We start from the raw sequence: 72,089 nt of genomic DNA, 5'->3' as shown, positions 1-72,089 counted from the left end.
TGTTACTTTAAACTTTGCCTGACATATCCCGCAAATTCCTCCGTAATCTATGAAATCTTTTGATCTCTATATATAGATATCCTATGTAAATAGAATACCACCCGATAGCCAAAAAATCATTTTATATCGAAAAATCCTTTATCCAATCATACGAAATGGAATTTGTCATCAGTTCAAGTCACTCGGATTCCGAAATGGAATCTCACTCAAGCTCCGAAAGCAGTGTGACCGGAATGGATCAACCAATCAGTCATCACCTATTCTGGATGAATTAGGGATGGGTTCGTAGCCTCCTCAATCATTGGAAACAAGAGGAAGGCGATCCTTTCCATCCACCACATTGCCCTCTTGGCGAAGAACCTGAAGCACTTACCGGCGAACCTGTTCGAGACACCATTTTCTCTCTCATTTCTAGGGTATCTCATCACGATTATATACTACATCAAATTCTAGATTTTATTTATCCACTCGTTCCGACCGACAATCATCCTGGAATAATAGAAGAAGTCAACGAACTTCGCCCTCGGGTAGTGGCTTTGGAGAATATGGTGCTGAGATTACAAACACCAGCAGCAGCACCAGCAGCATAACCAGTACCACCATCATCAACGCCAACAGTACCATTACCACCTCCAACCACAACCGCGTTGTAAACCTCAACTTCACAATCTGTCCCACGAGCATCAACGTCATACGCACCATAGATACCAAGGAGTACCAACAACAATAACTGACGAAGTATTAATTCATAACTTCATTGGAGAACCATTCCGCGGCGATTATATAATCTCTAAAGTCTTAGAGATTATCTAATCTAGCCCTAACCATAAATCAGTTAAACGAACCAAAATGATAGAAGGAAGAGTAGAAACCCTGACAAAAATGGTGTGTGATTAACAAGTTAAACTTGTTTTACCAACAGCATCAACAGTACCGTCAACGTCACCAGCATCGTCAGTACAGTCAACATCAGAATCAACAACACTTATAACATCACAAACTCCGTCAGTTCAAGAATCACTGTGGACATCATTACGAATCAATAACGTGTATATTGTATCAACAAGTTATGAAGAATTAACTCATTCCCTCTCAAGAGATTATATATATATATATATATATATATATATATATATATATATATATATATATATATATATATATATATATATATATATTTTGAAATAAAAAATAAATCTTTCCGTGCTAAGCTATTATGTGTGAATCTTAACTACTCGGTTAATTCATATTACAAATATGCAATAATGTACGTCCCTCGCCCGCGACTTAACCATCGTTAACTACAATCTCTGTCTCAATTCAACAAATTCCAATTCCTAATAAATCAAGTATATATTTGATTTTACACTTCATCATTGATGTAACCGAAACTTTTCAGATAACATCATTCGTACTTTGCGAAGTTCACAAGAATTTAACGAAAACCAACATCACATCTCAACAAATAATGAAGTATTGATTCATAATTTCAATATTATTGAAGAAATACTTATGTAACCTCTAAAGCCTTCAAGGAATTATTCAATTCTAGTTCCAACCGTAAATCGAATGAGTTTAATTTAGTATTAACTCATTAAAATCTATGTTACACCTGAGGAGAATATATACATATATATTTTCATAAAGACTGTAATAAAATTCTTATGTACAAAATATTAATTGTGAAAATTTTTTAACGGGTAGGTAATACCCGAGAGATATATAAAAATTCACAATTAATATGTTACATTTTTCGAATCAGATTAAGCAAATTATCAATTATACTTCCTACTTTCACAATAATATACATTCTTTCATAGAAATCAAAACAACCATACTCATTCAAACCCAATTACATATTCTGATTTTAAAATCTCAGAATTCAATTTGAGATATAACCGGTACCATCACTTTTAGATTCCTATATCTTTCAAAGCTATACTTTGACTTCAAAAGTCTGTTAGAACATCAAATGTATACAAACGATTACAATCTGTGTTCAAACCCTTCGAAAATCTTGGGCATTCCGAATAATCATTATATTTATCGAAACCTCATCATTTACTCATCTGCCTCTTGTAACGAGAATTGCCATACGAATAATTGGGAATTAGCAATCAGTATTTTGAAATCTCACAGCATGTTGACGCCAACAGTTATACATAACGTCTATTTCCAAGGCTTACATACTTCGAATGTGAAGTTTCTGAAAAACACTCTGAATTGCGAACTAGTTCTCGAAATGCTGATGAAGCAACAAAAACTGTAAACGACCTTAGCAGTAAAAAGTTTGATGATAAAGATTAGTGTATTAGCAAAGCTCAGAAATAGAGAAGTTTTGGAACTAGAAAACGGATTGAGCAAAGTATGAAGGAGGCTGTGGACAAATCACAAAGACTGAACCTGCCTTCAAAGAATCCAAATGATTCAGTGTCTGCTGAAGTCATTAACGAATACCTTGCTCCTGACACTAAACCCTTACAGACAATATACTTCTTCATCCTCTGATATTAGAAATTCTAAGATATCATCGTATCTTTCATTATAAATATCCTCCATATTTCTGAAGATATTTTCATAACTATTCTTATATGGAATCATTTATCTCTTTGCGCTATCTGTATTACATCAAAAAGGAAACTGTTTAGTTCCTATACTCTGTAAACCTTTGAGTTTAAAATATGAATGTTTTTGAAGTAGTGTTGAAAACTGAAGCATGAGTTAGTATAATATAATGACACTTGATCAACGTGATTATATTACAGTAATTCATGCTGAGTTTCTAAATGGAACGTGATGATTCACAGATCATAACATCATCATGTGCCATGTTATATGACTCTTGTATTCTATTTAACCTCTAAAATATCAAGAAAATATTTCTTGATGATTCGGCTTTTTCTGAGGTATTCTGATAATTTGACAAGTCAAGATCGTGCCATTACAATTTTCCTCCTAGAACATTAACAATGTTCATTCCAAAATTCATATCTGCAAATTCTGGACCATTACAAGCGGAGCTTAATCGCAAGAAGAAGAAACGAAAGGACAGAACTCCGAAATAGAAATTGGGGTATAAATTGCAGCAAATAAAAGAGAGCATTAACTGTGGATGACAATGATTATAGAAGATAGAAACAGAGACTTTGAAATATAAGGGAAGATATAAAGCCCAACGACAAACCAAAAGTTATAAACCATATATATCGATGTATATAGCAATATAAAGACACGGGATAACTAGAAACACTATAAACCCAAGAGTATAGTAGAAGTAAATAGATTCTTCCGGCGGTAGATGAAAAAGAAGAATGACCGATATGAAAGTTAGAAGTATATCGAGAATCAGAACTGGATGGAGCATATTGATGAATACTTTAAAATATGAGTTGAGGGGGAAAGAATAGAAGGTGATGAAACATGACTAGGAACTTAGAAATCAACAGATTTAACTCACACAATGACGGAATAAGTGAATCAAAACCTCTAGTGAATAGGTTAAGCTTTTTGGGATTAATTTAGTCATACCACAACTAAATCAAGTGTGATTAGATCAGCACCTAGAGCTATTATTCACCACCTGGGTGATTTGGGTTGAGAGAGAATCAGAGGAGCTCACCAGATCTGAGTGTGTGTAACAAATGAGAGGCTTAACCTAAAATGAAGAACATAAGACTTTATATACCCCTACTGTTGACTCACCCGTACGATTCATCCATCACACATACGAGTTGGCTTCATCAGCCGTACGGGTGATCACTCACTCATGTCTTCTCATTTAGGTTGTAATTGTGATTTAGCTCAGCATCAACCGTGCGTATGAGCCTGTCAGCCGTACGAGTGAGGCTTCACTCGGACATCTGACTTAGTTTAACATAGTCAAACATTTAAATCTCGTTCCTGCAGTTCCTGTAACCACATACAAACACGGATAGGATAATAACGAATGATCATGGTGGCCTGTAAACTGTTGTACCTGCAATGGACGTGGGTAGATGTCTAGGGACTTGCATAAAATGCATCAACAGAAGGTGTGAGTTGTAAGAAAACGAAGGAGGTGAATTTATAAGAAAATCTCTGACAGAACAATTAAAATGGACGATCGCATTTAAAGCGGATCCTAATTCCCTTTGTTACCGGAGAATCAAATCTTATTACAAAGATTTTCTTCAAATCCCTTGAAATCTGGAAATCAACCATATCTACGTCAAATGATAAGATGAATCTACACTTACTCATTTCACTCTTCTATGTTAGCTTCATTCGTACTCTTCATATAAATGGATTGGTTATCCAAATTATTCGCTGATGATAAAACTCTAATTTTCAGCCTGTATGCATCATGAAAACATACTTATTATCATTCACGACCTTTCCACTCAAATTTCGGGACGAAATTTCTTTAACGGGTAGGTACTGTGACAACCCGGAAATTTCCAACCAAATTTAAACTTTATCTTTATATTATTCTGACACGATAAGCAAAGTTTGTTAAGTTAAATCTCAAGAATTTTAAATTGTGTTCATACATTCATTATAACCTCGACCAAATTCCGACGATTCACGAACCGTTATATATAAATAAATATGTATATATATATATATTATAACTTGAGAATATTAATAAAGTATTAAACGTATAATACTTTACATGAACGTATTTGTTTCAATATGTTTATCGATAGAATTAGAAGATAATATCAAATGATTGATTTATCAGATACATTGTGATATGATTACGGGTCTATGTTATGAGGTCCACTGTGATTTAAGAAATCTATTCTTTTTGACAACATTCGAAAAATGGTAAAGTGATTTATAAGTAAGAACGTGAAGTGTAACTAACTTAGATGTTGGATATCGACAAGTTAAGTAACTCGACATTTTTCATTAAGATGATTTCATACGTTTATTTAACCTTTGAACTTTATCCCATGCTTCACCAACAGACTGTAATTTAAAAACTTGAAACCTATTATGAATATATATGATTCTACTTTTCTAAAACATTTTATGATATAACGATTTCCATTATTTTAACCTTTAAACAAAATGATTCTTAAAAATATATTTGGTTTTGGAAAACAAAATTATTATATTTATTTGATTTAGTTTCAAACGTACAAAAACATTTTCAGTTTAAAAAGAACTTTATTATTAAAACGTATATAACTTTTATAAATATCTAGAACCACTTTTGACAACTCATTACTTAACCAGTATGATAAAGATAAAGATATTTATATTTTATTTTATTTTATTAAATATATATAATGATTTAAATTACTATTATATATATTTATACGCGTATTATACGTACATAGTTTTATACTTTTACTATACTTAAACTTTACCTTTACTTTATTTTTACTTTAACTTTAATAATTCACTTTAATAATTCATACTTTAATAATTCACTTTAATAATTCATACTTTAATAATTCACTTTAATAATTCATACTTTAATAATTCACTTTAATAATTCATACTTTAATAATTCACTTTAATAATTCAAAAATCTATTATAAATAGAATTCAATAGGTTTCATTATTTCATAGAAACTTGAAAATATTTTTCTCTAAACTCTCTCAATCGATTTACATATATATATATTTACTCCGTATTATTTCAAGATATTATTAGTATACATAAAATATTACGTCGGAGTGCTGTCCGAGTGATTTCGAAATTGTTTTTCGAGTGGGATTGGATTAAGGAAATTATGGGTTATAGCTATGGAGGTGATTGGGTATGGTTCATGGGTATGCTCGTGAGGTCAATATAGTGTTTATCATCTCCGTTGCGTCTACGTACCTTTCCTGCAATATTGAATCTCAATATTGATACGTGAGTACTCATAATTTAACTTTTACATACTAATAGTGTATCCCTGACTAGTGCTCGAGTATATAGGATTATGCATGTTTGTACTTTTGATATTGCCTTTAGTTAGGTTATGTTGAATCCTGAATTAGTTATATATGCGACTGAGATAAGGTATAAGATATGCATGTCGTTGGAAAGCTAGCAAAAAATTAAGAACTTTTCATTTAGATATCGAATGATTTCGATGAACGTATTTGAAGTTATAGTCCATCGAATGTTTGTATTATTATTAAAAATGATTATTATTATCGTCGTTATTATCGTCGTTCTAGTTTTATCTTATTATTATTATTATTATTATTATTATTATTATTATTATTATTATTATTATTATTATTATTATTATTATTATTATCTTTATCAATAAAAGGATTTATCATTAAAAATTGTTATTTTTATTATTATTACTATCGTTATTGTCATTAAAGTTATAATTAGTATTATTATTATTATTATTATTATTATTATCTAATTATTATTATTATCTAATTATTATTATTATTATTATTATTATTATTATTATTATTATCATTATTATTATTATCATTATTAATATATATATCATTATTTAAAAATGGTTATTGTTATTATTATTATTTTATTATCATTATCGTTAATAATGTCATAGTAATTATCATTATTAGTATTATTGTAATTAAAACTAATATTAGTAACACCTAATTATTTTGATTACTATTATTATCATTATTATGAACACGATATAAAAGACGATTAAAAGCTATTAAACGAAACGATTAGGAAATAATGAGTAAGAGTATCATGATAAAATTAAAATATTATAAGATATTGATTTAGATAAAATTATCGTTCTTATTATTTTTATCATTACTATTATTATTAAAAGTATCGTTAGTATCAAAACTATCATTTTAACAAAAATTATCATTTTAACAAAAATTATCATTTTAATAGAAATGTCATTGTTACTATAAAATATCATTTTTATTATCATTTTAAATAGAATTATTATTTTAAAGATAATATTAAAAATTATCATAAATATTAAAGTTATCATAATTAGAATTATCGTTTTATCATAATATCATCTTAGTAATTATAAATATTAATATTTTTATAATAATAATTATTATTACAAAATAATACAACTTTTACATACTAACATTATAGATATTATTTTATCAAATAAATATGTAATACAAACATATTTTACTACGTGTAATAAATTACTTTAATAATACCTATCATATTATCTTTATGATATTAAATGAACCCTATAAATTTTATTACTTAATATATATAAAATTATATTTTATTATATAAATTTTAATATAAAATTTTATTTATTAATAAATGAATTATATTATTTACTCTAATAAATCTTTTAAAAATATTTAAAAATATAAAACGACGATATTTAAAATATATTATAATCATGTATAAATTTTGGAAATCATTTTGAGTCAAACTGACTTTTGTTGACTTTTGCATATTAGTCTCGAGCATTAGGATTGTGGTACACTATGACCTGACCTAATTGTTAGACAAATATTGACCAACATATAATTATATATAATTAATTTAGGTTCGTGAATCCGAAGTCAACCTTGCACTAGTTCAATGACGTTATATGTATTTTCACTACGAAATACAGTATGGTGAGTTTCATTTGCCTTTTTACCCTTTATATTTTTGGGCTGAGAATACATGCGCAATATTTATAAATGTTTTACAAAATAGACACAAGTACGTGAAACTACATTCTATGGTTGAATTTTCAAAATCGAATATGCCCCTTTTTATTAAGTCTGGTAATCTAAGAATTAGGGAACAGACACCCTAATTGACGCGAATCCTAAAGATAGATCTATTGGGCCCAACAAGCCCCATCCAAAGTATCGGATGCTTTAGTACTTCGAAATTTATATCATGTCCGAAGGAGGATCCTGGAATGATGGGGATATTCTTATATGCATATTGTGAATGTCGGTTACCAAGTGTTCAATCCATATGAATGTTTTTTGTCTCTATGCATGGGACGTATATTTATGAGAACTGGAAATGAAATTCTTGTGATCTATTAAAATGATGAAAATGAATGATTATGATAAACTAATGAACTCACCAACCTTTTGGTTGACACTTTAAAGCATGTTTATTCTCAGGTATTAAAGAAATCTTCCGTTGTGTATTTACTCATTTTAAAGATATTAATTGGAGTCTTTCATGGCATATTTCGAAGAACGTTGCATTCAAGTCATTGAGTTCATTAAAGATTATTATTATTAAGTCAAGTTATAGTTGGATAGTGGATATTATGAAATGATATGCATGCCTGTCAATTTTCGATGTAAAGAAAGTTTGTCTTTTAAAAACAAATGCAATGTTTGTAAAATGTATCATATAGAGGTCAAATACCTTGCGATGTAATCAACTATTGTGAATCGTTTATAATGTATATGAACGGGTCCTTTCATTCTCAGTCCCAAAAATATATATTGCAAAAGCATTTAATAAAAAGGGATCAAATGAACTCACAATACTGTATTTCGTAGCAATTATGTAAATGACGGCATTGAACAAATGCAGGGTTGACCTCGGATTCACGAACCTCAAAAGCTCTTCTAAAAAGAAAATGCCCCGAACCGAGCTCGAACCCGCGACCTCCCGTATAAACACAAACAACCAAACCACTCGACCATTTTTGTTTTTCTCAAATATAATGGATTTCGATTATATAAAACCCGTATTAAACTATCTCCATTTTCTTCTTCAATCCAATTCAAATGACCAGAGATCAATCCAGCTAATAACTAATTTATTAGGATTTAGAATGTATACAGAAATGATTATTTATCGATCAAATTAATTTACAATAGAAATTAAAAACAAAATAAGTTGAAACGGACGGTTTTGAAGAACACGTGTAACTCTAAATCAAATTCAAAATTGTAGAGTGTTTTAGACCACGATCATAACATGAAAAAGATTCTAAATGGTTATTAGAAACTATTTGGATCATCAATTAAACTTAAAACATTGAAACAAACTCGAATTTAATGATGAACAAATACTTTAACTTTTTGACATTGAACTTTGACTCGAAAATTATAACTCGATACTAGAAATTGGAAATTGAAACTTTCCAGATAGTTTGAATGAAAGATCTCTAACACTTCTGCATTATTACATTTGAAATTGATTTCGAAATCGAGTTTTTGTAAGAATGAACCAAGAACAGAGCTTATCGACTTTATTTATGGATTTCTCTGATTAATTTAATTTAAACAAGAATTGTTAATGATATTTGTAATTTATAAATGATAATGTGAGTCGTATGATATCAATTAACAACTGGATTGGATTTATATATAGCCAAATTGAATTCGACAGCAAGAATAAATCGTACATGAAAAAAATAAAAAAAATAAAGGACGATATCGATTGCTAACAGATTTCGATTCTTTCATGTAATTCAACACTGATTGGTACGAATTAGAGACAGAAAACAAATCCTCTACAGTTTGAAAGTGATTTGAAACAGAATACGTAATTTTCTGTATTTATTTATATATTTAATCGTATATATATATAATCTATATATGTATTTATATATATATATATATATTTATATATATATATATATATATATATATATATATATATATATATATATATATATATATATATATATATATATATATATATATATATATATATATGTATTTAGTATATGTATATGTATTTAATTATAATCCGTATATATCAGTATTCATATATTTGTATTTATATCCGTAATTGTATATCTCTTATTGTTATATAATTATATGTATAGATTATAATTAATCTTATTAATAAATGTAAATATAATAATAATACTCTTTAATATTATAAATAATAGTAATACAAATATAATAATAATAATAATAATAATAATAATAATAATAATAATAATAATAATAATAATAATAATAATATTACTAATGATAATGATAATAATTATTATGAAATATATAACACTAATATTATTTATAACAATAATACTAATTATACTAATATTATTAATAATAACAATAATACTAATAATAATAATAATATATCAATTTATATATATATATATCAACTTTCATATTTATATATTATCTATTGATAATAATAATATATCTAACACTGATTTTAATAATGATAATAATAATAAAAATATTAATATTATTAATGGTACTAATAATATTATTAGTTATAATAATATTAATTTTATTGATAATAATAATATTAACAATAATAATATAACAATTTATACTTATCAAACTATATATATATATATATATATATATATATATATATATATATATATATATATATATATATATATACACACTTTATATATATATTAATGATACAAATATTAATATTAATATTAATAATAATAATAATGAAAGTAATGATAATAATACTAATATAGCAATTATACTTTAGCTTGTAATTACATATACTATATTACCATTTATTAAATTATATCTATCAATTATACAATTTTAATGAACCTTTAATATTTATATATTACAGTATATAATACTACTTATGTATAGAATTCATATATATTTATATTTTTATTTACACACAAATGTTCATGAATCGTCAGGAATAGTCGAAGGTCAAATGATTTCATGAAACAGTTCAAAGAATTTTGAGACTCAACTTTACAGACTTTGCTTATCCTGTCGAAATCATATAAAGATTAAGTTTAAATTTGGTCAAAATTTTTCGAGTCATCACAGTACCTACCCGTTAAAGAAATTTTGTCCCGAAATTTGATTGGGATGGTCATGGCTGACAATAAGTGTGTTTTCATGACACATACGAGCTGGAAATTGGAGTTTTATCATCAGTGAGTAGTGTGGATAAAACAATTTGATTTTGTGAAGAGTACGGGTGAAGCTATCACAAAAGAATGAAATGAGTAAATGCAGGTTCGTCTTAACCGGTGATGTAGTCACGGATGATTTCTGGAATTCAAGGATTTTAGAGGAAATCTTTGTAATAAGATTTGATTCTTTGGTAATTAAGGAAATTAGGATCTTCTTTGGTTAAATGCAATAATCTACTTCGATTGCTCTGTCGGGTATTTCACTATAAATCCACCCTCTTCGTTTCCTTATTTCCACAGCTCATGCCTTCTATTCTTTCTCCCTCAATTCATACTTTGAAGCATTCGTCAATATGCTCCATCCAGTTCTGATTCTTGATATACTCCTAACTTTCATATCTGTCATTCTTCTATTTTATCTGCCGCCAGAAGAATCCATTCACTTCTACTATACTCTTGGTTTTATAGTGTTTTTAGTTCTCCCATGTCTTTACATTGCTATACGCAACGATATACACGGTTTGTAGTTTCTGTGTTGTTGTTTGGTTTTATATATTCCCTTATATTTCGGAGTCCCTGTTTCTGTCTTTCTATAATCATTGACATCCACGGTTATTGTTCTCTCCTATTTCTATTTTGAAGCTTCATACTTTTGTTTTCTCTTCTCGACTTTAAATAGCAAGTAATGGTCCAGAATTCGTAGATATGAATTTTGGAATGAACATAGTTAATGTTCTAAGAAAGAAATTGTGATAGCTCGATCTGACTTGTCAAATTACCAGAAGTCGCAGGAAAGACCGAATCATCAAGAAAAATATTTTCTTGATATTTTTAGAGGTTAAATAGAATGAAAGAGTTATGTAACATGGCACATGATGACGGTATGGTCTGTGAATCATCATGTTTCATTAGAAACTCAGCATGACTTACTGTAATATAATCACGTTGATTAAGTGTCATTATATTATACTAACTCATGCTTCAATTCCCAACATTACTTCAAAACATTCATAATTTAAACTCGAAGGTTTACAAAATATAGAAACTAAACAGTTTCCTTTATGGTGTAACACTGATAGTGCGAAGAGATAAATGATTTCAGATAAATATCTTCAGAAATATCGAGGATATTTATAATGAAAGATATGATGATATCTTAGAATATCTAAAATCAGAGGATGATGAAGAATATTGTCCGTAAGGGTTTAGAGTCAGGAGCAAGGTATTCGTTAATGACTTCAGCAGATACTGAATCATTTGGATTCTTTGAAGGCAGGTTTAGTCTTTGTGATTTGTCCACAGCCTCCTTCATAGTTTGCTCAATCCGTTTTCCAGTTCCAAACCTTCTCTTTTTCTGAGCTTTGCCAACACACTATTCATTATCATCAATCTTCGACTGTTAAGGTCGTTTACAGTTTTTGCTAATTCATTCAGCTTTTTCATCATTCAGAGTATTGATTCGTAGACTGGGTGCCTTTCAGAATTTCAGAATGGAAGATCATAATTCTAAGAGATAAATATTATATGTATACATATAACTGTTTATGTAGAAACGCTGCAAGATTCAAAATACTGATTGCTGATTCTCAGTAATTGGTATGGCAATTCTCATTCTAAGATGCGGATGAATATATGATAGGTTTTAATGAACAAATATAATGATTTTTCGGAGAGACTTAAACCAATGAGTAATGAAGTTACTGGTAAGTTTACTGCTAATGTGGTGGGATATAAAAGGTTCCGCAGTAATAATGACATACATGGCAACGTATATATCAAGATTATAATAAGGCTAATCCGAATGAAAGGTCGAAGTTGATTTGCTGGAGGTGTGACAAAATTTGCTACCTTGGACAGGGATTGTAAAGTTATTTTCGGTAATAACAACGCCAAGGGATCATAGATTCGTTTTAAACTTCTACTTAGATTCCAAGAGTTTTCCAGGTGCATGCCTATATGCATAAATTCTTCTTTTTGTAGATAATGTGTGGTTGGATCATCCTCTTGGTTGTTTCTTAATTTAGGATTTTTCAAGAATTATGAAGGGTTTGAACGCAGATTGTAATCGTCAGTATACATATGATGTTCTAGAATTTTTAACGACATGAATATTTTTCTGAGTTTTTATGAATAGAAGTGATGTTCTAGTACAGTTTTGAATTCAAAGTATGACTTTGAAAGATGTATTACTCTAAGAGTGATGTCTTCTGTTAAAACTTGACTTGGATTTTGATTTGTCAAAATCAGAATATATAATCGAATTTGAATAAAAATGGTTGTTCTGGTTTCTATGAAAGAATGAATATTGTTGTGAAAATAGTGAGTATAGTTGATGATTGATAAATCGGAATCGCAGAATGTAACATATTAATTGTGAATTTATATATCTCTTGGGTATTACCTACCCGTTAAAAGTTTCACAAGTAATATTTTGTACAAGAGAATTTTATTACAGTCTTTATGAAAATATATGTATGTATATTTTCTGCAGATGTAATACAGATTTACTGAGTTATTAATATTAAACTTATTTGATTTTCCGCTAGAACTAGAAATGAATAATCTCTAAAACATTATATATTACATAATTTTCGCGGAGTGTTTCACTAATGTAATTAGTACTTCATTATCTATTGAAACAACCCAACCCGTATTTAAACCGGCCCGTAAAATTTTTCTTTAATACATTAATATTTAGGCCCCAATTATATTTCCGAGAATATCTTTAACACAAATAATAAGTTCAATAAACTTTTAAAACATTTAATGCATAGTTTAAATATCTGAACGGGCAACACGACCCGACTATTTTAATTTCCAACAAAACCGAGCATGGTGATTGGGGATACGCTACCCAATCCTAATCAATACAAAAGCACATCTTCTAAAACAACTGTAATACCCCGTCAGAATCCACTAACAACGTATTAACTCTGGTCCCAATGCTTGGCTTGACTTCTACATAACAGCAATGTTCTACAGCGAAAGCAACTAATACCTGAGATAAAACATGCAAAACAGATCAACATAAAGTTGAGTGAATCTACAGGTTTGAGTAAATAGTTCTCGTATGTTCATTAAATGGTTTCCATAAATCGTTTGTCAAAACTTATTTCTTAAAAACATTTATCTGAATAAACCGCTAAGGTTTAATCTCAAAAGTTTGCATATAGCAAATGCTAAGTAATAAACTGTTTGTAAGATGTCAAGTTTCAACTGTAAGTGACATCAAAAAGTTCTTTTTGTTTCATCTGTTTGTAGACATTACCATGTCTAGTTTTAACTTTGTAAACATCATCTTTAAGTAACATTCTTCGTAAGTTAGGCCACGAGATTTCTGAAAAGCTAACTAATAATATACACTTATCATGAGCACTTGATTATAAAGCTTTAACCTTTGCGTGAGCCGAGTACACGTCTTTAGTTTACCCTATGCTGGTGATACACCGATCAAGTGTACGAGTAACAACTATATAAGCACCTGTTTAACGTTGCGGTGAGGTTTGTCAAACCTAACGGTACCGTCCCTATAAAGTCGAGCTTACAAAGTAACTAATATAATCAAGCTAAGGGATTTTTGATCTGAACTCATATGTATATTTTTTGTAAGTTACTCGTGCCTAATATGTAATATAGTTGTAAAAATAGTTTAAGAAATAGTTTCAAAAGTAGCATGTATCTCATCCCAAAAATGTTGCTGAAAAAGGGACTGTAGACTCACCTTAGCAAAAGCACCTGAAATATCTTAGCAAAACGTACTGTAGTCGAACACTCTCGAACGAACAATGCAACCTAATCATGTAATTCATCTTAAGTATACACATATAGGTCATACTATGTCAACCCATAGTGTACGCAAAGTCCTAGTGCTAAGACTGACTCAACAAGCAAGTAAAAGTCAACTAATCCAAGCAGGTCAACCGAAGTCAACCCTAAAGTCAACTCGGTCAAAGTAGTCAACTAAAGTCAAACATCTCATTAGGTTATACAAACGTGATCAATAAGTCAAACCTAGGTCAAGTATCACTTTACAAGTCATAATTAATCATATTGCACTTTTGCACTTTTGCACTTTAAAGCATGCCTTAGAAATTCGTACGTCGTAGAAAGATCCAACTATAGCTCATAGCACATAAATCATTAAATCATGAACAACTCCAGATTATAACTACACTTAAAATTGATTCCAAAAAGTCCAGCCAAAGCCTCATACGATAAATAAAAGTCCAATATCAGAAAGGGTCTAATCATAGCTCATTACAGAAATTTCTGCCCGCGCGTCAGTTTTTAAACATTTTTCATAAAATATAGGAAATAGATTTTGACGAACGGCCAATTGGAGTCATCTCAAAACATCTCGGAGTTTTATTGATAAAATAATCAGAAACATTGCTTAAGCCAATTTGTACAGTTTTGCAAATATTTACAGACTCATCAGTTTTTAATCATCAACCGGACACATCACTAAGACGAGCATATATCTCATGGAAATTCACGTTTTCGCAAGTTAGCATACAAGTGAAAAATGTCAAGGAACACTTAAAATAACATATTCCAGAATATCAAAGTCTCAATTAATTCCTAGTTCACTCTAGCAATTTTTATGTAACTATGAAAAACGATTCAGCTCACTTAAAAAACCAAATCTTCGTTTTGACATAACGGGAGCATTACGTAACCTTTTGACGCAAATATTAAGTCTAAATTGCATAACTTTTCACAAGGAATACATTAGTACACTTTATATAAACCAAAACACAAAGCATGCAACTCAGAAAATTCGTATATCATTCAAACCCTAACGAAGACTTCGATTAAGCATATCTTGAGCATACGATCACGAAATCACGCAAAATCGGAGTCTAAAATTAATAAATTTTCAAGATCTAGTCATTTAAACACATTATAAGATCAGTAAATAAACTCATTTAATCAGATTCATAACAATCAAATTCCGTTTTCATAACAAAGACAACAATCGAGCAAATTAACGACTAACGACAACTTTAATCGCAATCAATTGAGCACTAGACTCTTATACACTATGTAATTGATTAAAATCAGATCTAATAAGATTAGGGTTAGTGTTTATACCTTAAAACACAAATCAATTAGTACTAGCGTGTAGAGGACGATCAAAGGACGCACTTTCGTGTTGAAGATTCAAGCAAACAAGCAATTTTCGACGGTGATTGATGAGGATGAAGATGTAGACTTTTTTTAGGGGTTTGGGACTGCCCAAATTTGTGGATTTAGGTAGGAGAAAGGAAATAATATGCAGCTTATTTGTTTAATGAATAATTAGGGCTAGGTTTCCTTATATAGGTCCAATTCCACAAGTGGGGTAGAAAAACTAAGTAATGGACTCCCCTAAGAAAAGGATTTCGGCCAAGGGAAGTTCAAAAGGAATTCTTGGGGCTATTTTGACTAGCTAGATCATTCCTCGTATAGCTCGTTAGGTGTCGTTGGCCGAAAACGTAAACTGGAACGTTAAACGTTAATTTCTCGCGTTTTTAACCTATATAAATTCTAATAAATTGAAAGTATGTTTAAAACATAATAATTACATAAAATAATAATTAAAAGTGAAATACCATTCGTTTCGTTATTTTCTTGTACACGCGTGGTCCGTTTCGAGTGCCGTTAACCGTACCGGATCTCCGGAATGTTAACTAGTCGTTGAAACGAATTCACCGGATTTAATTTAATAAATAAATAATAAATTAAATAAGTTTTTCATAAAGTCAATAATTATTAGAAATAATTATTTTATCGTTTTTCTGAGTTCCGTAAACTGAAAAGCTTTCTAGGCGATTATCTTAATCGTGTCGTTTTCTAGGTATTTCGCTATCCGAAACAAGTTCATCAATTAATATAACATATTAATTCAAGTAATCCACTAGGATCAAATATGCATTTAAATCAATCAAACACATAAAGTTCTAAGTAATCACCGTTAAATATTTAATGGACAAGTAACGATAGTAACGGAAAAAGTCGGGTTGCTACATTACCCACCTGTTATGAAAAATTTCGTCCCGAAATTTTAGTGTACGTCTGCCGTAGTCATCTCCTCAGGAAACAGTTGCGGATACTTTAGCCTCATCTGATCTTCACGCACCCTCGTGAATTCTGGCCATCTACGGCGCGTTCCTCCGATCTTTTACAATCGGTATGTTGCTCTTCTTCATACGTTTGACCTTACGATCCATAATTTCAATAGGTTCCTCTACGAAATGAAGTCTACTATCAACTTGTATCTCATCCAAAGGAATTATCAAACTTTCATCCGATGAGCATTTCTTCAAGTTAGAAACGTGAAAAGTGTCGTGAATCTCACTAAATTCTTGCGGTAGTTTCAATCCGTACGCTACCGGTCTAATTCTTTTGGTAATCTCAAACGATCCGATATACCTCGGACTTAACTTGCCTCTTTTACCAAAATGCACTACACCCTTCCAGGGTGATACTTTGAGCATAACCTTGTCTCCAACCTGAAATTCTAAATCTCGCCTTCTAACGTTGGCGTAACTCTTTTGACGATCTTGCACCGTTTTCAATCTCTCTTGTATCTGCGCGATCTTCTCGGTTATTTTGTATATGATCTAAGGACCAGTCAATTGACTATCTCCTAACTCAGTCCAACATACGGGTCATCTGCACTTCCTGCCATAAAGTGCTTCAAAAGGCGTTGCTTCTATACTTGCGTGATAACTGTTGTTATAGGAGAATTCTACTAACGGTGGATGTCTATCCCATCCATTTCCGAATTCAAAAACACATGCCCTTAACATGTCTTCTAGTGTTTGGATGGTTCTCTCGCTTTGTCCATCTATTTGAGGGTGCGATGCTGTACTCAAATCTAAACGAGTTCCCATTGCCTCTTGCAATGCTTTCTAGAATCTAGACGTAATCTGCTGTCCCCGTAGGAAATAATGGATATCTGCACTCCATGTCAAGAAACTACTTCCTTTATATATATCTGTGCCAACTTCTCCATCTTATCCGTTTCTTTAATATGTAGAAAATGAGCTGACTTTGTGAGACGATCAATGATAACCCAAATCGTATCATAACCTCCCACAGTCTTGGGCAACTTAGTAATGTAATCCCTAGTAATACATTCCCATTTCCACAGGAGAATCTCTGGCTGTGTTAACAGTCCTGACGGTTTCTGATGCTCTGCCTTAACTTTAGCACAAGTCAAGCACTTACCAACATAAGTAGCGATATCAGCTTTCATATTAGGCCACCAGTATAGTGCCTTAAGTTCTTGGTACATCTTGTCGGATCTAGGGTGAATAGAATACCTTGTCTTGTATGCTTCATCTAGCACTAGTTCCCTTAATCCGCCAAACTTAGATACCCATATTCTGTCGATGAAATATTGGGTTTCCATCTTCTCGGGTAATAAACTTCTCATTGATTCCTCGAAGTAACTCGGTAGCGACGTTCTCTTCTTTCAACGCCTCTAGTTGTGCATCGTGCATCTGAGAAGTAAGGTTCATTCGGACAATCATGTTCAATGCTCTAACTCGGATAGGTTTAACGTTATCCTTCCTACTTAAGGCATCTGCAACTACATTAGCCTTACCAGAATGATAGCGAATCTCGTAGTCATAGTCATTCAATAGCTCTATCGAATGTCTCTGCCTCATAGTAAGCTGTTTCTGGTCGAAAATATGATGTAAGCTCTTGTGATCGGTGAGAACAGTAACTTAGTACCATACAGAAAGTGTCTCCACATCTTCAGTGCAAAGACCACAGCACCAAGTTCCAAATTGTGCGTAGTGAAATTCTGTTCATGTATCTTCAATTTTCGTGATCCGTATGCAATCACTTTCTTATGTTGCATCACCACACAATTAAAACCTGTCGTGAAGTATCACAATAAATCATGAAGTCTTCATTCCCTTCGGGCAAAGACAAAATCGGGGCAGTAATTAATTTCTCTTTTAACAACCGAAATGCTGACTCATGCAGCTCAGTCCATTCATACTTCTTACCCTTGTGAGTCATTGTTGTCAACTGCCGAGCAATATTAGAAAATTCCTCAATGAATCTTCTATAATAACCGGCAAGACCTAAGAATTGCCGAACATGCTTTGGCGACTTAGGAGTCTCCCACTTCTTGATCATTTCTATCTTCGCAGTATCAACGTGAATACCATTAACACCTACGATATGACCCAAAAATTGAACTCCTTGTAACCAAAAGTCACACTTTGAAAATTTCACATGCATCTGCTCCTTCCTGAGCATCTCTAGTATTAAACGGAGATGTTGTTCATGTTATCCCTTGTTCTTAGAATATACCAGAATATCATCAATGAATACAATAACAAACTTGTCCAGATATGACTTACACACACGGTTCATGAAATCCATGAACACTGCCGGTGCGTTCGTCAATCCAAACGGCATTACTGTAAATTCATGATGTCTGTAGCGTGTTCTAAACGCTATCTTCGGTATATCTGTCTCTTTTACTCTCATCTAATGATAACCTGACCTTAGATCGATCTTAGAGTAACATGCTGATCCTTGCAACTGATCTAACAGATCATTGATTCTCGATAGCGGGTGTCTATTCTTGACACAAGGTTTCATAGATCTATCCTTCTTCCTAACAAAGAGCACAGGTGCTCTCGTAACTTACTAGACAGCTCTTTCAATTCTGAAGGTGCACACCTATTCGTTGCACGTGCTACAGGCGCCACTCCTGGCATTAAGTCAATCTGAAATTCTACGTCTCTATGCGGTGGAAGAGATGGTAATTCTCTCGGAAGAACCTTCAGGAAAATTTCTAATGGTTGATACATCTTCGGGTCTCTTAACTACTGATTCAACTTTGCTCATATGTGCCAGAATTGCGAGACATCCTTATCTCATGTACTTCTGGACCTTCGAGCAATTAATGTAACGCAACGGTGTACTGATCTTCTCTTCATACACCATCATTGATTCATCTTCATTAAAAAGAATTCGAATGGCCTTCTGGTCGCAACAGCCTTGGTTGTGTCGTCTGATAACCAGTCCATTCAAACCACAAGGTCAAATAAAAGAAATATGGTAGTCCAAGTAAAATGATTTAACTCCAAACATCACTCAAGTAGATTTCTATTGTAATGGCTCGTCAATCGTCGAAATAAGTACTATTCGGTACGAAAAGTTGTTATGAGCTTAATGGTATGGGTCTTAGCTTATAATTTGCAAAGGATCAGGAGCAATCGCTGATTAAAGTTTGGGGTGAGTTTCGGGTGAGAGACGTTTACGATGGGAGTGTACGATCAAACTTCTTAAAGCAGGACCTCCTTAAACTAAAATGACATCAATCATGATGCGTTTTATTCCCAGTTGATAGTTCCATAGGGTTCACGTTGTCTAAGGCAGATATTGGATTCCAAATGTGGTGACAGAATTCTCTAGCGATAAAGTTTCTATCGGCACCGGTGTTGAGAGTATATAAATGTTATGATTGTTAAGTAGGAATGAATTCATGATAAACTTTATTGAAGTTGATGTTGAAAGCAGGGTGAGTTATCAGACATGCCCACATCGGTGGGGGAGAAGAACGAAATACCCTTTATGAGGGAAGGTGTGAATACCTCTTCTGGTAGACTCGTATTGGAAAGCAAAATCGTGAAACTGCGGGTGGTGAAATGATAAGTAAGTCAGAAGTCAAGTAGACAACATCTACTATGAATTTCGCAGGATGTTATAAAGAATTCATCCTCTAAAGATATATCAGAAATGAGTCGTGATGCATAGTAGCTAGTAGTAAATCGTAGAGGTATGGTAGTGATGAGTACTACTTAACAGTCTTAAGTAGCAAAGAGTAGCATTAAGTAGTAACTAGTAATGACAAACAGTGAGTAAGTAGCGATCAGTCGTTTCTAGCAGTGTGAGGCGGTGTTGAGTAGTAGTTAGTAACGATGTGTAGTAAGGAGTAGTGGTATGAGGTGACGAGTATGTTCTAGGTAGTGTCTTCGTAGTGTCAAGTAGTGTTTGGTGGTGATGGACAGTATCAATTAGTGATAAATTGTGACGTGATTGCACGTTTCTTATAGATTATAATAACAAATAAATTCGCACATTGTAACCTTCTACACATAGTTAAGATTATACGGCTTATGCTATAAAAGGTATCTATCCAAGTAACCTACTTGACTCGCTCCCAATTCCTTATTTTGTGATGTCGAAACTTTTATATGAGTTACCGTAATGTAATCCCAGTCATCACATTACGCTATCTCACATATCCATTCGACATCACTCCATAAGTTCAAGATAGCGTAGTCAACTTAATTCTCTTAAGTGTCGCGTCGTGTGTACGTATGTGATTCGTGATATCATATATCTAGTCCAAGTCCATATCATTATGAATATAGATGCGTATATGCATGTGATGTCTAATATATAGCCCTACGGTAGCATAGTAGAGCAAACAGTGCAAGCATGACGTATAACAGTCATTCTAAGTACACGGCTATAGACTAGACCCACTAATGCGCCCTACGGTTAGCACACTAATGTATCCTAGTTCCCTATAGCAAAAGCTCTGATACCAAATGTAATACCCCGTCAGAATCCTCTAACGACGTATTAACTCTGGTCCCAATGCTTTTCTTGACTTCTACATAACAGCAATGTTCTACAGCGGAAGCAACTAATACCTGAGATAAAACATGCAAAACGGATCAACATAAAGTTGAGTGAATCTACAGGTTTGAGTAAATAGTTCTCGTATGTTCATAAAAGGGTTTCCATAAATTGTTTGTCGAAAATTATTTCTTAAAAACGTTTATCTGAATAAACCGCTAAGGTTTAATCTCAAAAGTTTGCATATAGCAAATGCTAAGTAATAAACTGTTTGTAAGATGTCAAGTTTCAACTGCGAGTGACATCAAAAAGTTCTTTTTGTTTCATCTATTTGTAGACATTAGCATGTCTAGTTTTAACTTTGTAAACATCATCTTTAAGTAACATTCTTCGTAAGTTAGGCCACGAGATTTCTGAAAAGCTTCGTAATAATATACACTTATCATGAGCACTTGATTATAAAGCTTTAACCTTTGCGTGAGCCGAGCACACGTCTTTAGTTTACCCTATACGGGCGATACACCGATCAAGTATACGAGTAACAACTATATAAGCACCTGTTTAACGTTGCGGTGAGGTTTGTCAAACCTAACGGTACCGTCCCTATAAAGTCGAGCTTACAAAGTAACTAATATAATCAAGCTAAGGGATTTTTGATCTGAACTCATATGTATATTCTTTGTAAGTTACTCGTGCCTAATATGTAATATAGTTGTAAAAATAGTTTCAAAAGCAGCATGTATCTCAACCCTAAAATGTTGCTGAAAAAGGGACTGTAGACTCACCTTAGCAAAAGCACCTGAAATATCTTAGCAAAACGTACTGTAGTCGAACACTCTCGAACGAACAACACAACCTAATCATGTAAGTCATCTTAAGTATACACATATAGGTCATACTATGTCAACCCATAGTGTACGCAAAATCCTAGTGCTCAGACTGACTCAACAAGCAAGTAAAAGTCAACTAATCCAAGCAAGTCAACCAAAGTCAACCCTAAAGTCAACTCGGTCAAAGTGGTCAACTAAAGTCAAACATCTCAGTAGGTGATACAAACGTGATCAATAAGTCAAACCTAGGTCAAGTATCACTTTACAAGTCATAATTAATCATATTGCACTTTTGCACTTTAAAGCATGCCTTAGAAATTCGTACGTCGTAGAAAGATCCAACTATAGCTCATAGCACATAAATCATTAAATCATGAACAACTCCAGATCATAACTACACTTAAAATCGATTCCAAAAAGTCCAGCCAAAGCCTCATACGATAAATAAAAGTCCAATATCAGAAAGGGTCTAATCATAGCTCATTACAGAAATTTCTGCCCGCGCGTCAGTTTTTAAACATTTTTCATAAAATATAGGAAATAGATTTTTACGAACGGCCAATTGGAGTCATCTCAAAACATCTCGGAGTTTTATTGATAAAATAATCAGAAACATTTCTTAAGCTAATTTGTACAGTTTTGCAAATCTTTACAGACTCATCAGTTTTTAATCATCAACCGGACACATCAATAAGACGAGCATATATCTCATGGAAATTCACGTTTTTGCAAGTTAGCATACAAATGAAACATGTCAAGGAACACTTAAAATAACATATTCCAGAATATCAAAGTCTTAATTAATTCCTAGTTCGCTCTAGCAATTTTTATGTAACTTTGAAAAACGATTCAGCTCACTTAAAAAACCAAATCTTCGTTTTGACATAACGGGAGCATTACATAACCTTTTGACGCAAATCTTAAGTCTAAATTGCATAACTTTTTACAAGGAATACAGTAGTACACTTTATATAAACCAAAACACAAAGCATGCAACTCAGAAAATTCGTATATCATGCAAACCCTAACGAAGACTTCGATTAAGCATATCTTGAGCATACGATCACGAAATCACGCAAAATCGGAGTCTAAAATTAATAAATTTTCAAGATCTAGTCATATAAACACATTATAAGATCAGTACATAAACTCATTTAATCAGATTCATAACAATCAAATTCGGTTTTCATAACAAAGACAACAATCGAGCAAATTAACGACTAACGACAACTTTAATCGCAATCAATTGAGCACTAGACTCTTATACACTATGTAATTGATTAAAATCAGATCTAATAAGATTAGGGTTAGTGTTTATACCTTAAAACACAAATCAATTAGTACTAGCGTGTAGAGGACGATCAAAGGACGCACTTTCGTGTTGAAGATTCAAGCAAACAAGCAATTTTCGATGGTGATTGATGAGGATGAAGATGTCGACTTTTTTTAGGGGTTTGGGACTGCCCAAATTCGTGGCTTTAGGTAGGAGGAAGGAAATAATATGCAGCTTATTTGTTTAATGAATAATTAGGGCTTGGTTTCCTTATATAGGTCCAATTCCACAAGTGAGCTAGAAAAACTAAGTAATGGACTCCCCTAAGAAAAGGATTTCGGCTAAGGGAAGTTCAAAAGGAATTCTTGGGCCTATTTTGACTAGCTAGATCATTCCTCGTATAGCCCGTTAGGTGTCGTTGACCGAAAACGTAAACTGGAACGTTAAACGTTAATTTCTCGCGTTTTTAACCTATATAAATTCTAATAAATTGAAAGTATGTTTAAAACATAATAATTACATGAAATAATGATTAAAAGAGAAATACCATTCATTTTGTTATTTTCTTGTACGCGCGTGGTCCGTTTCGAGTGCCGTTAACCGTACCGGATCTCCGGAACGTTAACTAGTCGTTGAAACGAATTCACCGGATTTAATTTACTAAATAAATAATAAATTAAATAAGTTTTTCATAAAGTCAATAATTATTAGAAATAATTATTTTATCGTTTTTCTGGGTTCCGTAAACTGAAAAGCTTTCTAGGCGATTATCTTAATCGTGTCGTTTTGTAGGTATTTCGCTATCCAAAACAAGTTCATTAATTAATATAACATATTAATTCAAGTAATCCACTAGGATCAAATATGCATTTAAATCAATCAAACACATAAAGTTCTAAGTAATCACCGTTAAATATTTAATGGACAAGTAACGATAGTAACGGAAAAAGTCGGGTTGTTACAACAACCTACGTGAGTCCACTAGTTTTCACGCTTACCCGTGCCACCACCTCCAAGCAAATCTATAAAAATGTAAACAACGAGAGGGTAAGCTAACCTAAGCATGCCGTACGATCGCTATACAACAAGCTAATAACACCAACAATATAAGTACATCAACAACGATATGTACCACGCCAATAAGCTACACCCAGAGGGTTAGCTACAACACAACAACACAACAATATCCAAAAGTATAATAAAGCATAGACCACCCAAGGTTAACCCCTTAACCGAGCCTTAGTAAATCCGCATCCACACGAGACTACTATCTTCAATAACACAACAACATCGAGGTTGGCCGAACTACACGAGCCTTAGTAAATCCGCATCCACACGAGACTACTATCTTCAATAACACAACAACATCGAGGTTGGCCGAACTACACGAGCCTTAGTAAATCCGCAACCACACGAGATCACTACCTCAATAAGATGACCGAACTACACGCGTCAACGTGAATCCGCATCCATACGTGATCCACATCACAACTCAATATCAACCCTTCGCCATTGGGGTTACATAATCCACATCACAAGCACATGTGATAACGTACACACAAATTGTGCACCTCACCAAAGGTAGTCAACCAAAACGCACAATCGTACCAATTGGACCTATATGTTGTAGCGACCCAACAAAATCGCCATTGACGGCATCGTCTACTTAGGTCCCGTTACGTGGTCATAAGTCTTTAAAACAACGTTTGACCAAAAGTATGTCGCATTCATTTCAAAAGTAAAGATGCTTCAAGGTTTACAAAGTAGTTCGACAACTAGTTACATAACAAAGTTTAAAGTACAATTGAAACATATGCGACACAATTTGAAAGTAGCCAAAAGACGCTCCACGTATGCATGTATACTCGACATCCAAGCAAGTATCAAAAGTAATGAGCGGAAGCATGTATCACAAAACGTTCAAGGACCTGAGAAAAACATAGAAATCTGTCAACGAAAACGTTGGTGAAATCATAGGTTTAAGTATGTAAGTACAAGTGAACCACAAGATTTGTAACATTGATATAATAGTAATACATTCCAAAAGTTAGTGTTCACGAGCACCCAATTATCAATGCTTAACATTCCTTCCATAGAACCCCATCACAATAGTGTTAGAACATACACTGTTTCTCAAAAATATATTCCATTCGTAAACGGCAGCGAACCGTCTGAATGAGGGTTTGTCAAACCCATATGGATCCATACAACATAAGTTCTCGCTTACACCCGGCAAGTGTAACTAATGATAATCGAATTGAGGATTTTGTTCTAAACTCGTATGTAGAATGTTTGTTTTCCTGTACTTGTGTTCACTTAGTAAAAAGAAACGTTTATGTTTTCTCATCCCAATTGTAAGTTCAAAAGAGTAAAAGTGGGACTATAATCTCACCTTGAGTGCACGTATGTAAAAGTACTTCAACAAGTAAACGTGTGCAAGAACGAATGCTATTCTTGACCTAAACAAATAGGTTTGTATCAATATCAGTAAACACGGTCGGTCAAAGTGTTCAATTAGTCCTATGGCTCGTTACGACTCGATTATAATAGCATGTGAATCAAATTGTCATGTTTCATGCAAGATACAAGTATAAAAGCATGTTAGAACGATTGTACAAACATTTGGTTAAGTTTGGTTAACAGTCAACTTTGGTCGGGTCAAAGTCAACGAAAAAGTCAACACGTTCGGGTCGGGTCCCGAACTATTTTTCTGAGGTTTTTATTCATATATAAGCATGTTAGAACAAGTTACATGTGAATCGGAGGTGCGTAGCATAGCAAACATTTTTCGTAAAAGTGTAGGCTTGGTCAGAACCCAAACACGGCAAATGCCGCGCCGCGACCAAAGAGGGCCGCGCCGCGACATTCAACGTGGTCTGGTGCCTGGTCAGTTTCAATTGTTCAAGTCAAAATTCAATCTTCAATTTAGCACAATTCACAAACCGTAAACACTTAGAACACGTATCTTATATCGTTGGAAAGGTAATTTGACGAGGAACACAACTAAACACGTTTCATCAATCAAAAGCATCATTTGCAAAAATCGAATTTCTAAGTTGAAAGTTCATTAAATGTTCACCATAAATGCTTTCAAATTCATAAATGCACTTTGATGATTTGGGAAATAAATGCACACATATAATACGCCGTTTCGTAGATAATTACGCATACAATGCAACTAAACACTTACTAATAACATCTCGTGTCATTCAAAGCATCAAAGGTTCATTTCAAGTTCATCAAACCCTAACCCAAATCCACCAAAATCAATAATCAAGTTTATGAAGTTTTCTAAAGCAACCTACACATCAAATTGAAGCTAGTGATACTAGGAACACATTTAATACTTGCACTTTATCATAACAACAACATTAAATCATCCAAAACTCAAAATCAAACACATACTTTTCATGTTCATGCTAGTTACACTAAAACAACGAGATCGAGCATATAAATCATATTTTCATGTTAGACTTGAGCCATAGACACTAATTAACAACTTTATAGGTTAAAAACATCAAGAACACAAAATCTAGTAATTTTAGAAAGTTACCCAAATGTAATGAAATCGGTATGGAATCGAAGAGGAAGTTGCAAGGATTCAAAAAATGCAATTTGTTTGGATTGAAGCTTGCTCGATTTGAAATAGATGATGATTCTTTGTTTTGGGTTTTGAGAGAAAAAAAATGTGAAAGTATAAAAGAAAATGGAAAATGAAAAGGATGAAGAAAGGAGGTGGGTGTGACTAGTCCATCTAGTCACATCTTTATTCAATTGGCGAAACTAGTCCCTCGAGTTCGGTTGCGGGTGCGTAAATTACCTAAACAAGATAATTTAAATGCGTATCAATGGGAGATGTTATAAATATATAACGGACTTTAAAAAAAGTTAAACGAAAAGTAAACGGAAAAAGGCAGGATGTTATATTACCTACTCCTTAAAAGAAATTTCGTCCCGAAATTTAAGTAGGCGTAGTAGTCGTTGTTTCTTCCTCGAGATTTTGCGTTTCCGCATCCGCGAATAGATGGGGGTACTTCCTTTACATTTGATCTTGTCTTTCCCAAGTAAACTCGGGTCCCCTTTTGGCGTTCCAACGGACCTTGACAATTAGAATTCGGCTTTGTTTTAACGTTTTGACGGAGGTGTCCACAATTTCAACCGGTTCCTCCACAAAATGAAGTTTGTCATCAATGGTAAGATCCTCGAGAGGGATGACGATATCGGGTTCGGCAAGGCACTTTTTCAAGTTGGATACTTGGAAAGTAGGATGAACGGAGCTCAATTAAGGCGGAAGATCTAAACGATAAGCAACGGTTTCAACACGCTCCAAGATTTCGAAAGGACCAATGTACCGCGGATTTGGCTTCTCGCGTTTCCCAAAACGGATTACACCTTTCCAAGGTGCGACTTTTAACATTACGTGATCACCGACTTGAAACTCAAGGTCGTTGCGTTGTTTGTCGGTATAGCTCTTTCGATGACTTCGGGCCGTCCTAAGCCTATCTTGAATTTGAAAGATCTTCTCGGTTGTTTCATGAATGAGTTCGGGTCTGGTGATTTGTGTGTCGCCTACTTCGGCCCAACAAAGAGGCGAACGACATTTTCGGCCATATAAAGCTTCGAATGGTGCGGCGTTAATACTTGCGTGTGATAATGCTAAAAACGAACATATATTTCATAGCATTATCCCTCAAGAAAGACAAGCTTTTAGTTGCAATTGTTCTATTTACAAGTAATATTCGTTTAAATAATAAAAGGTGAAGACAAAAGACAGATTCAACGAATTGAAGACGCAAACGACCAAAAAGCTCAAAAGTACAAAGTACAATCAAAGTGGTTCAAATTATTGATGAGAAACGTCTCAAAATTACAAGAGTACAAGTCGCAAAACGCAAAATACAGGATATTAAATTGTACGCAAGGACGTTCGAAAATCCGAAACCGGGACCAGAGTCAACTCTCAACGCTCGACGCAATGGACTAAAAATTACGAGTCAACTATGCACATAAATATAATATAATATTTAAATAATTCTTAAAATTATTTATATATTATATATTATATTTAAAACCGTCGGCAAGCTAGGAAACAAGTTCATGTGAGCTGGAAAAAGGGGCCATGCGATCGCATGGCCTGGAAGATCATTTTCCATGCGATCGCATGGCAGTAGGTGGCTGGCCACATGCCTATAAATTTCGCAGTTTGGTGATCATATATCCATATATCTTTCCTCTATCTCTCACTCGTATAATATATATATATATATATATATATATATATATATATATATATATATATATATATATATATATATATATATATATATATTATAATTTTAATTTTAATTTTAATTCTAATAATAAGGGTATGTTAGCGAATGTTGTAAGGGTGTAAGTTGAAATTCTGTCCGTGTAACGCTACGCTATTTTTAATCATTGTAAGTTATGTTCAACCTTTTTAATTTAATGTCTCGTAGCTAAGTTATTATTATGCTTATTTAATGCGATGGCATGGCCCTGTCTGACACTACAGGTTTGACCATCCAACAGCATTAATTACGTAATTATTATTATCATTATATATTTAAAACCCTAATTAGGGTTATATTTAATATTTATTTGTTTTAGTTTATTTATAATTTGTATTTTAAGTTTAATTAGTTTTATTAATATATAAAATTAATAGTTTTATAAAATAAATAATATAAAAATAATATTTTTATAAAAATTGTGTTTTTACAACTTTAAGTTTATTTTTTTATATTTTGTATCTTTTTGTTTGTTTTAGCGTAATATTTATATTTTTCGCTCGTATTTAGTTTTAAGACATAGTTTTTGCCATAGTTATTTTTATTTCTAGATTTTTAGGCCTTGCCGTAAAATCTCTTAAGTGCTTTTTCTTTAGACTAAGAATTAGGTGCTTTAGAATTTTGCGACGTCGTTTTTATAAATTTTAGTACCTTTTTAAGTAATTGTCGTTTTGGATTTAGATTTTCTCTAAGCCTTAATATTTTTAGACTCAACTTTTAATTCTTAGTTTTTAGTTCCCTTTTAAGTATCGACGCGCTACTTTCTTATTTTTATTTTTCGACGCCTATTATTTTTTTCGACTTTTTATTTTTCGACGTTTTTCGACGCGCTCTTTTTCTTTCTTATTTTTCGCCGCTCTAGTTTTTAGGACATAGAATATTCTATTTCTTCTCTCTAAATTTCTTTAAATTTCAACGAAAAAATTATTTTAAGTGGTTAAATTGATAGACATCCAAATTTTCTGCTTCGTAGTAATAGTTGGATTTGTTAGTGGCTGAGTTGTGAGCTTCCGATTTAAAGGGTTCTGGCTCCCTGCTGCATCTATTGGCTATTCGAAACGTGGGCAAAAGCAGAAAAGTTTATTAATTTGATAACTTATATAATTTTTATTTTTTATAACTAATAGGATATTCAGTGAATGCACCGAGCAAAACGTTCACCACCTTTTGTACGTTCACCACCTGTAACTCGATCAAGACATCTAGCAAATATTGTCGCCGTTGATTTTTCTTTAGAATCTTCATCCAGTCAACCAAGTACTCCAATTCAAATTTTCGATAATCCATTTTTTGAACCCGACCTCACAATTGAGAATCCGGAGAATATTCAGGGACAATTCATAGATCCTGAACCATTAGTCTTTCCTCTGGAACCACCAATCATTCAAACAGAGATTGTAGAGGAACCAACCATTAAATCAGAATCCTCTAGTGATTCAGATTCAACAAATTCAATTATGGAGAATCTGGAACCTCTAAGTATGGAAGACCGAATGCGAGCTAAACGCACTAGCCAAGGTCACGCAATTACTCAACCCAACATTAATGCGCCAGATTATGAAATCAAAGGACAAATCCTACACATGGTAACAAATCAATGCCAATTTAGTGGTGCACCGAAGGAAGATCCAAATGAACATCTTCGTACATTTAATAGGATCTGTACTTTATTTAAAATCAGAGAAGTTGAGGATGAACAGATATATCTCATGTTATTTCCCTGGACTTTAAAGGGAGAAGCCAAAGATTGGTTAGAATCGTTACCTGAAGGGGCGATTGATACATGGGACGTTTTAGTTGAAAAATTTCTTAAACAATTCTTTCCGGCATCTAAAGCCGTAAGACTTCAAGGAGAAATTGTTACGTTCACACAAAATCCAAATGAAACTTTATATGAAGCATGGACCAGATTTGGAAAGTTATTGAGAGGATGTCCGCAACATGGTTTAGACACCTGTAAAATAGTACAAATATTCTACCAAGGATGCGACATCACTACACGAAAAGACATCGATATAGCAGCTGGTGGTTCCATTATAAAGAAAACAGCAACTGATGCTTATAAAATTATTGATAACACTGCTTCCCACTCACATGAGTGGCACCAAGAAAAAGATATCATTAGATCATCTAAAGCAGCTAGAGCCGATTCTAGCCATGACTTCGATTCCATTTCTGCAAAGATAGATGCTGTCGAGAGACGAATGGAAAAGATGACTAAGGGTATACACTCAATACGAATTAGTTGTGAGCAGTGTGGAGGACCACATTTAACAAAAGATTGTCTTAGTATTGAACTAACAATGGAACAAAGAGAGAATGTTTCATACATAAACCAAAGGCCTGGAAATAATTATCAGAATAATTATCAATCGCCAAGACCAATCTACAATCAAAACCAGAATTATAACCAAAATGTTCCATACAACAACCAACAAGGTCCTAGTAATCAACAAGTATCCAATAATACTTACAATCAGTAAAGACCTATTTTTCAAAATAAACCACTACAAACCGATGATAAAAAGCCAAATTTAGAAGATATGATGTAGAAGCTAGTTGAATCTCAAACTCAGTTTTTCACATCTCAGAAACAAACCAATGAACAAAATGCTCAAGCATTTAGAAATCAACAAGCTTCTATTCAAAATTTGAAACAAGAAGTGAGTAACCTAGCAAGGTTAATAGGTGAAAGAAAACCGGGAAGTCTACCTAGCGATACAAATGTTAACCCCCGGAATGAAACAGCTAAAGCCATTACCACAAGAAGTGGTATTACACTTAAACCACCTGAAATGCCTGTAATTTCTGATGAAGCTATTCCTACTCCACAAAAACCACAACCTGAACAAGATAAGGAAAAAGAACCGGTAGTTGAAAAGGTTAATGAAGATAACACAGTTAAGGCTAAACCTTATGTTAAACCATACCAACCACCACTTCCTTACCCTAGTAAAATGAGAAAAGAGAGACTTGAAGCCGAGCAATTCAAATTCTTGGATATGTTTATACAAATAAATGTCAATCTTCCTTTCATTGATGTGATTTCAGGAATGCCAAGATATGCTAAATTCTTGAAAGATCTAATCACAAATAGAAAGAAAATGGAAGAACTCTCGGCTGTTACTATGAATGCTAATTGTTCTGTAGTACTATTGAATAAGATACTAGAAAAATTATCTGATCCAGGAAGTTTCACGATTCCATGTTTTCTGGGTAGTCTTAGTTCAATAGAAGCATTGGCAGATTTAGGTGCTAGTATAAATTTAATGCCATATTCACTATACGCTAAACTAGACCTTGGAGAATTGAAACCAACACGAATAAGTATACAACTAGCCGATTGATCAGTAAAATATCCTAGAGGGATAATGGAGAACATGCTAGTTAAAGTTGGTACCTTAGTATTTCCAGTAGATTTTGTTATTCTGGACATGGAAGAAGATTCTCGAGTTCCTCTCATATTAGGAAGACCATTCTTAAACACGGCTAAAGCAATAATAGACTTGTTTGGTAAGAAACTGACCCTAAGTATAGAGGACGAGAGTGTTACCTTTTCAGTTGATAGAGCCATGCTACAACCGCAATCTGCAGATGATACATGTTATTATATTCAAACTATAGAATCACATGCAGAATTGTTAGAAGAATTTCCAGAATTACAAGGAACTGGAGAATGTTCTTTAGGAGAAGGAACTGAACCAATTGATGAAACTGAAATGTTAGCTACACTTATGGCTAATGGATATGAATCAACAACAGAAGAAATTCAAATGCTAAAAGAAAAAGACAGATATCGATATAAATCATCGATAGAAGAACCACCGACATTAGAGTTAAAGCCACTTCCAAACCATTTGGAATACGCTTATTTACATGGTGAATCTGAATTACCTGTAATCATATCGTCTTCTCTTATGGAAAATAAAAAATCTCAACTCATTACTGTGCTAAAAGCTCATAAACCAGCTATTGGATGGAAAATTCATGATATTAAAGGAATAAGTCCTTCGTATTGCACACATAAAATCCTTATGGAAGAAGGTCATAAAATGTATGTGCAACGCCAACAAAGACTAAATCCTAATATGCAAGATGTTGTTAAGAAAGAAATTGTTAAACTGCTAGATGCAGGTTTAATTTATCCAATCTCTGATAGTCCATGGGTAAGCCCAGTTCAATGCGTATCTAAGAAGGGTGGCATGACTGTCATCACAAATAAGAAAAATGAGCTTATTCCTACTAGGACTGTAACAGGATGGCGTGTTTGTATTGATTATAGAAAATTAAATGACGCCACCAGAAAAGATCACTTTCCCTTACCCTTTATTGATCAAATGTTGGAAAGATTAGCCGGGAATAGTTACTATTGTTTTCTTGACGGTTTTTTCGGTTATTTTCAAATTCCAATAGCACCTAAAGATCAAGAGAAAACCACATTCACGTGCCCTTATGGTACTTTTGCTTACAAACGCATGCCATTTGGACTTTGCAACGCCCCTGCAACCTTTCAAAGGTGCATGATGGCGATTTTTCATGACATGATAGAAGAATGCATGGAAGTTTTCATGGATGACTTTTCAGTCTTCGGTGATACATTTGAATCATGTCTAGTTAATCTTGAACGAATGCTTATTAGATACGAACAATTAAATCTAGTTCTTAATTGGGAGAAATGCCATTTCATGGTTAAAGAAGGCATCGTTCTTGGTCATAAAATTTCAAAGGAAGGAATTGAAGTGGACAGAGCTAAAGTAGATGTAATTTCTAAACTTCCACATCCCACCAATGTTTGAGGAGTTAGGAGTTTTCTAGGGCATGTCGGTTTTTACCGACGTTTCATAAAAGATTTTTCTAAAATCGCCACTCCTATGAATAAACTCCTAGAAAAGGATGCCCCATTCATCTTTTCAGATGAATGCATCAAATCTTTTAATATTCTTAAAGAAAAACTCACTAATGCGCCGATCATGATAACTCCAAATTGGAATCTACCGTTTGAACTAATGTGCGATGCAAGTGATTTTGCAATGGGAGCCGTTTTAGGACAAAGGATTGAAAAACGATTTCAACCTATTTATTATGCTAGTAAGACGTTACAAGGAGCACAAATAAATTACACAACTACTGAAAAAGAACTCCTTGCTATTATCTTTGCTTTTGAAAAATTTCGTTCATATCTCGTTCTAGCTAAAACAGTGGTCTATACCGACCATTCTGCTCTTAGATACCTATTTTCGAAACAAGATGCTAAACCACTATTAATCCGTTGGATCTTACTCTTACAAGAGTTTGATATTGAAATCCGAGACAAAAAGGGAGCAGAAAATCTCGTCGCTGATCATCTTTCTCGTCTTGAAAATCCCGAATTAAAAGTTCTAAATGAATCAGCCATACAAGACAACTTTCCTGATGAATATCTATTGAAGATAGATTATAATGAAATTCCATGGTTTGCAGACTATGCAAATTACTTAGTATGTGGATTCCTTGAAAAAGGATTATCGTACCAAAAACGAAAGAAATTCTTTAGTGATATAAAACACTATTTCTGGGAAGATCCACATTTGTTTAAAAGTTGTCCCGATGGAATAATACGCCGATGTGTATTCGGAGATGAAGCCAGTCAAATCTTAAACCATTGTCACACAGGACCAACAGGAGGGCATTATGGGCCTCAGCTCCCAGCAAGAAAAGTTTACGATGCTGGATTCTATTGGCCTACAATTTTCAAAGACGCACACCTTCTTTGCAAATCCTGTGATGCTTGTCAAAGGGCCGGAAAAATAAGTCAACATGATGAAATGCCACAAAATGTCATTCAAGTATGTGAAGTATTTGACATTTGGGGTATTGACTTTATGGGTCCATTTCCAAAATCTCATAATAATCTCTACATTCTCGTTGCCCTTGATTATGTATCTACATGGGCGGAAGCACAAGCTCTCCCAATTAACGATGCACGAGTTGTAGTCAACTTTTTAAACGTCTTTTTGCTAGGTTTGGAACACCGAAAGCTTTAATAAGTGATCGGGGTACTCATTTCTGTAATAATCAACTTGAGAAAGTTCTTAAAAGATATGGAGTAACTCATAAAATCTCCACTGCTTATCATCCACAAACAAGTGGACAAGTTGAAAATACCAACCGAGCATTAAAACGTATTCTAGAGAAAACCGTAGGATCAAATCTGAAGGAATGGTCCATAAAATTGGAGGATGCACTCTGGGCTTTTAGAACAGCCTACAAAACTCCAATTGGAACCACACCTTTTAAACTCATTTACGGAAAATCATGTCATCTTCCAGTAGAAATTGAACACAAAGCATTTTGGGCTTTGAAGACATGTAATCTTGATTTACATGAAGCCGGACATCTACGATTAAGTCAACTAAACGAATTAGAAGAATTAAGACATGAAGCATACGAAAATTATTTAATCTATAAAGAAAGAACGAAGAAATGGCATGATAAAAGAATCAGAAGTTCAAAAGAATTTAAAGAAGGAGACAGAGTTCTTCTTTTCAATTCACGATTCAAGCTATTTCCTGGAAAATTGAAATCAAGATGGTCTGGACCATTTATAGTCAAAAGAGTTTTCCCATACGGAACAATAGAGTTAATAAATTCAAATGGGATTGAATTTAAAGTTAATGGTCACAGAGTTAAACATTACATACATGGTCCGATAGAAGTTGACAATGAAGTCAATCATAATTTCACCACCCAAGAAAACCTTCAAAATAAAAACATAAATATGTTATCAACAACATATGAAAAATCAAAAATTGGTAAATAGGGAGGATTCAAATTGGAGTGATGAAGAAGAATTCCTATATAAACCTTCCATTCCAAGATATGAAGAAAAAGAAGTTCAAATAGAAGTGAAAGAACCAAGAAAAGAACACCCGAAAAAGGTTTACAAACCAACTCGACTTACTAAAGCAGGAGACCCGGGTGAATTTATCATTTCTTGCTTGCTTAATGATGGTGCTGTATATAATGGACTCGCAGATTTAGGAGCAAGTGCAAATATTATGCCTCTTTCCTTATACAAAAGTTTAGGTATGGGTAAATTAAAACCAACCAAAATAGGGGTTCAATCATTTGACCTAACCATTAAACACCCGGTTGGAATAGCAAATAATTTACTTGTTAACGTGGGAAGTTTGACCTTTGTTGCGAGCTTTATAGTTATTAATATGGAGGAAAACCTTAATATTCCTCTAATTTTAGGTCGCCCATTTTTAGCAACCACCGAGGCATTCATTAATGTAAGAGAAGGTAGAATGACACTTAGGGATGGTGATAAATCGATCACTTTTGTGAACCGAAAGTTTAGATCTCCACCAACCAAAACTGTTAAACCAATAAAAATGCATAAGTGTGGGGAAGATGAAGAAACACTTAATAATGATCCGATCACAAAGAACCCCGTTGATGATACGAAATTAGATGAACCCATTTTTAACAGTTCAACGAAAAAACTTTATAAACGGATTCACGATGCTAAGATTAAGGGAAACTTTAAGTTATGTAACCGATTAGTATCCAATTTATCGCCAAAAGAAAAGGCGATGTTAGTTGAATTTGTGAAAGTTACGGAGGAAATCAACAAATGGATTGAAGCAAAAGTCAGAGATATACAAGTTATTGATGATCCAATTGAAAATAATGCTAACAACACATCTAACTAAGTGTGGGGAGGTTCGAATCTTCTTAGGGTAATATGTATTTCTGTTAGAGTTAGATATTCTGTTTTCGTGTAGTTCTCGAGAATGGAATCCGAATGGTCTTTCCCTAGCAGACCCTAAAGAACTAGTCTTCTCCCCCCATTCTGAATTTTTATTTTTTTAGGTTTTACGAGATGAAGAATTCCTGTGAACTGAACCATGGTCTAATGCTACACGCTTTGATCACTAAACGTAATAATGACACACTCCTGAGTGACCTGGTATCAGTAATAAGAGCCAAATTGGACGGAGTAAGAAAAGAACTCAGAAACGATCATAATAAGTTACATTTTGGTAAAGGAAAATCAAAATCCGCAGTGAAAAGAAGAGCACGACACCTTGAAAGATGTCACAAATGCGGAAAATGGTCACACGAAGGAAAATGTGATGTAACAACAAGACGGAATGAACAAATGATGTGCACCATTTATCATTCAGCAAACAAACGCCAATATGTTTGGAAACTTTGGTAAAATTTAATCATTTTTCTACGCTAATCACCCTCAATAATTTAAATTGTTACTGATTTCTTGCAAATAAGGGCATTGCAAGATCTTAAGTGTGGAAAGGGGTTAAATTCTTTCGTATTTTTAAAATTTTAACTTATACACTTGGTTACCATTAAAAATACTAGTAACGCAGTAGTTGTATTAGAATCTAGTGCTCTCTGATAATAAAGAACAGCCCTAGTCTTATATACTGACTACCCAATTCTAGTAAAATTTTTCAAAATTTTCAAATTAAATGAACTCAAAATCATGTTTATACATATTTATGAACGATAAAACTAGGTGTTAAAACCGAAATTATTGTTACCTCGAAAAGGACATAAATTGAGAAACAACCCAAAATGTTAGAATTCATTTAAAATGGAATAGAAGACAATAAAAAGGCAAAGAAAGGAAAATAAAAGCCAAGTGTGGGAAAAATTTACCAACTTATTTAAAACATATATCACATATTTTTGTACAAATAACTGAAGATACTTTTGTTTTGGACAAAATTAACTGTTTTACGCGGAAAACTGTAATATATTTGAAAGAAGGATGGATCTGCACGATGAATCAATTCCATCATTAAAAGGAAGTAAAGTCTTCCGAAAAAGACACGCGCTTCTTGATTTAGGTCAGGAAGTTATCGTCCAGACCAGTTGTAGAGTCTACGAAAAACCTTGAAAAGTTTTCTCGAAAATCAGCTGGAAATCCACGGACCTTAGCATCAAATAGGGTCGCCAAGTGGTCAGACTTATCCTAACCATGAGAGAATCTGTCTCGTAAAATGGGGAGGACGCCGTGCAAATTAGCTTGATAAGACTAATGAATCAGATCCCCAGAAAGGATAATCTCCTTAAAAGATCAAAAATCAGCTTTTAAGCCTGATATTACTCAATCCTAGAGATTGACCTTAAAGATTGAGAATTACAAACTCATGGAATTCGATGATATCTAAACTCGAGCTTGAACGAGAAAATATTTTGATCAAAATTACAAACTGATTTGTTTTCTGAAAACCCATTTTCAATGCGTTCATTACCATTGAACGTAAAATCCTAGGAATTCACCTGGAATTCATTAGGTCACCTGAACCAAATCGGGTGTCAACCGTAAGAACGGTGGTTGCATAGCATGGTCGAAGACAGGACCTTGTGCCAGACCGAAAAAATATAGGGTGAGCTTTACTATTGCTCCTACAAAGGATAGTAATTGCATCCGACACGTTATAGACCATAATTAAAAGCATGTCAGGGGACATTGCCTTAACAGTTGCTTGTTCAATGCTTTCCTTTACAACCAGACGGTAGTTTACCTAAAGTAATATACGGAGCAAGTAAACTGGACGTGTTGCTTTCCCAATACAAGGTTAGCAAGTGGGTGACACAAAACCGCAAGTTTTAAGCTAAAATTTTCAATTATGAAACCCACCAAACCCACAAAAAGAATTTGCAAACACCGGTGAAGGGTTATTCCGGAAAACTTATCTAGGGTAAAAGCTAGATTGTATTTTCAAAAGATCAAATGTTTTCATAAAGATCCAATTTCCTTAAGGATCTAAATTTGTATAGTCATGTGGGACTGTAAACCACATCGTTACTACCATTGTTCATACCGCCGTATAGAAATCACTGATGTACAAAGTGTGAAGAATAAAGAAGTGATTCTAGTATTTTTATTTCAAGACTATATTGCTTGAGGACAAGAAACGCTCAAGTGTGGGAATATTTGATAATGCTAAAAACGAACATATATTTCATAGCATTATCCCTCAAGAAAGACAAGCTTTTAGTTGCAATTGTTCTATTTACAAGTAATATTCGTTTAAATAATAAAATGTGAAGACAAAAGATAGATTCGACGAATTGAAGACGCAAACGACTAAAAAGCTCAAAAGTACAAAGTACAATCAAAGTGGTTCAAATTATTGATGAGAAACGTCTCAAAATTACAAGAGTACAAGTCGCAAAATGCAAAATACAAGATATTAAATTGTACGCAAGGACGTTCGAAAATCCAGAACCGGGACCAGAGTCAACTCTCAACGCTCGGCGCAACGAACTAAAAATTACGAGTCAACTATGCACATAAATATAATATAATATTTAAATAATTCTTAAAATTATTTATATATTATATATTATATTTAAAACCGTCGGCAAGCTAGGAAACAAGTTCATGTGAGCTGGAAAAAGGGGCCATGCGATCGCATGGCCTGGAAGAGTATTTTCCATGCGATCGCATGGCAGTAGGTGGCTGGCCACATGCCTATAAATTTCGCAGTTTGGTGATCATATATCGATATATCTTTCCTCTATCTCTCACTCGTATAATATATATATATATATATATATATATATATATATATATATATATATATATATATATATATATATATATATATATATATATATATATATATATATATTATAATTTTAATTTTAATTTTAATTTTAATTCTAATAATAAGGGTATGTTAGCGAATGTTGTAAGGGTGTAAGTCGCAATTCTGTCCGTGTAACGCTACGCTATTTTTAATCATTGTAAGTTATGTTCAACCTTTTTAATTTAATGTCTCGTAGCTAAGTTATTATTATGCTTATTTAATGCCGAAGTAATCGTGATGTTGGGCTAAATATTAAAATTTTGTAATTGGGCTTTGTACCATAATTGGGGTTTGGATAAAAGAACGACACTTGTAGAAATTAGACTATGGGCTATTAATGGGTTTTATATTAACTAAACGATACCTCGTTAATTTAATATATAGACTTATAATTTGACGTATTTATATATAACTACATACGCTTGACTGGGTACGGTGGGCGGGATATCTATAAATACCAATAATTGTTCATTTTACCGGACACGGGATTGGATTAATAGTTAATAGACTTGTTGAAACATGGGTGGATTACATTCAAGGGTAATTGGTATAATTGTTAACAAAGTAGAAAAACCTTGGACTACACGCAGTCGATAACCTGGTGTATTCATTATACAAAGTATTAAGACCTTGTTACAATTCGAATCCCCAATTAGTTGGAATATTTGACTTCGGGAATAAGAATAATTTGACGAAGACTTTCGCACTTTATGATTATGACTGATGGACTATTATGGACAAATCCGTATGGACATATCAAATAATCCAGGACAAAGGACAATTAACCCATGGGAATAAACTAAAACCAACACGTCAAACATCATGATTACGGAAGTTTAAATAAGCATAATTTATATATTTCATATTTAATTGCACTTTTAATTATCGCATCTTTATTTATTGTCATTTTATTTAATTGCATTTTTAATTATAGTACTCTTTAATTATCGTCATTTTATTTATCGCACTTTTATTTATCGCAATTTCATTATCGTTATTTACTTTACGCTTAAAATTAAGTTATATTTATTTTTAATATTTTACATTAGGTTTTAACTGCGACTTAAGTTTTAAAATCGACAAACCGGTCATTAAATGGTAAAAACCCCCTTTTTATAATATTAATATTTCTTATATATTTTTGTATTTTTACAATTATAGTTTTTAAAAAAATATAGCGTTAAGCTTGTTTAAAAGATCCCTGTGGAACGAATCGGACTTACTAAAAACTACACTACTGTACGATTAGGTACACTGCCTATAAGTGTTGTAGCAAGGTTTAGGTATATCCACTCTATAAATAAATAAATAACTTTTGTAAAATTGTATCGTATTTAATAGTATTTCCTTGTAAAAATTAATAGTATTTTATACCCCTTCGCTTTAACATCAGCGTGATAACTATTGTTGTAGGAGAATTCGGCGAGAGGCAAGTGCTTATCCCAAGCTTTACCAAAGTCAATAACACAAGCTCGTAGCATGTCTTTCAAAGTTTGAATTGTGCGTTCGCTTTGTCCGTCGGTTTGTGGATAATATGCGGTGCTCATGTCTAAACGCGTTCCCAACGCTTCTTGTAAAGTACGCCAAAATCTAGAAATAAATCGGCCATCTCGGTCGGAGATAATCGATAAGGGTACACCGTGTCGGGCTACGATTTCTTTAATGTAAAGTTGTGCGAGTTTCTCCATGTTGTCAGTTTCTTTCATGGCTAGGAAGTGCGCGGATTTGGTGAGACGGTCAACAATAACCCAAATAGTATCATAACCGCCAATCGTCTTTGGTTGTTTGGTGATAAAATCCATCGTTATCCTTTCCCACTTCCATTGCGGGATTTTGGGTTGTTGAAGTAGTCCGGACGGTCTTTGGTGTTCGGCTTTGACTTTGGAGCAAGTTAGGCATTTTCCAACGTAAGTAGCGATGTCCCTTTTAATGTTCGGCCACCAATATTGTTCTTTGAGGTCGTGGTACATCTTATTGGCACTGGGGTGAATCGAATACCTTGACTTATGGGCTTCATCTAAAATAAGGCTTCGCAAGTCCCCATAACTAGGTACCCAAATTCTTCCGGCAAAATATCGGAGTTCGATTTCTTTAACTTCGAATCGAGAGGTGAGGATGTTCAAGTGTTCGAGAGAGATGTTTTCATCCTTGAGAGCCTCGTCTTGGGCTACACGAATTTGACTATTGAGGTTGGTGTGAATGGTGATGTTTAAAGCTCGGACACGAAGAGACACACTCTTTCCTTTCGACTTAAGGCATCGGCTACTACGTTTGCCTTCCCGGGATGGTAACGAAGCTCACAATCATAATCATTTAAAGTTTCAATCCACCGTCGTTGTCTCATGTTTAGTTGCTTTTGATTGAAGATGTGTTGAAGGCTTTTGTGATCGGTGAAGATGGTACTTTTGGTTCCATAAAGATAGTGTCTCCACATTTTAAGTGCGAAGACAACGGCTCCGAGTTCGAGATCATGTGTTGTATAGTTCCGTTCATGAATTTTGAGTTGTCGGGAGGCATAAGCAATGACTTTCTTTCGTTACATCAATACGCACCCAAAACCATGTTTCGAGGCATTGCAATATACAACAAAATCATCATTGCCTTCGGGAAGTGACAAGATATGAGTGGTGGTTAGCTTTGTCTTCAAGATTTCAAATGCGGATTCTTGTTCGGTTGCCCAAATGAATTTCTTTCCCTTGTGAGTTAACGCAGTTAGAGGACGAGCAACCAAAGAGAAGTTTTCGATGAATCTACGATAGTATCCGGCGAGACCCAAGAATTGACGAATGTGAGTAGGAGTAGTAGGAGTCTCCCATTTACTAATGGCTTCAATTTTCGTGGGATCGACTTTAATACCTTGATCACTTACAACATGACCAAGAAATTGAACTTCCTTCAACCAAAATTCACACTTAGAGAATTTGGCATAGAGTCGTTCTTGTCTCAAGAGTTCAAGCACAAGTCGGAGATGTTGTTCGTGCTCTTCTTCGCTTTTAGAATAGACCAAAATGTCATCGATGAACACAATAACGAATTTATCTAGATACGGTTTGCACACGCGGTTTATAAGATCCATGAACACCGCCGGTGCGTTAGTGAGACCAAATGGCATTACAAGAAATTCATAACTACCATAAGTCCGGAAAGCGGTTTTGGAGACATCTTCCCCCTTAACCCTTAATTGATGATAACCCAAGTGGAGATCGATTTTAGAATATACACGAGATCCTTGTAGTTGATCAAAGAGGTCATCGATGCGAGGAAGAGGATATCGGTTCTTAACCGTCAATTTATTTAGTTCACGATAATCGATGCACATTCGTAAGGATCCGTCTTTCTTTTTAACAAACAAAATCGGAGCGCCCCATGGTGAATGGCTAGGTTGGATAAAACCACGGTCAAGTAGTTCTTGGATTTGACTTTGCAATTCTTGCATTTCAGAGGGGGCAAGTCTATATGGTGCACGTGCTACAGGTGCGGCTCCCGGAATAAGATCGATTTGGAATTCTACCGGTGGATGAGGTGGAAGACCCGGCAATTCGTCGGGAAATACATTGGAAAAGTCACTAACAATTTGCACATCATCGATATGCTTCTCATCGGACTCAACTTTCTTAACGTGGGCAAGGATCGCAAAACAACCCTTACGGAGTAGTTTTCTAACTTTAAGGCACGAAACGAGGTTGAGTCCGGTGCAACTCTTATCGCCATAAACAATCAAAGGTTCACCATTCTCGATAGGAATTCGGATTGCGTTAAGATCACAAAGGATGTGAGATTTCGTTTTGGCTAACCAATTCATACCGATTATCACATCGAAGCTTCCTAGTTCCATGAGTATCAAGTCAATTTCAAACTCATTACCCAAAATGTTTAATGTACACCCCCGGTAATATGCGTCGGCACTCAATAATTTCCTGTTGGCCACTTCAATGGTATAAGTGGTATCTAATGGGAGTGGGTGAGTGCTAAAAAAATGAGTCAAAGTTTTGGATACAAAGAATTTATCGGCACCCGAATCGAATAAGCAAGTAACATAAGTGTTGTTGAGAAGAAACGTACCCGTGACTAATTCATTGTCATCTCGGGCTTCCTCGGTGTTGATGTTGAAAGCTCGGCTGCGCGTATTGGGGTTATCTTTCTTCTTCGGGCATGCATTTCTATAATGGCCCGTTTGGCCACATTCGTAACAAGTGCCCGTCTTTGGTGCATTGGGCCCTTTTCGAGTGACATGGGCGACACTTTTACACTCATTGGCCTTATGACCAACTCCTTGGCACCGATGGCAAATTAGCTTGCCACATTCACCAAAGTGGTGCTTGTTGCATTTGTTGCAGAGAGGTAGGTTTTCGGCATAACCCTTCTTGGCGTCGGAGGTGAAAGGCTTCTTGGCAAAGTTGTTGTTGCTTGATTGGGGGGCTTCCCATTTTCTTTTGTTGTTACCCGACTTATCCTCAGCTTTAGGTGCCGGCACTACAATTTCATCCACCGTTTCTATTAACTTGCGGGCCATGTTCAAAGCTTCTTGATGATTAGTGGGTTTGGATGACATTACCCCGTGTTTGATGCTCTTTGGAAGACCATCCATGTAAAGTTCAACCCTTAAAGATTCGGGGTTCACAAGGTTTGGGCACATCAAGGCTAGTTCGGAAAATCATTGATTGTAGGCCTTGAGATCGTTTCCGACCACTTTCAAAGTTCTTAGCTCTTGTTCGAGCCTTCGGGTATCTTCACGAGGGAAATATTCGACGATCATCTTTTCCCTTAAGTTGGCCCAAGAGAGGGCGTGAGCTTCATCGGTACCCACCGATTGTACATAGGTGTTCCACCATGTGAGGGCGACACCGGCGAAAGTGTGAGTGGAGTATTTGACCTTATCTTGGTCCCGATAACCGCTTATGCTAAAGACAACCTCCATTTGTTCGAACCATCGAGTGAGAGTAACCGGTCCCTTGGTCCCATCAAAAGTATGAGGTTTGCACCCCATGAAGGCTTTGTAGGAGCACCCTTCGCTTGAGTTACCGGCCCCTTGATTGTTGTTGTTGTGGTTGTTGTTATTGTTGTTGTTGGAGGAGTGACCGGCCATGGCCGCATATACGGCGGTGGCTATCATCCATTGAAGGGCTTTTTCAGGAGTCTCATGGCGTGGCACACGACGAGGAGGCATTGTTCCTTCAAAACACAAGAATACCGTTGATTAGTATTTTCAATAATACTAATCATGATATGGAATGAGGATAGAGAGAAAAAATTTCCTTGACTCGCCTTAAATTCTTTATGCCATAATGTCAGAACGTTCATATGAGTCACCGTAATATAATCCCAAAAATTATATTACCCTAATTCATATGTGCATTTGACATTATTTCACTAAGTCAAGGTGGCATGTCAATCAAATTAAACAACGTGAGATTAAGATGAATATAAGAGTAGATATGAGTAGAAACGTTCGAGTATAAATGCACAAGTAGTCAAGTAATTCCTACTTCAAGTCTATATGCCGGTTGTAGTTTAGACTCACTAATGTACCCTATGACTCGGGGTTGACACCAATAAACTCTAAATCCCTACAACCAACGCTCTGATACCATCTGTAGCGACCCGACAAAATCGTCAATGACGGTGCCGTCTACTTAGGTCCCGTTACGTGGTCATAAGTCTTTAAAACAACGTTTGACCAAAAGTATGTCGCATTAATTTCAAAAGTAAAGATGTTTCAAGGTTTACAAAGTAGTTCGACAACTAGTTACATAACAAAGTTTAAAGTACAATTGAAACATATGCGACACAATTTGAAAGTAGCCAAAAGACGCTCCACGTATGCATGTATACTCGACATCCAAGCAAGTATCAAAAGTAATGAGCGGAAGCATGTATCACAAAACGTTCAAGGACCTGAGAAAAACATAGAAATCTGTCAACGAAAATGTTGGTGAAATCATAGGTTTAAGTATGTAAGTACAAGTGAACCACAATATTTGTAACATTGAAATAATAATAATACATTCCAAAAAGTTAGTGTTCACGAGCACCCAATTATCAATGCTTAACATTCCTTCCATAGAACCCCATCACAATAGTGTTAGAACATACACTGTTTCTCGAAAATATATTCCATTCGTAAACGGTAGTGAACCGTCTGAATGAGGGTTTGTCAAACCCATATAGATCCATACAACATAAGTTCTCGCTTACACCCGGCAAGCGTAACTAATGATAATCGAATTGAGGATTTTGTTCTAAACTCGTATGTAGAATGTTTGTTTTCCTGTACTTGTGTTCACTTAGTAAAAAGAAACGTTTATGTTTTCTCATCCCAATTGTAAGTTCAAAAAAGTAAAAGTGGGACTATGATCTCACCTTGAGTGCACGTATGTAAAAGTACTTCAACAAGTAAACGTGTGCAAGAACGAATGCTAGTCTTGACCTAAACAAATAGGTTTGTATCAATATCGGTAAACACGGTCGGTCAAAGTTTTCAATTAGTCCTATGGCTCGTTACGACTCGATTATAATAGCATGTGAATCAAATGGTCATGTTTCATGCAAGATACAAGTATAAAAGCATGTTAGAACGATTGTACAAACATTTGGTTAAGTTTGGTTAAAAGTCAACTTTGGTCGGGTCAAAGTTAATGAAAAAGTCAACACGTTCGGGTCGGGTCCCGAACTATTTTTCTGAGGTTTTTATTCATATATAAGCATGTTAGAACAAGTTACATGTGAATCGGAGGTGCGTAGCATAGCAAACATTTTTCGTAAAAGTGTAGGCTTGGTCAGAACCCAAACACGGCAAATGCCGCGCCGCGACCAAAGAGGGCCGCGCCGCGACATTTAACGTGGTCTGGTGCCTGGTCAGTTTCAATTGTTCAAGTCAAAATTCAATCTTCAATTTAGCACAATTCACAAACTGTAAACACTTAGAACACGTATCTTATATCGTTGGAAAGGTAATTTGACGAGGAACACAACTAAACACATTTCATCAATCAAAAGCATCATTTGCAAAAATTGAATTTCCAAGTTGAAAGTTCATTAAATGTTCACCATAAATGCTTTCAAATTCATAAATGCACTTTGATGGTTTGGGAATTAAATGCACACATATAATACGCCGTTTCGTAAATAATTACGCATACAATGCAACTAAACACTTACCAATAACATCTCGTGTCATTCAAAGCATTAAAGGTTCATTTCAAGTTCATCAAACCCTAACCCAAATCCACCAAAATCAATAATCAAGTTTATGAAGTTTTCTAAAGCAACCTACACATCAAATTGAAGCTAGTGATACTAAGAACACATTTAATACTTGCACTTATCATAACAACAACATTAAATCATCCAAAACTCAAAATCAAACACACACTTTTCATGTTCATGCTAGTTACACTAAAACAACGAGATCGAGCATATAAAGTATATATTCATGTTAGACTTGAGCCACAGACACTAATTAACAACTTTATAGGTTAAAAACATCAAGAACACAAAATTTAGTGATTTTAGAAAGTTACCCAAATGTAATGAAATCGGTATGGAATCGAAGAGGAAGTTGCAAGGATTCCAAAAATGCAATTTGTTTGGATTGAAGCTTGCTCGATTTGAAATAGATGATGATTCTTTGTTTTGGGTTTTGAGAGAAAAAAAATGTGAAAGTATAAAATAAAATGGAAAATGAAAAGGATGAAGAAAGGAGGTGGGTGTGACTAGTCCATCTAGTCACATCTTTGTTCAATTGGCGAAACTAGTCCCTCGAGTTCGGTTGCGGGTGCGTAAATTACCTAAACAAGATAATTTAAGCGCGTATCAACGGGAGATGTTATAAATATATAACTGACTTTAAAAAAAGTTAAACGGAAAGTAAACGGAAAAAGGCGGGATGTTACATATGTTACGATCCAACCATCACTACCACCAAGAATGCACACACAAGTAAGCCATTGATATTAACTGTTTCTATTCGAATAGTACAACCCAAAACATGAACCCATTAGAACACCACCACTACCCTTCTAACCCGCCACCACAATAATCATCTTTAATATTATTTTCTTCTCATTTTTGTTTCGGTATATTCCTTCTGTTTCAATCGAAAGTCATGCAACAAGAACTTCTACTGCTTTTGTTTTCTGTTTCTATTATATTATAGCAAAGACAAAGATGATGATTATGAGTTGATGATGGCGTATGATTTTGTAAAAGTTATTTATGACAATGATCATAAATACGAAGATGATGGAGATGGTTTGTGATTTAAGGATGATGATGTGGATAATAATATTGATGATGATGGTGATAGAGATAGAGATAAACAATGATGTTGATGATATGATGTAAATGATTACCAATGATAATAACGATGATGAATGGTTTAAGATGAAAATGATAAACTGCTTGTACGTATTAAATAATTAAACGTTCAATGTATTTCCAAGAAACAAAAATGGTTTAGTGGTTTAAGTGGGTGTTAGATAGACAAGGGGTCCTGAGTTCGAATCTAGGCAACTGCAAATATGTTTTATCAAAATTTAAAAACCGAATTAGGCTTTAAATTGGGCTACTGCTATTCCCCTTGCTGGACTGAATATTTGGACTTCAAATTTGCTAAGTTGGGCCGTATATGATTGTGCAGTTGGGCCGATGGTATACTAGACACAGAATCAGAAGTTCGGTTTAAATGAATTTAAGTTGTACTATAAACCAGGAAAGTAAGTATCAGCTGAATGGTTTGGGAGTGTATGTGATATATGAGAGGTCGGGTGTTCGAGCCTAGGTAGTGGCGTTATTTTTTTAAAAGCCGTTTCTTTGAGGTAGTAATTTTACTCTATTTATTATTATTATTATTATTATTATTATTATTATTATTATTATTATTATTATTATTATTATTATTATTATTATTATTATTATTATTATTATTATTATTATTATTATTATTATTATTATTATTATTATTATTATTATTATTATTATTATTATTATTATCATTTTTAGTATTATTATTTATTTTTAGTATTATTATTATTATTAGTGTTAATCTAATTATTACTAATATTATTACTATTATTAGAATAAGTATTATTATTAAGATTATTGTTATTATTAGTATATTATCGTTATTATTAAAAGTATTATTATCAAAATTTAAAACTATCATTATTATCAATATAGGTATTATTATTATTATTATTATTATTATTATTATTATTACAACTATATTAATATTATTATTATCATTTTACTTCTAGTATCATTATCATTGGTAATGTTATTATTAGTAGTAGAATTATCATTTAACATAAAATATTAGTACTATTATTATTAGAAAGTCATTATTTTTATAAATATTATTATTACTCTTATTATTATCATTTATATCAAAATTTACATTATTATTAAAATTATTATTTAGATTATTATTAGTATGATTATTATTATTATTATTATTATTATTATTATTATTATTATTATTATTATTATTATTATTATTATTATTATTATTATTATTATTATTATTATTATTATTATTATCATTATTACTTTCATATTAACAATATTATTATAACAAATAAATATTTTCTATATAAGAGTATACTATTTACAACTACCATAATACATCTAATTATATATATTAAGATTATTTATATAAATATTTACATATAACAAATTATTGATTTTTAATATAATATTAATCATATGTATATATAAAACTATATAAATATTAATTATATTAAATATATACAAATTAAATATATAAGATATATAATATAAGATATAATATATAAAGTTGTTCGATTACAATTATATGTGTTAATATATATACTTGGTATAGGTTCGTGAATCCGAAGCCAACCTTGCTTTGTTCAGTTCCGTCGTATGCATATTTTTACTACAAAATATCGTATCGTGAGTTCATTTGCTCCCTTTTACTCTTTACATTTTTGGGACTGAGAATACATGTGCTGTTTTCATAACTGCTTTATTAAATGCTTTTGAAATATATTTTGAACTGAGAATACATAAAATGCTTTTACAAATGTTTGACGCGATATGACACAAGCAAAACATTCCTCGAATGAATTATTATGCAGACAGAAGTTCTGTGGATTATTATTGAATTAGTTGAACGTTATAATTGCCACTAATTGTTGTGAATATTTTCCCTGATTATTATTGCTTGGTAACCTAAGAATTAGAAACGGGTATGGCCCTAATTCACGCGAATCCTAAAGGTAGCTACTGGGTTTAACACCCCCACCCAGAATGTTCACTAGACGGAAGAGCTAGTGGGCATGGTGTTTAGTACTTCGAAGTTTATATATTATACAGACGAGATGTTCTGTTTTGGGGATATTATTGATGCGCATTATATGTTAAGGTCGGTTACCAAGCCAAGCTATGAAAGAAAATTGAATGTTATGTATCGAGAAAATGATTTTTTATACACATGTTATGTGTATTATTTTTGTGCACGAGAAATGTGTACGATTATTTAAAAATCGCGAGGCAACCTACGGGGGAGAAAAGGATACTAACCTACTCTGCTAAGCATTATGAAAAATGTTTTAGTACACGAGATAGGTGTACTGTATTTAAATCTTGTGGTCTATCAAAATGATGAATTTTATTATTTATGATAAACCTATGAACTCACCAACCTTTTGGTTGACACTTTGAAAACATGTTTATTCTCAGGTCTGAAAGAAATCTTCCGTTGTGCAATTGCTCATTTTTAAAGATATTACATGGAGTCGTTCATGGCATATAGAGGTCAGTACCTCGCAATGGGACCAGCTGTTGAAGACTTCGTCCAGGTGGATTAGGACGGGTCACTACAGGTGGTATCAGAGCTAGTATAACCGCGTCCAGTTGTGGCGGGTTAGTCGTAAAGGAGGTTCTCACAGTGTGACCTGTGGTGAAGCATTGGCTCTTACTCCTTGCAATCCCTTACGAGGGTTGGTAGTAGCCGAGAGGCAGGCCCTAAAATCAGTATCTGAGGTACACTCAGTGGTCGCCGGATAGTTAAGGCACTGAGTGGGACGGTGGTTGTCCCCACTGTAACTACAGGTGGTATCAGAGCGGTGGTCTTAGCGAACCAGGTCTACATTAGTGTGTCTAACTGAGAGTTGTTAGGATGCATTAGTGAGTCTGGACTTCGACCTAGTAGTTTTTAGGATACATTAATGAGTCTAGACTTGGACTTTGTCTGCATGTCAAAAGTTTTGCATATCATTCCTTGTCGAAAAATATCTACTTATCATTTTCAGTCTCGACACGTCTTATTGCAATTATTACATAGATGGTGTACAGAAGAGTTCATATTCCATCACATTAGACCGTGTCTGACACGTTTCCTTAATTCTCTCCGTAATCTACGGGATACTCTGTACTATATATAGGTATTAGGTATTCTATGTAATTAGAATATCAACCAATATCCAAATATCATTTCATATCGAAAAATCCTTTATCTGACCGTGCAAGATGAATTCTGCAACCGGTTCAAGTTCCTCGGTTTCGATAGCTATTCCGATATGGATTTCTACTCGAACTCCGAAAGCAGTGTAACCAGAATGGATCAACAAATCAGCCATCATCAATTCTGGATGAATTGGGGCTAAGTTCGTAGTCGACTTAATCAATGGAAACGAGAAGAAGGCAATCCCTTCCACCAACCGAATTCACCTCTTAGCGAAGAACCTGAAGCCTTACCGGCGAACCAGTCCGAAACACCATTTTCACTCTCATTTTCCGGATAGCTCGCAACGATTACATAATATCTACAATTTTAACCCTTATTCATTCCCTTGTTCAAACCGCCAATCATCCCGGAGTAATAGAAGAAGTCTACGAGCTTCGCGCCAGAGTAATAGTTTGGAGGATATGGTGCAAAACTTACCAGCACCAGCAGCATCAACACCAACAGTACCATTACCACCACTAACAACAACATCCGCATCTCAAGCCTCAACTTTACAATCTGTACCTCGAGCATAACCTTCGTTCTACCTATCGTTCTACATCATTATCTTCGTTCTTTATGGCAATTATGTAATCTCTAATGTTTTAGAAATTATGTATTCTAGTTCTAACGATAAATCCAATGAGTTTAATATTATATTAACTCATTAAATCCATAATTACATCTGAAGAAAATATATATGTATATATATTTTCATAAAGATTGTAATTAAAAGTTCTCTTGTACAAACTATTAATGATGAGAATATTTTAACGGGTAGGTAATACCCTAGAAATATTTATATCTCACATTAACATGTTACACTGTACATTCTTCAATTCAGATTCAGCAGTCATTAACAATACTGCCCAAATCCACACATATACGTATCCGTTCACCAAAGAACAACTATTTTCATTCAAATTCAATTTCATATTCGGATTTTGACTGATCAGAATCCAAGTCAAGATTGGACAAGTGACATAATGAAGAAAATAATGGACAAAATAAAATTGATTAGTAACCAATTAATTAACTACGTAAAAATTTCTTCATCATCTTCTGATCTTAAATATTTTAAATTATGAGATTATATATTGGACTATTGGACTATTAGACTACTAACCTTGGACAATTAAACAGTATTAAAAGAGTAGGAAATATTAATTACAACATTTTAGCTTAAAATATCGTTAATAAGTTACACCTACTACAATTAAATAATTCCTCAAGTTTGTCACTTGATTTCATCTTAAACATCTTTTGTATCTTGATGATTACAATCAGTGTTTAATCACCTAATAACACAATTCTCTTGAAACCACCTCGGATTGATAACCGATGATTCAAATATGGTAGCCTTAAATGCAGAGGGAACAACAAAATTGTAGATGGTCTAAATTGCCAAAAGTCTGATAATAAATAATGGAATGTTGGGAACGCTCGATAGAAAATTTGGTATTGAAAAACGGATTGAGCAAACCATGAAGGAGATCAAGGACAAATACAAGGACCGAACCCTATATTCAAAGAACCCAGATAAATCTGGATCCGATGAAATCTTTAGAGAATATCTTGCTCCGTACCCACGTTAAAATCTTGCGGAAAATTTTCTCCATCAATCTTTGAACTTAGAAAATTCCAAAATATCATCATAAATATCTTCTATATTTTTGAGGATATTTTCATAAATATTCACGTCCAAAATTATATACCTCTTTGTGCTTTCTGTATTTCATTATATTGGAAACTTCTGTAAAACCTAAGTATAAATTATGAATAAATTCTGGAGAAGTGTTAAGAATTAGAGCATGAGTTAGTATAATATAATAACACTTGGTCAACGTGATTATATTATAGTAAGTCATGCTGGAAGTTCTAATGAAACATGATGATTCACAAATCATAACGTCATCATGTGCCATGTTACACGACTCGTTCAATCTGTTCAATATCTGAACATATCAAGAAAATATATTCTTGATAGTTCTATCCTTAGTGAATCTGGTAATTTGACAAATTAAATCGTGAGAATACGTTCCCTCGTGCTTAGAATGTTATAATCATTCAAAACTCTATATCTACGAATTCTGGACCATTATTCACTTGACTTAGAGTCGGAAAGAGAAAACAAGAGCATGGAGCTCCAAAATATAAGGGAAAATATAAAGCCCAACAACAACACCGAAATCACAAACCGTGCATATCAATGTGTATAGCAACATAAATACACGAAAGAATGAAAAACATTATAATCCCAAGGTGTAATCTCCCGTCAGAATTCACTAACGGCATATTGACTCTGGTCCCAATGCTTGGCTTGACTTCTACATAACAGCAATGTTCTACAGCGGAAGTAACTAATACCTGAGATAAAACATGCAAAACGGATCAACATAAAGTTGAGTGAATCTACAGGTTTGAGTAAATTGTTCTCGTATGTTTCATAAAAAAGTTTCCATAAATCGTTTGTTGAAAATCATTTCTCAAAAATTGTTTTTCTGAATAAACCTCTAAGATTTAATCTCAAAAGTTTGCATATAGCAAATGCTAAATAATAAACTGTTTGTAAGATGTTAAGTTTCAACTGTGAGTGACATCAAAAAGTTCTTTTCGTTTCATCTATTTGTAGACATTACCATGTCTAGTTTTAAGTTTGTAAACATCGTGTTTAAGTAACATTCATCGTAAGTTAAGCCACGAGATTTCTGAAAAGCTTCGTAATAATATACATTTATCATGAGCACTTGATTATAAAGCTTTAACATTTGCGTGAGTCAAGCACACGTCTTAGTTTACCCTATACTGGTGATACACCTATCAAGTGTACGAGTAACAACTATATAAGCACCTATTTAACGTTGCGGTGAGGTTTGTCAAACCTAACGGTACCGTCCCTATAAGTCGAGCTTACAAAGTAACTAATATAATCAAGCTAAGGGATTTTTGATCTGAACTCATATGTATATTCTTAGTAAGTTACTCGTGCCTAATATGTAATATCATTGTAAAAACAGTTTAAGAAAATAGTTCAAAAGTAGCATGTATCTCATCCCAAAAATGTTGCTGAAAAAGGGACTGTAGACTCAGCTTAGCAAAAGCACCTGAAATATCTTAGCAAAACGTATTGTAGTCGAACAATCTCGATCGAACAATGCAACCTAATCACGTAAGTCATCTTAAGTATACACATATAGGTCATACTATGTCAACCCATAGTGTACGCAAAGTCCTAGTGCTCAGACTGACTCAACGAACAAGTAAAAGTCAACTAATCCAAGCAAGTCAACCAAAGTCAACCCTAAAGTCAACTCGGTCAATGTGGTTAACTAAAGTCAAACATCTCAGTAGGTCATACAAACATGATCAATAAGTCAAACCTAGGTCAAGTATCACTTTACAAGTCATAATTAAGCATATTGCGCTTTTGCACCTTAAAGCATGCCTTAGAAATTCGTACGTCGTAGAAAGATCCAACTATAGCTCATAGCACATAAATCATTAAATCATGAACAACTCCAGATCATAACTACACTTAAAATTGATTCCAAAAAGTCTAGCCAAAGCCTTATACGATAAATAAAAGTCCAATATCAAAAAGGGTCTATTCATAGTTCATTACAGAAATTTCTGCTCGCGCGTCAGTTTTTAAACATTTTTTCATAAAATATAAAAAATAGATCTTGACAAACAGCCAATTTGTGTTATCTCAAAACATTTCTATGTTTTAGTGATAAAATAATCAAAGACATCTCTTTAGCCAATTCATACAGTTTTGTAAATCTTTACAGACTCATCAGTTTTTAATCATCAACCGGACACATCACTTAGACGAGCATATATCTCATGGCAAATCATGTTATCGCAAGTTTGCATACAAATGAAATATGTCAAGTAATATATAAAATAACATATTACAGAATATCAAAGTCTCAATCAACTCCTAGTCCACTCTAGCAATTTTTATGTAACTTTGAAAACTGATTCAGCTCACTTTACGACACGAAACTTCGTTTTGACATAACGGGAGCATTACATAACCTTTTGACGCAAATCTTAAGTCTAAATTGCATAAATTTTCACAAGTAATACAGTAGTATATTTTATATAATCTAAAACATAACCATGAAACTCAGAAAATTCGTATCTCATGCAAACCCTAACGAAAACTTCGATTAAGCATATCTTAAGCATACGATAACGAAATCACGCAAAATCGGAGTCTAAAATTAATAAATTTTCGACATCTTTTGTAATTAAACATATTAAAAAATCAGATCTCATGTCAATTAAATCAGATCATCAATAAATAAATTCGTTTTTCGTACGTACAACGTTAATTACGCAACCAAACGATAAATAACAACACATAACACCATCAATTGAGCACTAGACTTGATTATACTATGTAATTGAACTAAAATCAGATCTAATAAGATTAGGGTTTTCAATTATACCTTAGAATCAAAAATTGCAAGTATGTACGCGTAGAGAACGACGATTGGAACAACGTTTATGCTTATGCTTTCTTCTAATTTTGAGTTTTGGTGATGATGGTGGTGTGGGCTGATGTCGATGAAAAGAAGGGAGGGGGAGGGAGCAAAAACCATCGGCCAAGAAAGAATGAGGGTTTAGGGGAGGGTTGCTAGCTATTTAAATGTCGGGTTTGGGCCTAATTTAGTCATTAAAGATCCAATAAGCCACAAACTTAGTACATAAGGGTGCCCACTAATGGGGTTTGGCTGAATGGCATCTTAATTAGGTCTCGGGCTTGTTTTAGCATAACTACTCATGTGCGCGTGGTCCGTTACGAGTGCCGTTAACCGTACCGGATCTCCGGAACGTTAACTAGTCGTTAAAACGCATCCCACCAAGTTTAATTCTTTAAATATATAATAAATTAAATATGTTTTTCATAAAGTCAATAATTATTATAAATAATTATTTTATCATTTTTCTGAATTCCGTAAACTGAAAAGCTTTCTAGGCGATTAACTTAATCGTAACGTTTTCTAGTTATTTCGCTATCCGAAATAAGTTCATAAATTAATATAACATATTAATTCAAGTAATCCACTAGGATCAAATATGCATTTAATTCTATTAAACACATAAGGTTCTAAGTAATCACCGTTAAATACTTAACGGACAAGTAACGATAGTAACGGAAAAAGTCGGGTTGTTACATTAACCACCTGTTATGAAAAATTTCGTCCCAAAATTTTAGTGCACGTCTGCCATAGCCGTCTCCTCAGAAAACAGTTGCGGATACTTCAGTCTCATTTGATCTTCACGCTCCCACGTGAATTCTGGTCCTCTACGGGCGTTCCTCCGATCTTTTACAATCGGTATGTTGCTCTGCTTTATACGTTTGACCTTACGGTCCGTAATTTTAATAGTTTCCTCTACGAAATGAAGTCTACTATCAACTTGTATCTCATCCAAAGGAATTATCAAACTTTCGTCCGATGAGAATTTCTTCAAGTTAGAAACGTGAAAAGTGTCGTGAATCTCACTAAGTTCTTACGATAGTTTCAATCTGTACGCTACCGGTCCAATTCTTTCGGTAATCTCAAACGGTCCAATATATCTAGGACTTAGCTTGCCTCTTTTACCGAAATGTACTACACCCTTCCAGGGTGATACCTTGAACATAACCTTTTCTCCAACCTGAAATTCTAAATCTCGCCTTTTAACGTTGGCGTAACTCTTTTGAAGACTTCGCGCCGTTTTTAGTTTCTCTTGTATCTGCGCGATCTTTTCGGTTGTTTCGTGTATGATCTAAGGACCAGTCGATTGACTATCTCCTAACTCAGTCCAACATACGGGTGATCTGCACTTTCTGACATACAGTGCTTCAAAAGGCGCTGCCTTGATACTTGTGTGATAACTATTGTTATAAGGAAACTCTACTAACGATGGATGTCTATCCCATCCAATTCCAAAGTCAATAACACACGCTCTTAACATGTCTTCTAAGGTCTGAATGGTTCTCTCACTTTGACCATCAGTCTGTGGATGGTATGCTGTACTCATGTCTAAAAGAGTTCCCATGGCATCTTGCATAGCTTGCCAGAATCTAGATGTAAATCTACTATATCTGTCGGAAATTGAAATGTCCCGTTCTTATTGATTAAAAACGTTCCATATTAATTGATTTCGTTGCGAGGTTTTGACCTCTATATGAGACGTTTTTCAAAGACTGCATTCATTTTTAAAACAAACCATAACCTTTATTTCATAAATAAAGGTTTAAAAAGCTTTACGTAAATTATCAAATAATGATAATCTAAAATATCCTATTTACACACGACCATTACATAATGGTTTACAATACAAATATGTTACATCGAAATCAGTTTCTTGAATGCAGTTTTTACACAATATCATACAAACATGGACTCCAAATCTTGTCCTTATTTTAGTATGCAACAGCGGAAGCTCTTAGTATTCACCTGAGAATAAACATGCTTTAAACGTCAACAAAAATGTTGGTGAGTTATAGGTTTAACCTATATATATCAAATCGTAACAATAGACCACAAGATTTCATATTTCAATACACATCCCATACATAGGGATAAAAATCATTCATATGGTGAACACCTGGTAACCGACATTAACAAGATGCATATAGAAGAATATCCCCATCACTCCGGGACACCCTTTGGATATGATATAAATTTCGAAGTACTAAAGCATCCGGTACTTTGGATGGGGTTTGTTAGGCCCAATAGATCTATCTTTAGGATTCGTGTCAATTAGGGTGTCTGTTCCCTAATTCTTAGATTACCAGACTTAATAAAAAGGGGCATATTCGATTTCGATAATTCAACCATAGAATGTAGTTTCACGTACTTGTGTTTATTTTGTAAATCATTTATAAAACCTGCATGTATTCTCATCCCAAAAATATTAGATTTTAAAAGTGGGACTATAACTCACTTTCACAGATTTTTACTTCGTCGGGAAGTAAGACTTGGCCACTGGTTGATTCACGAACCTATAACAATATATACATATATATCAAAGTATGTTCAAAATATATTTACAACACTTTTAATATATTTTGATGTTTTAAGTTTATTAAGTCAGTTGTCCTCGTTAGTAACCTACAACTAGTTGTCCACAGTTAGATGTACAGAAATAAATCGATAAATATTATCTTGAATCAATCCACGACCCAGTGTATACGTATCTCAGTATTGATCACAACTCAAACTATATATATTTTGGAATCAACCTCAACCCTGTATAGCTAACTCCAACATTCACATATAGAGTGTCTATGGTTGTTCCGAAATATATATAGATGTATTGACATGATAGGTCGAAACATTGTATACGTGTCTATGGTATCTCAAGATTACATAATATACAATACAAGTTGATTAAGTTATGGTTAAAATAGATTTGTTACCAATTTTCACGTAGCTAAAATGAGAAAAATTATCCAATCTTGTTTTACCCATAACTTCTTCATTTTAAATCCGTTTTGAGTGAATCAAATTGCTATGGTTTCATATTGAACTCTATTTTATGAATCTAAACAGAAAAAGTATAGGTTTATAGTCAGAAAAATAAGTTACAAGTCGTTTTTGTAAAGGTAGTCATTTCAGTCGAAAGAACGACGTCTAGATGACCATTTTAGAAAACATACTTCCACTTTGAGTTTAACCATAATTTTTGGATATAGTTTCATGTTCATAATAAAAATCATTTTCTCAGAATAACAACTTTTACATTAAAGTTTATCATAGTTTTTAATTAACTAACCCAAAACAGCCCGCAGTGTTACTACGACGGCATAAATCCGGTTTTACGGTGTTTTTCGTGTTTCCAGGTTTTAAATCATTAAGTTAGCATATAATATAGATATAGAACATGTGTTTAGTTGATTTTAAAAGTCAAGTTAGAAGGATTAACTTTTATTTGCGAACAAGTTTAGAATTAACTAAACTATGTTCTAGTGATTACAAGTTTAAACCTTCGAATAAGATAGCTTTATATGTATGAATCGAATGATGTTATGAACATCATTACTACCTTAAGTTCCTTGGATAAACCTACTGGAAAATAGAAAAATTGATCTAGCTTCAACGGATCCTTGGATGGCTCGAAGTTCTTGAAGCAGAATCATTACACGAAAACAAGTTCAAGTAAGATCATCACTTGAAATAAGATTGTTATAGTTATAGAAATTGAACCAAAGTTTGAAAATGATTATTACCTTGTATTAGAATGATAACCTACTGTAAGAAACAAAGATTTCTTGAGGTTGGATGATCACCTTACAAGATTGGAAGTGAGCTAGCAAACTTGAAAGTATTCTTGATTTTATGTAACTAGAACTTGTAGAATTTATGAAGAACACTTAGAACTTGAAGATAGAACTTGAGAGAGATCAATTAGATGAAGAAAATTGAAGAATGAAAGTTTTTGTAGGTGTTTTTGTTCGTTGGTGTATGGATTAGATATAAAGGATATGTAATTTTGTTTTCATGTAAATAAGTCATGAATGATTACTCATATTTTTGTAATTTTATGAGATATTTCATGCTAGTTGCCAAATGATGGTTCCCACATGTGTTAGGTGACTCACATGGGCTTCTAAGAGCTGATCATTGGAGTGTATATACCAATAGTACATACATCTAAAAGCTGTGTATTGTACGAGTACGAATACGGGTGCATACGAGTAGAATTGTTGATGAAACTGAACGAGGATGTAATTGTAAGCATTTTTGTTAAGTAGAAGTATTTTGATTAGTGTATTGAATTCTTTCAAAAGTGTATAAATACATATTAAAACACTACATGTATATACATTTTAACTGAGTCGTTAAGTCATCGTTAGTCGTTACATGTAAATGTTGTTTTGAAACCTTTAGGTTAACGATCTTGTTGAATGTTGTTAATCCATTGTTTATTATAACAAATGAGATGTTAAATTGTTATATTATCATGATATTATGATATATAATATATCTTAGTATGATGTATATACAGTTAAATGTCATTACAACGATAATCGTTACATATATGTCTCGTTTCGAAATCATTAAGTTAGTAGTCTTATTTTTACATATGTATTTCATTGTTAATACACTTAATAATATATTTACTTATCATTTAACATAATTAACCAAGTGTATCAATATCTTAATATGATTCATATGTACCTAGTAAGACGTTGTTATAACGATAATCGTTATATATATCGTTTTCGAGTTTCTTAAATTAATAGTCTCATTTTTATGTATATAACTCATTGTTAAAATACCTAATGAGATACATACTATAATAAAATCATGTTAACTATATATATAACCATATATATGTCATCGTATAGTTTTTACAAGTTTTAACGTTCGTGAATCACCGGTCAACTTGGGTGGTCAATTGTCTATATGAAACCTATTTCAATTAATCAAGTCTTAACAAGTTTGATTGCTTAACATGTTGGAAACACTTAATCATGTAAATAACCATTTCATTTAATATATATATAAACATGGAAAAGTTCGGGTCACTACAGTACCTACCCGTTAAATAAATTTTGTCCCGAAATTTTAAGCAGTTGGAGGTGTTGACGAATCTTCTGGAAATAGATGCGGGTATTTCTTCTTCATCTGATCTTCACACTCCTAGGTGAACTCGGGTCCTCTACGAGCATTCCATCGAACCTTAACAATTGGTATCTTGTTTTGCTTAAGTCTTTTAACCTCACGATCCATTATTTCGACAGGTTCTTCGATGAATTGGAGTTTTTCGTTGATTTGGATTTCATCTAACGGAATAGTGAGATCTTCTTTAGCAAAACATTTCTTCAAATTCGAGACGTGGAAAGTGTTATGTACAGCCGCGAGTTGTTGAGGTAACTCAAGTCGGTAAGCTACTGGTCCGACACGATCAATAATCTTGAATGGTCCAATATACCTTGGATTTAATTTCCCTCGTTTACCAAATCGAACAACTCCTTTCCAAGGTGCAACTTTAAGCATGACCATCTCTCCAATTTCAAATTCTATATCTTTTCTTTTAATGTCATCGTAGCTCTTTTGTCGACTTTGGGCGGTTTTCAACCGTTGTTGAATTTGGATAATCTTCTTGGTAGTTTCTTGTATAATCTCCGGACCCGTAATCTGTCTATCCCCCACTTCACTCCAACAAATTGGAGACCTGCACTTTCTACCATAAAGTGCTTAAAACGACTCCATCTCAATGCTTGAATGGTAGCTGTTGTTGTAGGAAAATTCTGCTAACGGTAGATGTCGATCCCTACTGTTTCCGAAATCAATAACACATGCTCGTAGCATGTCTTCAAGCGTTTGTATGGTCCTTTTGCTCTGCCGATCATTTTGTGGATGATAGGCAGTACTCATATCTAGACGAGTTCCTAATGCTTGCTGTAATGTCTGCCAGAATCTTGAAATAAATCTGCCATCCCTATCAGAGATAATAGAGATTGGTATTCCATGTCTGGAGATGACTTCCTTCAAATACAGTCGTGCTAACTTCTCCATCTTGTTATCTTCTCTTATTGGCAGGAAGTGTGCTGATTTGGTGAGACGATCAACTATTACCCAAATAGTATCAAAACCACTTGCAGTCCTTGGCAATTTAGTGATGAAATCCATGGTAATGTTTTCCCATTTCCATTCTAGGATTTCGGGTTGTTGAAGTAGACCTGATGGTTTCTGATGCTCAGCTTTGACCTTAGAACACGTCAAACATTCTCCTACGTATTTAGCAACATCAGCTTTCATACCCGGCCACCAAAAATGTTTCTTGAGATCCTTGTACATCTTCCCCGTTCCAGGATGTATTGAGTATCTGGTTTTATGAGCTTCTCTAAGTACCATTTCTCTCATATCTCCAAATTTTGGTACCCAAATCCTTTCAGCCCTATACCGGGTTCCGTCTTCCTGAATATTAAGATGCTTCTCCGATCCTTTGGGTATTTCATCCTTTAAATTTCCCTCTTTTAAAACTCCTTGTTGCGCCTCTTTTATTTGAGTAGTAAGGTTATTATGAATCATTATATTCATAGATTTTACTCGAATGGGTTCTCTGTCCTTCCTGCTTAAGGCATCGGCTACCACATTTGCCTTCCCCGGGTGGTAACGAATCTCAAAGTCGTAATCATTCAATAATTCAATCCACCTACGCTGCCTCATATTCAGTTGTTTCTGATTAAATATGTGTTGAAGACTTTTGTGGTCGGTATATATAATACTTTTGACCCCATATAAGTAGTGCCTCCAAGTCTTTAATGCAAAAACAACTGCGCCTAATTCCAAATCATGCGTCGTATAATTTTGCTCGTGAATCTTCAATTGTGTAGACGCATAAGCAATCACCTTCGTTCGTTGCATTAATACACAACCGAGACCTTGCTTTGATGCGTCACAATAAATCACAAAATCATCATTCCCTTCAGGCAATGACAATATAGGTGCCGTAGTTAGCTTTTTCTTCAATAACTGAAACTCTTTCTCTTGTTCATCATTCCATTCAAATTTCTTCCCTTTATGTGTTAATGCAGTCAAGGGTTTTGCTATTCTGGAAAAGTCTTGGATGAACCTTCTGTAGTAACCAGCTAGTCCTAAAAACTGGCATATGTGTTTCGGAGTTTTCGGGGTCTCCCACTTTTCAACAGTTTCTATCTTTGCCGGATCTACCTTAATACCTTCTTTGTTCACTATGTGACCGAGGAGTTGAACTTCTTCCAACCAAAATGCACACTTTGAAAACTTAGCGTACAATTCTTCCTTCCTCAATACTTCTAACACCTTTCTCAAATGTTCACCGTGTTCTTGGTCATTCTTTGAGTAAATAAGTATGTCATCAATGAAAACAATGACAAACTTGTCAAGGTATGGTCCACACACTCGGTTCATAAGGTCCATGAACACAGCTGGTGCATTAGTTAAACCAAACTGCATGACCATAAACTCGTAATGACCGTAACGTGTTCTGAAAGCAGTCTTTGGAATATCATCTTCTTTCACCCGCATTTGATGATACCCGAAACGTAAGTCAATCTTTGAATAAACAGACGAGCCTTGTAGTTGATCAAATAAGTCGTCGATTCTCGGTAGTGGGTAGCGGTTCTTGATGGTAAGTTTGTTCAACTCTTGGTAGTCGATACACAACCTGAATGTACCATCTTTCATCTTGACAAACAAAACAGGAGCTCCCCACGGTGATGTGCTTGGTCGAATGAAACTACGCTCTAAAAGTTCTTGTAATTGGCTTTGCAGTTCTTTCATCTCGCTGGGTGCGAGTCTGTAAGGAGCATGAGCTATTGGTGCAGCTCCTGGTACAAGATCTATTTGAAATTCAACGGATCGATGTGGGGGTAATCCCGGTAATTCTTTCGGAAATACATCGGGAAATTCTTTTGCAATGGGAACATCATTGATGCTCTTTTCTTCAGTTTGTACTTTCTCGACGTGTGCTAGAACAGCATAGCAACCTTTTCTTATTAGTTTTTGTGCCTTCAAATTACTAATAAGATGTAGCTTCGTGTTTCCCTTTTCTCCGTACACCATTAAGGGTTTTCCTTTTTCTCGTATAATGCGAATTGCATTTTTGTAACAAACGATCTCTGCTTTCACTTCTTTCAACCAGTCCATACCGATTATCACATCAAAACTCCCTAACTCTACTGGTATCAAATCAATCTTAAATGTTTCGCTAACCAGTTTAATTTCTCGATTCCGACATATATTATCTGCTGAAATTAATTTACCATTTGCTAATTCGAGTAAAAATTTACTATCCAAAGGCATCAATGGACAACTTAATTTAGCACAAAAATCTCTACTCATATAGCTTCTATCCGCACCCGAATCAAATAAAACGTAAGCAGATTTATTGTCAATAAGAAACGTACCCGTAACAAGCTCCGGGTCTTTCTGTGCCTCTGCCGTATTAATATTGAAAACTCTTCCGCGGCCTTGTCCATTCGTGTTCTCCTGGTTCGGGCAATTTCTAATAATGTGGCCCGATTTTCCACATTTATAACAAACTACATTGGCATAACTTGCTCCGACACTACTTGCTCCGCCATTACTCGTTCTGACACCATTTGTTCCTTTCGTTCTATTAACCCCTGGTCCGTAGACCTCACACTTCACCGCGCTATGACCATTTATTTTACACTTGTTGCAAAATTTGGTGCAGAACCCCGAGTGATACTTTTCACACCTTTGGCATAGCTGCTTCTGATTGTTGTTGTTGTTGCGGTTATTATTGTTGTTGGGATGATTGTTGTAGTTGCTGTTGTTGTTGTTGTTGTTGGGCCGTTTGTTGTAGTTGCGATTAATGTTGCGATTGTTGGGATAATTGTTGCGATTATTGTTGTAATTGCTGTTGTTGTTGTATTGGTGATTCTTATCACCGTTTTCCTCCCACTTTCTTTTGACTTGCTTCACATTGGCCTCTTCAGCAGTCTGTTCTTTAATTCTTTCTTCAATCTGGTTCACTAGTTTGTGAGCCATTCTACATGCCTGTTGTATGGAGTCGGGCTCGTGTGAACTTATATCTTCTTGGATTCTTTCCAGTAATCCTTTCACAAATGCGTCGATCTTCTCTTCCTCATCTTCGAATGCTCCCGGACACAATAGGCACAATTCTGTGAATCGTCTTTCGTACGTGGTAATATCAAATCCTTGGGTTCGTAACCCTCTAAGTTCTGTCTTGAGCTTATTGACCTCGGTTCTGGGACGGTACTTCTCGTTCATCAAGTGCTTGAATGCTGACCACGGTAGTGCGTACGCATCGTCTTGTCCCACTTGCTCTAGATAGGTATTCCACCATGTTAATGCAGAACCTGTGAAGGTATGCGTAGCGTACTTCACTTTGTCCTCTTCAGTACACTTACTTATGGCAAACACTGATTCGACCTTCTCGGTCCACCGTTTCAATCCGATCGGTCCTTCGGTTCCATCAAATTCCAAAGATTTGCAGGCAGTGAATTCTTTGTAGGTGCATCCTACACGATTTCCTGTACTGCTAGATCCAAGGTTATTGTTGGTATGTAGCGCAGCCTGTACTGCGGCTATGTTTGAAGCTAGAAAAGTACGGAATTCCTCTTCATTCATATTCACGGTGTGTCGAGTAGTCGGTGCCATTTACTTCAAAATAGTCAAATGGAACAAGTTAATCATACAGAATATTAAGAGTAGTTAATAGTATTTCGTAGCATAATATGAACTCATTTATAAAAGCTTTTTCTTCATATTAGCGTTTTATAAGTTTAAATTCGGGTAGTACCTACCCGTTAAGTTCATACTTAGTAGCTAATATACAATTCAACTACTACAATTCTATATGAAAAACTGATTATAATAATATTTCGCGTTCAAACTTTTATACAATATTTTACAAACTTACAATACCGCTTATTTTACATAAAGCATGAAATATAGCACACAATAACTTTGATACAAGATAGTTGTGAAGATAATTCTAGCTAGTACACAAGTCGTTCAGCAAAGGCAATAAAGACACGTAATTCATACGTCCAGAAATAAGTCATGCATTCTGGTTTTACTAGGACTACTTCCCATCCTTGGTCTTGTGGAACATAACCGTTATGGCCTTTGATAAGACAGCGTGTTGTAACGTCGTCAAAGGGACGAGGGTTACGTAATGTCCAACAGTCCCGTAACAATCTAAAAACCTCATTTCTTACCCCAATTACCGACTCCGTCACTTGTGGGAACGTTTTGTTTAATAGTTGTAGCCCGATGTTCTTGTTCTCACTTTGGTGAGAAGCGAACATTACTAATCCGTAAGCATAACATGCTTCTTTATGTTGCATGTTAGCTGCTTTTTCTAAATCACGAAGTCCAATATTCAGATATATTGAGTCAAAATAATTTCTTAACCCATTGCGTAAAATAGCATTTGGGTTCCCCGCAATATATGTGTCAAAGTAAACACATCGTAACTTATGGATTTCCCAATGTGATATCCCCCATCTTTTGAACGAAAGCCTTTTATAAACCAAGGCATTCTTGGAACGTTCTTCGAATGTCTTACAAACTGATCTCGCCTTAAATAGTTGTGCCGAAGAATTCTGACCGACTCTAGACAAGATTTCATCAATCATGTCTCCGGGTAGGTCTCTTAAAATATTGGGTTGTCTATCCATTTTGTATTTTTATACTGTAAAATAGACAAGAGTTAGATTCATAAAAAAATATACTTATTAATACAAGCAATTTTTACATATATCATAAAGCATAAGCACACTATATTACATATATTACACCACATGAATACAACTATCTTATTCCGACTCGCTTGTTTCTTCTTCTTCGGTTTTGGTTCATTTTGCCAAGTTTCTAGGGATATATGATGTTCCCCTAATACGAGCCGTCGTTTTCCACATTGGTTTAGAAAAACCTAATGGTTTAGAGGTTCCCGGGTCATTGTTACAACTTAAGGACTTCGGGGGTTGACGATACATATAAAGTTCATCGGGGTTGGAATTAGATTTCTCTATTTTTATGCCCTTTCCCTTATTATTTTCTTTTGCCTTTTTAAATTCAGTTGGGGTAATTTCTATAACATCATCGGAATTCTCGTCGGAATCCGATTCATCGGAGAATTGGTAATCCTCCCAATATTTTGCTTCCTTGGCGGAAACACCATTGACCATAATTAACCTTGGTCGGTTGGTTGAGGATTTTCTTTTACTTAACCGTTTTATTATTTCCCCCACCGGTTCTATTTCTTCCTCCGATTCCTCCTCTTCCGGTTCTAATTCTTCTTCCGGTTCTGAATCTTCTTCCGGTTCCTCTTCGGGAACTTGTGAATCAGTCCACGAATCATTCCAATTTACATTTGACTCTTCATTATTATTAGGTGAGTCAATGGGACTTGTTCTAGAGGTAGACATCTATCACATAATATCAAACGCGTTAAGAGATTAATATATCACATAATATTCACATGTTAAAAATATATAGTTTCCAACAAAATTTGTTAAGCAATCATTTTTCAAGTAAACACAGTCGAAGTCCAGACTCACTAATGCATCCTAACAAACTCGATAAGACACACTAATGCAAAATTCTGGTTCTCTAAGACCAACGCTTGGATACCAACTGAAATGTCCCGTTCTTATTGATTAAAAACGTTCCATATTAATTGATTTCGTTGCGAGGTTTTGACCTCTATATGAGACGTTTTTCAAAGACTGCATTCATTTTTAAAACAAACCATAACCTTTATTTCATAAATAAAGGTTTAAAAAGCTTTACGTAAATTATCAAATAATGATAATCTAAAATATCCTGTTTTCACACGACCATTACATAATGGTTTACAATACAAATATGTTACATCGAAATCAGTTTCTTGAATGCAGTTTTTACACAATATCATACAAACATGGACTCCAAATCTTGTCCTTATTTTAGTATGCAACAGCGGAAGCTCTTAGTATTCACCTGAGAATAAACATGCTTTAAACGTCAACAAAAATGTTGGTGAGTTATAGGTTTAACCTATATATATCAAATCGTAACAATAGACCACAAGATTTCATATTTCAATACACATCCCATACATAGGGATAAAAATCATTCATATGGTGAACACCTGGTAATCGACATTAACAAGATGCATATATAAGAATATCCCCATCATTCCGGGACACCCTTCGGATATGATATAAATTTCGAAGTACTAAAGCATCCGGTACTTTGGATGGGGTTTGTTAGGCCCAATAGATCTATCTTTAGGATTCGCGTCAATTAGGGTGTCTGTTCCCTAATTCTTAGATTACCAGACTTAATAAAAAGGGGCATATTCGATTTCGATAATTCAACCATAGAATGTAGTTTCACGTACTTGTGTCTATTTTGTAAATCATTTATAAAACCTGCATGTATTCTCATCCCAAAAATATTAGATTTTAAAAGTGGGACTATAACTCACTTTCACAGATTTTTACTTCGTCGGGAAGTAAGACTTGGCCACTGGTTGATTCACGAACCTATAACAATATATACATATATATCAAAGTATGTTCAAAATATATTTACAACACTTTTAATATATTTTGATGTTTTAAGTTTATTAAGTCAGCTGTCCTCGTTAATCTTGAATCAATCCACGACCCAGTGTATACGTATCTCAGTATTGATCACAACTCAAACTATATATATTTTGGAATCAACCTCAACCCTGTATAGCTAACTCCAACATTCACATATAGAGTGTCTATGGTTGTTCCGAAATATATATAGATGTGTCGACATGATAGGTCGAAACATTGTATACGTGTCTATGGTATCTCAAGATTACATAATATACAATACAAGTTGATTAAGTTATGGTTGGAATAGATTTGTTACCAATTTTCACGTAGCTAAAATGAGAAAAATTATCCAATCTTGTTTTACCCATAACTTCTTCATTTTAAATCCGTTTTGAGTGAATCAATTTGCTATGGTTTCATATTGAACTCTATTTTATGAATCTAAATAGAAAAAGTATAGGTTTATAGTCAGAAAAATAAGTTACAAGTCGTTTTTGTAAAGGTAGTCATTTCAGTCGAAAGAACGACGTCTAGATGACCATTTTAGAAAACATACTTCCACTTTGAGTTTAACCATAATTTTTGGATATAGTTTCATGTTCATAATAAAAATCATTTTCTCAGAATAACAACTTTTACATTAAAGTTTATCATAGTTTTTAATTAACTAACCCAAAACAGCCCGCGGTGTTACTACGACGGCGTAAATCCGATTTTATGGTGTTTTTCGTGTTTCCAGGTTTTAAATCATTAAGTTAGCATATCATATAGATATAGAATATGTGTTTAGTTGATTTTAAAAGTCAAGTTAGAAGGATTAACTTTTATTTGCGAACAAGTTTAGAATTAACTAAACTATGTTCTAGTGATTACAAGTTTAAACCTTCGAATAAGATAGCTTTATATGTATGAATCGAATGATGTTATGAACATCATTACTACCTTAAGTTCCTTGGATAAACCTACTGGAAAAGAGAAAAATGGATCTAGCTTCAACGGATCCTTGGATGGCTTGAAGTTCTTGAAGCAGAATCATGACACGAAAACAAGTTCAAGTAAGATCATCACTTGAAATAAGATTGTTATAGTTATAGAAATTGAACCAAAGTTTGAATATGATTATTACCTTGTATTAGAATGATAACCTACTGTAAGAAACAAAGATTTCTTGAGGTTGGATGATCACCTTACAAGATTGGAAGTGAGCTAGCAAACTTGAAAGTATTCTTGATTTTATGTAACTAGAACTTGTAGAATTTATGAAGAACACTTAGAACTTGAAGATAGAACTTGAGAGAGATCAATTAGATGAATAAAATTGAAGAATGAAAGTGTTTGTAGGTGTTTTTGGTCGTTGGTGTATGGATTAGATATAAAGGATATGTAATTTTGTTTTCATGTAAATAAGTCATGAATGATTACTCATATTTTTGTAATTTTATGAGATATTTCATGCTAGTTGCCAAATGATGGTTCCCACATGTGTTAGGTGACTCACATGGGCTGCTAAGAGCTAATCATTGGAGTGTATATACCAATAGTACATACATCTAAAAGCTGTGTATTGTACGAGTACGAATACGGGTGCATACGAGTAGAATTGTTGATGAAACTGAACGAGGATGTAATTGTAAGCATTTTTGTTAAGTAGAAGTATTTTGATAAGTGTATTGAAGTCTTTCAAAAGTGTATAAATACATATTAAAACACTACATGTATATACATTTTAACTGAGTCGTTAAGTCATCGTTAGTCGTTACATGTAAATGTTGTTTTGAAACCTTTAGGTTAACGATCTTGTTGAATGTTGTTAACCCATTGTTTATTATAACAAATGAGATGTTAAATTGTTATATTATCATGATATTATGATATATAATATATCTTAGTATGATGTATATACAGTTAAATGTCATTACAACGATAATCGTTACATATATGTCTCGTTTCGAAATCATTAAGTTAGTAGTCTTATTTTTACATATGTATTTCATTGTTAATACACTTAATAATATATTTACTTATCATTTAACATAATTAACCAAGTGTATCAATATCTTAATATGATTCATATGTACCTAGTAAGACGTTGTTATAACGATAATCGTTATATATATTGTTTTCGAGTTTCTTAAATTAATAGTCTCATTTTTATGTATATAACTCATTGTTAAAATACCTAATGAGATACATACTATAATAAAATCATGTTAACTATATATATAACCATATATATGTCATCGTATAGTTTTTACAAGTTTTAACGTTCGTGAATCACCGGTCAACTTGGGTGGTCAATTGTCTATATGAAACCTATTTCAATTAATCAAGTCTTAACAAGTTTGATTACTTAACATGTTGGAAACACTTAATCATGTAAATAACCATTTCATTTAATATATATATAAACATGGAAAAGTTCGGGTCACTACAGAAATAATGGATAGCGGCACTTCATGTCGAGAAACCACTTCCTTTAGGTAAACCTGTGCCAACTTCTCCATCTTATTCGTTTCCCTAATCAGTAGAAAATGAGCAGACTTTGTGAGACGATCAATGATGACTTAAATCGTATCATAACCTCCCACAGTCTTGGGTAACTTAGTGATAAAATTTATACTAGTATTTTCCCACTTCCATTGGGGAATCTCTGGCTGTGTCCGCAGTCCTGACGGTTTCTGATGCTCAGCCTTGTCCTTAGTGCAAGTCAAGCACTTACCAACATAGGTAGCGATGTCAGCTTTCATGTTAGGCCATCAATAAAATGCCTTAAGATCTTGGTACGTCTTGTCGGATCCAGGGTGAATAGAATACCTTGTCTTGTGTGCATCTTCTAACACTAGTTCCCTTAATTCGCCAAACTTCGGTGCCCAAAATCTGTCGATAAATATCGGGTTCCATCGTCTCGAGTAATGAACTTCTTATCGATTCCTCGAAGCGATTCGGTAGCAACGTTCTCTTCTTTCAACGCCTCTAACTGTGCGTCATGTATCTGTGAAGTAAGGTTCCTTCGAATAGTCAAGTTCAATGCTTTAACTCGAATAGGCTTAACTCTCTCCTTCCTACTCAAAGCATCTGCAACTACATTAGCCTTGCCAGGATGATAGCAAGTATCGCAGTCGTAGTCATTCAATAGCTATATCCAACGTCTCTGCCTCATATTAAGCTGTTTCTGGTCAAAGATATGTTGTAAACTCTTGTGATCGGTGAAAACAGTAAACTTAGTACCATACAGATAGTGTCTCTACATCTTCAGTGCAAAGACCACAGCACCAAGTTCTAAATCGTGCATAGTGTAATTCTGTTCTTGTATCTTCAATTGTCGTGATCCGTAAGCAATCACTTTCGTACGTTGCATCAACACGCAACCAAAACCCTGTCGTGAAGTGTCACAGTAAACTACAAGATCCTCGGTTCCTTCGGGTAAAGACAAAATCGGTTCAGTCGTTAACTTCTCTTTTAACAACTGAAATGCAGCTTCATGTAACTCTGTCCATTCATACTTCTTAACCTTGTGAGTCAATGCTGTTAGCGGTCGGGCAATAGTAGAAAATCCCTTAATGAATCTTCTATAATAACCGGCAAGACCTAAGAATTGTCGAACATGAGTTGGCGACTTAGGAGTCTCCTATTTCTTGACCGTTTCTATCTTCGCAGCCATAAGTCACACTTCGAAAACTTCGCATACAGCTGCTCTTTCCTGAGCATCTCTTGTAGCAAACGAAGATATTGCTCATGTTCCTTCTCATACTTGAAATATACCAGAATATCACCGATAAACACAATAACAAACTTGTCTAGATATGGCTTACACACACGGTTCATGAGATCCATGAACACAGCCGGTATGTTCGTCAATCCAAATGGCATTACGGTAAATTCGTGATGTCTGTAGCGTGTTCTAAACGATGTCTTCGGTATATCTGTCTCTTTTACTGTCATCCGATGGTAACCTGACCTTAGATCATCTTAGAGTAACATCCAGATCCTTGCAACTGATCTAACAGATCATTGATTCTCGGTGGCGGGTATTTATTCTTGATACAAGGTCTCATAGATCCATCCTTCTTCCTAACAAAGAGCACAGGTGCTCTCCATGGTGAAGAGCTCGGTTGAATGAATCCTTTGTCTAAAAGCTCTCGTAACTGACTAGACAGCTCTTTCAATTCTGAAGGTGCAAGCCTATTCGGTGCACGTGCTACA

The sequence above is a fragment of the Rutidosis leptorrhynchoides genome, chromosome 5 (assembly GCF_046630445.1).
Source record: "Rutidosis leptorrhynchoides isolate AG116_Rl617_1_P2 chromosome 5, CSIRO_AGI_Rlap_v1, whole genome shotgun sequence".
Classification (NCBI taxonomy): Eukaryota; Viridiplantae; Streptophyta; class Magnoliopsida; order Asterales; family Asteraceae; genus Rutidosis; species Rutidosis leptorrhynchoides.
This window is presented reverse-complemented; position numbering follows the sequence as displayed.